General features: G+C 53.0%; 3 protein-coding genes and 1 long non-coding RNA gene across 10 annotated transcripts; 2 read left to right on the top strand and 2 right to left on the bottom strand.

Moving 5' to 3' along the window:
- Window positions 1–2,921: 2,921 nt before the first annotated feature.
- Window positions 2,922–5,624, bottom strand: Foxc2 (forkhead box C2). The gene has a single exon (NM_001101680.1). It carries the CDS (start codon window positions 5,207–5,209, stop codon window positions 3,725–3,727), a length of 1,485 nt encoding a protein of 494 aa, NP_001095150.1. The 5' UTR covers window positions 5,210–5,624; the 3' UTR covers window positions 2,922–3,724.
- Window positions 5,625–13,424: 7,800 nt separating this feature from the next.
- Mthfsd (methenyltetrahydrofolate synthetase domain containing) lies at window positions 13,425–27,390 on the top strand. Of its 7 annotated transcripts, none has more exons than XM_039098339.2 (8): window positions 13,425–13,515; window positions 15,263–15,369; window positions 16,444–16,557; window positions 17,563–17,676; window positions 19,279–19,369; window positions 20,583–20,695; window positions 20,825–20,950; window positions 23,214–24,471. In XM_039098339.2, exons 1-8 carry the CDS (start codon window positions 13,434–13,436, stop codon window positions 23,709–23,711), a joined length of 1,245 nt encoding a protein of 414 aa, XP_038954267.1. In that variant the 5' UTR covers window positions 13,425–13,433; the 3' UTR covers window positions 23,712–24,471. The 7 variants fall into 7 exon arrangements, with proteins under 7 accessions (XP_038954267.1, XP_038954268.1, NP_001387970.1 ...); NM_001401041.1 differs by lacking the exon at window positions 16,444–16,557 and adding an exon at window positions 16,588–16,701 and having other exon boundaries at window positions 13,462–13,515; window positions 23,214–27,390; XM_063278279.1 differs by lacking the exon at window positions 16,444–16,557 and adding an exon at window positions 16,588–16,701 and having other exon boundaries at window positions 13,497–14,855.
- A 6,524-nt stretch (window positions 27,391–33,914) lies between these two features.
- On the bottom strand, window positions 33,915–37,707 carry Foxf1 (forkhead box F1). The gene is made up of 2 exons (NM_001401006.1): window positions 36,694–37,707; window positions 33,915–35,394 (listed from the first exon to the last, which is right to left on the bottom strand). The coding sequence occupies exons 1-2, from the start codon at window positions 37,667–37,669 to the stop codon at window positions 35,234–35,236; spliced, it is 1,137 nt and encodes a 378-aa protein (NP_001387935.1). The 5' UTR covers window positions 37,670–37,707; the 3' UTR covers window positions 33,915–35,233.
- A 1,168-nt stretch (window positions 37,708–38,875) lies between these two features.
- Window positions 38,876–64,432, top strand: Fendrr (FOXF1 adjacent non-coding developmental regulatory RNA). Its single transcript, NR_126575.3, has 5 exons — window positions 38,876–39,080; window positions 56,905–57,310; window positions 63,316–63,483; window positions 63,600–63,757; window positions 63,852–64,432. It is a non-coding gene; the product is annotated as an FOXF1 adjacent non-coding developmental regulatory RNA (long non-coding RNA).
- The last annotated feature ends 4,862 nt before the right edge of the window (window positions 64,433–69,294 follow it).

Below are 69,294 nucleotides of genomic sequence, written 5' to 3'. Positions count from 1 at the left end.
CGGGCCACCACGGACCTGACCTTGGGAGTGAACAGACAGTGGCAGGTGGCACAGCAGTATGGGACAGTTTTGGGGATCCTTCTCAAGACCTAGTCCTGTGCTGGCTGTGACACATGGTCTACACATCTTTATCTATACTTGTCTGTTTTGGTTTACAGCAAAGTTGGGAGATTTCCGCTGCCCCCTCCCACCTGTGGATTTGGGAGCAAGAACAAGGGATGAAGGAGAAGGCGTCAGCCAACAGACCTCTATGGCAGGGAGGGTGCTGGAATCACCTTTCCACACTGTTCACCAGCCTTTCCCAGATCCAGGCAGGAGAGCCACAGGGGAAAGGACCCTGAAGGGTCCACGAGGCAAGCACAGGTACCCCCCCCCCACCTCAGATGAACCCTTCCTTTTCAACTGCTTCTAACCTTTGACCTTCATTTACCTCAGTAAAAGGGGGTTAAGAATGACGAACTGGTCAGTCTCAGGATCCCTGGTGATGCCAGGCGACTAGGGTTCATGTTTTAAGATGTCAGTTGAACTCCCAGTTGGACACATCCTAGACCAAAGTCTTCCTCAATTTTTCATTCGACCACCTGAGTCAGAGAGTGAGGGCTGTGGATCCAAGCTGGTTTGGGGAGAGGTACGGGCAGGGACTTCACGATCAAGCACTTCCTGAAAATTTCGGCCTAAGAAGGCAATGGTGGAGCAACATTCCCTCCAGCCAAAGTGCCTGAGTCCGGAGCGATCGCCTTTCGTGGATCCGTCTTCGAAACTGGACTGTGTTTGATTAGTGCACCTGGTTAAGGCCAGCCAGCACTTGGGACAAAACCACATGAAGGTTTCCGCCAGTTTCTCTGGGTTTGCTTTCGTTTTTTACCTGCCGTATCTTTGTGATTGGCCCAGCCCCATCATCTTCTTGAGCAGAGGTTATCAGACAAGGCTGTGTTCAGTGAAGAGCAGAATCACCCTGGCAGAGACTGCCCTAGGTGGGCACTCCAGGACTTCCATCTCAGAACTCCTTGCCCCTTTTTCCTGGAATGCTCTGGACTGGACTTGCCAGCACAGAGCCAAGAACAACCAGTGTCCCCGTACAACTTTTAGTCCAAAAAGTATCCAGCTTTCAATAGTGGCTGTAGTGACCCCCAATATTGTGGCCCCACCATGCCTCCTTGCAGCTGGCTGGGTGTGTGTTGGGGGGCAGCACATTCTGGTTTATCTGGAGTGGACCTGAAGCCCCTAATCTTCAGGTGCCAAAGGCTGGGCCAAGCTGGGTTGCTAGCATGTGAGCTCAGAGTAAACCTTAGGAATCTGACCTTCTGGTAACTATCCTTCTCCTCCTTGATTGCCCTGAGGAAGCAACGCCCTAAGAAACAACTTTTCCCAGGGCCGTGTTTGAAAGCCCTTGAGTAGGGCCTGTTCCGGGGGCTTTTCTCTAAGCTACCTACTCCAGAATGGCCCTCTGTAAAAAGCTCCTGCACACATAACCTGGGACAGTCACAAGGCACCAGGAGTTCTGAATCTTAAGATGGGGGCAGGCTTTCAGGGAGGCACCGAAAACATCTGGGAAAGCAGAGAAGACAGCTGGCTTGGAAGCAGCTCACTTCTCCTGGGGCAAGAGGTTTGAAGAGAGCCATGCAAAATGAAACCAGCGTTGGGAGGGGACCAGAGATCTTCCGATCCCTTCCTAAGCTAACTGCTCTGCTCAGGAACCAAGATATACCTGGCCTGTCCCCCTCCACCGCACCCAAGTTCAGCCCTCAGTTTCCCCACTTTATGGAAGGTCAGTGACCGCATTCTGGCACTGCAGGTGGAAAGATTATCTTATATACACAGGGAACATTATCAGAATTTGAACCTCCCGTAACTCTATTTCAAAACAGAACAGATATAAAACTTGCAGTTTTAACAGTAACACGATATACGTGTTACAGTGGCCACCACTGAGCTAAGCAGATGACCTGCAAAAGCACCCCCCTTCCCTCTGGCCAACATGCTCTGTATAGAAATAACTTCCATGAGCACGGTACAGGTTACCGACTGGGGTGAAAATCCGTGACACACGCCTAAAGTCCAACACACAGGCCTGCGATAGGTAAGAAAGAGACAACCCCCAGGTACATTTAGCAAGGTCTGTCCCCATCTATCGTCCTTTCTTTACTTCTTTTTAAAAAAGAAATGAGATATCAGAATCAAAAAGAAAAATAGTCTCCCTGTTATTTAGCATACTGAAAACCAGAGCCAGTTCAACACTAAAATACCGTGCTCTTGAGAGGGCACGGTGGCCTTTCTACCACAACTGGGCTGAATATTTAAAGCCCAAATTGAGATATAAATCGGACTGAAATTCACTTCTAATCTGATCCCATAGTCAGCCCTTAAATACCAGAGACCAACCCTCTTTGCCTCTTGCTGGCACGCTTAAAGCCCCAATGGGGGAAAGAAGTCCGCATCTAAGGAACTGGAGGGAGCATAGGACTCACCCAGGCTCCGGCTATGTTGCGGTTAGCAAGCTGCAGACCGTTTGTCCTTTCTCTGTTTCTCCCCTAAACAGAGGACAGCTGGACACCGAGAGAGACAGAGTGACACCATTTTGTTTTGACAATTGGTAACAGTTTTCTGCATCCCCCCCCACACACACACCAAAACACTTTGTTAACAGGCCAGCTTGTTACCCTCAGGCAACCCTGTCCATGTGTGGAGGGAGAACAGTTTCTCAGATTGCCTTGAGCAAAAAGGAAAAAAAAATTCCAGGATGGGATATTTCAACAAACCAAGAACCCTTTCTATTACTAAATGAGAGCTCGTTCCATTGTCCTGTGATCTGTATACGAATTCAAGTACCAGGCCACCTGCGCCGTAAAAATAATCACAACTGGGTTTACTACAACTTCCTTTTGAAAATTCAAGGACACAAAGACACCATCGGAACTTTGGGCAGAAGAACAACGTGGGTTTATTTTAAGGTAAATACAACACTGAGATCACAGAAGACAAACACAGATGAAGTTGAAATTTTAAAGTCTCTTTGTGTGTTTTAGGAATACTCCAGATGGCGTCTACTGTACAAAGCCATGCGCTTCCTAAATAAAAAGTATCCAATACTTAATTTCGTTATCCAACAACAACAAAAAAATAAATAAATTATTTTCTTGTTTTGTAAAAGACCTTCATTTGTGGGGGAAAAACCTATTTTATTATGGTACTGTGGGGAGAAAAGACCCACACAGGTTTCTTGAATTCAATTTGGCAGTAACAGTTGGGCAAGATGAAACCTTATCCAGTGGACACAACTTTAAATATTATATTAAAGGCTCTGGGTAACAACGAACTCGCCTGGTTACAAATCCGCACTCGTTTACAGAAGGCACCTTATCCGGAGAGACCTCTTGAGCCCGGGGAGAGTCTCCACAGAAGTCATTAGGGGGTCCCTGTGGGGTTTGGTCCATAAACCAATCTATTAAAACCCCAAGGGGAGCAGGCGCAGCATCCGGGCAGGGAACGGGAATTAAAAAAAAAAATAAATCGGTATTTCGTTTTGCTGTGCTGCATCCCGGTTAGAGGGACTCTCTGGGATCTCAAACTGAGCTGCGGAGAAGTTACCTGCGAGATGCACGGAGCTCTCTGCTCCCGGGTCTGAGAGAGGGGCGCGTTCGGTCGCTTTTTGCGGCTCTGTCGAAGAAGGTCCCATGGGGAGGTGAAGCCGGTGCGGGCCTGGGGCTGGAGCGGACTGGACGCCTTAATATTTGGTGCAGTCGTAGGAGTAGGGGGCTGCATGGCGGTAGAGGGACGGCGTAGCTCGGTAGGGCAGCTGACAGCTCGCATTGCTCACCTGGGACTCCCCGAGGGTCGAGTTGTCCAGTCCTAGCCGGTGCGAGTTGAACATCTCCCGGACATTGGGGAAAGTTTGCTGTTGGGTCGCGAACGTGTGGCCGGGGAGGTGGCTCAGGTCCCCGCCGTGGTTCAGATACCAGGAGGTGGCCTGGGTGGCGGGCTGCGGCGCGGGAGGGGGCTGCGGGGCGGGCGGCGGCGCCTGCGGGTGGAGGTGACTGTGATGCTGGTGGTGGTGGCCCGAGGCCCCCAACGCACCCTCCTGACCCGCTGCGAGGTTGAGGGCGCCGAGCGGGGAGCCGGGGCCGCTCGGGTGGTCCGACAGAGCCTCGTCCAGCGCGGGCGGAACGCACACGTGCGCAGGCCGCTCGGCCCCGGTGTACAGACTCATAGCCCGCATGCTGCACTGGTAGCCCGCGGAGCCCGCAGCCTCCAGGCCCTGCGCGCACGGCTGTGCGTAAGCGGCTGGTGGAGCTGCGGCGTATGGCAGCGCCAGCGGTGGCACCACCAGGCCGGCGCGCGCGGCCGCTGGGCTCAGATCGCCGCCCGGAGGCGACGTGCGCAGCGTCATGATGGTCTCCACGCTGAAGCCGGGCAGCCCGTTGGGCGCGGCGGCGTGGTGCTCCGGCAGCGAGCCGTCTGGGGAGCCGGCAGGCGTGGAGGCTGAGCTGCGGGGACTGGCTTGCAGCGCGCCCTCGGGACTCAGCGTCTCCACCTTGGTGATGACCGGCAGCGCGGGTGACGCCGCCTCGCTCTTGACCACCACTTTCTTCTCGGCCTCCTTGGGCCCGTCAGCTACCGGGGTCCCTGTCGGGGCGCCTTTGGCCGAGGCAGGGGGCGGCTCCTTGAGGTGGGCCCGCTCCTCCTTATCCTTGGGCACGTCCTTCTTCTTGAAGCGCCGCCGCCGCCGCAGGAAGCTGCCGTTCTCGAACATATTGTAGGAGTCCGGGTCGAGCGTCCAGTAGCTACCTTTGCCTGGCTTCTTGTCATCGCGCGGCACCTTCACGAAGCACTCGTTGAGCGACAGGTTGTGGCGGATGCTGTTCTGCCAGCCCTGCTTGTTCTCGCGGTAGAAGGGAAAACGGTCCATGATGAACTGGTAGATGCCGTTCAGGGTGATCTTCTTCTCCGGCGCGTTCTGGATCGCCATGGTGATGAGCGCTATGTAGCTGTAGGGCGGCTTCACCAGGTCCTTGGGCGCCGCGGGCTGGTGGTGGTAGGGCGCGTAAGAGCGGCCCATGCCGGCGCCGTACTGCTCCGGGTGGCCGGAGTAGACGCCCATGGGGCTGGCCATGCCGCCGTAGCTGCCCGCCGCCCGGTAGTAGTTTTGCTCGCTCAAGTAGGGTACCACTCCCAGGGCGTTGGGGTCCGACACCGAGTAGCGCGCCTGCATGCTGCGTCCCAGACGCCCGGCCGCCGCCTGCGCGCACCGACTGCGGCCCGCGGGGAGCGAGGCCCGGAGCAAGAGAGCAGGAAGGGACGGAGCGATGCGGGCAGCCCTGGCTCGGGGCAGCCTCGCGGGCCACGCGCGCTGGCGCTCGGGTTCAGCCGACCGGGCGGATCAGCATCCTGGAGGGCGCACCCCGGGCGGCCCGGCTGGCCGCGCGCTCTCGGACCGGCGGATGGAAGCCCTGAGCTGGCGGCACAGACGCCACGCGCGACCGTGGAGCTAGACCAGCCCTTCGGAGTGCTAGAAAAGGAGACAGCGGCTCTCGGGGCTCCGCCAGGAGAACGGCAGCCCACAGTGTCCGCGAGCTGGGATCCGGAGAGGCTGCGCGGCCGAGCCCGGAAAAAGAAGCGAAGTCCCTTTTAGGGATTGGGAAAAGTTTCAAAAGTCTTCTGGCTCAAAGCGAGTTTTTACTTTCTTCAGGCCGCGCCCCCTCCAGGAAGTTTGCACCAATCATCTGGCAGCTCTAGGAAGGATGGCACCAATCAGAACGAGGAGCGCCTGAATCCGTCGGCTCTAAGACCCAGCTGCTCTTAGCCAGCTTGCCCCCCCCAACCCCAGCTCAAGTTAACCTGAGGACTTTTAAAAATGAGTTACATCTTATTAAATTTTATTTTATTATCACATTTTGTTTAACGAGACCACGTGCCCAGAGCAAAAAATAAAAACCCGTTCCTTTGCAAAACAAAAAGATGATTAGTTTGAAATACAAAATTGAATTGATGGAAGTTGGGCGAAGATCTGCCCCCAAGACCTTGTAAGTAAGAAAGAGCCTGGAGATTTTTTCTTTAATTATTGGGTGAAAAGGCGAATAATTAGACTTATTAATTATCGAGGCCTAGTTGTAATGGGTTCAGAGCAAATGGACTGAGTGTGTGGGGCCTGTTGATCGCAGTGGTGAATAATCCTAAGGACGTTTCCAGGTCGGAGTGTTGAGGATGAGCCCACAAAGGAGGCCGGGTTGTAGAATTCGGTTGCACTCGCCTTCACGAGGGGGTCGGGCTGGGAAGGAAGGTTTGGTGGGAAAGCCAAGCCAGCAAGATAACAGCTAAGGAGCAATTGGTCCTCGCTCTTCACTGAGGCTTAGGTGATCGATCTGCGTCTCCAGTCCATTACCTGGGGCTCGGGGAAGCGAGTGAACCTAACAATTGCTTTCCTGGTCTCCTCTCCCCACCCATGCCACCCGTTCCGGCTGCTCTCTCTTCTCCGTACCTATGAAAGCGCTGCCTAAAGGCAGCCAGCCCCCAGGAGCTGGTGTTCCCGTTCGGTGTTGGGAGCCCCAGGCCTGCCTTCCACCCCGGCTTCGCCGCTGGAGACGCAAAGGAGTGCGGCACTGCGTGGCTTCCGACCCGCTTCCTTAGCCAGTGCTGGGCCCAACGAGGATCCCACTCTGCGGCCAGCATCTTTGGGATCCCGTAAATTGACCATAGTTCAGGCTGTTTGTTTGACTGAGTTTTGATTAGGTGAGTTGAGGATCAAGAGCTCCTTAGAGGGCCTGGTAGCTGAAGGATTTTTTCGTTGGCAGCCTTGCCGCACAGCGACACCGAGTTCCCCCGACCTTCAAGCTTGCTCCTTCCCTCTAGGAATCCCCGGGACAGTTTGTTTATTTGTGGACTGGTTATTTATTCCTTCAACACCTCCAGTCTTCATCGGATCCCTGCTCGTCCGCTTCCTCAGAAGCACTGAGAGGTCCCTACGGAAAGGCTCTATGCCTTGTAGAACCTTCTGGAAGTCGTTGGTCCGGTTGGGCAGGGAAGAAGGCGACAGATAAAACATGTGTTTCAGCCTCTCTTCTTCTCCGACCCCCACCCCCCATCCCCACCGCCGTTAGATTTTCCACTAAAGGCTGTGAGAGAGTAGAACTCCTTTTCAGCTTTGACACGGTGGGTGAGGAGACTTTAGTGACATTACACGGCTTAACATCGGAACAGCAAAATAAGTATTTATGCGTATTATCTTTGACTCGATGACCAGAATTTAAAGGAAAGGGCAGAACTGGGGCCCCTGACCTGGATGGAGTATCTTGGGAAACACATTTTTGTGGCTGCTGTTCTGGATTCTTTTTTTGGCTAATTCCTCCTCTCCCCTTTAAATTCAAAATTAGGGTTCCCGGGCGCAGGTTGGGAGTGGGAGCAGATCTGGGTAGGGGGTTAAACCTTCTCTACTCTCATGGTTCCACTAAGAGTTATTGTACCGATGCCCCTAGTGTATTTGTGTTCACTTTCAAAAAAAGTGACTGTGACAGAAAATGTCTTGCCCCTCATGAAACGCGTGACAGGTAGTGTTGAGTTTTTCTTGCGATGTTGCTGAAAATTCCACTCATTGATCGAGAAACACTCCCCTCCCCGGCCTCCATGGCCTTCCTGCAGGGGCACAATTTACTCTGCTTTTATGAGGTGTGTGTGTGTGTGTGTGTGTGTGTGTGTGTGTGTGTCCGTCCATGTTAAACAGCCTTATCAAAGCAAGAGGCAGAAACTGAACGCCTCAGACTATGAAATCTAAATTACCGAAGGCCACTTTATGCCTGCGTATACCCAAATTGAAACCCAGTGTCTTCTTAAAAGAACATTGGTTTAATTCTCAGATGTATCAACCCACACCCCCTCTCCGAAAGAAAGGGTGGGGGCTCCCGGAGAGGCACAGAGAAGTTGTAGGGCTATCCCTTTGCTCTGGACCTGGGCTTCTCGCTTCTGTGGAGCACTGAGAGAGATGTTTGTTCCGCTTTCTAAAACAACACTTTGCACACACACACACCTGGACTTGGCAGGAACCAGGTCCTGGCTCCTGCAGCCTGCAGAGGCCTCAGCTCTCTAAGACTTGCTACATTCTTGCTTATTGCCTGTTCCTTCTCTTTCTTGTCTTGTTGTCAACGAGTCGAAGGCAAATCAGACCCCAGAGGGCCCTGTGTGTTTGCCAAATAATAAGCGATGAAAAGGGCAGGGAGGTACCTCCCCCGCTTCCCGCCGGCCCTTCTTCCTCCGCAGGCGTCTCGGCTTCATCACCTGGAGGCGCTTGGCGAATACTCCGTGGGTGGTGGTGCCATCTTGAGGCAGGTTGTGGAACTACAACAGAAAGGGGTAGAGGAGGAGCGAGGGAAGACAGACAGGTTTGGTTCTAATGAAGTTGCTGACACCTTGTGGACACGACGACGCTTTGCACTGCAAGAATAAAGCCTGAGAAACCCAGGAAGAAGGTGCCTGGAACTTGGCTTACAAAAAGTCATTTTCCGAATGATGGGACTCTGGCCAGCTCGAGCGTGGCAAACATGGCTCTGGTAAGCCTTACCCTTCTCTCTCATTCCCTCTGCCTGGCTAAAAACCGTTAAACTACATTCCTAAAGCTAGCCCTGAAGGCCTATTTCTTTCTATGGCCACTTCCTCCTCCCGAGTCTGATTACCAAGGTCCAGACAGCAAAGTACTGAAGTCGTGCCATCAGAAGTCCCTGTTCGTTCACCTAATTAACATGCCCAGTCAAAACATCCTAGCCAGTTCTAACACAGGACTCCATTTTTTCCTCTTCTTTAAAGTTATACCCGCAAGGTCATTGACTGCTGTTTCTTTGCCTGAGTCAGAAAGCAGCCACTTTAGCCTTTCTTCTCCACCCAGTAAAGGATTTCTTTGCGAAAACAGGTGTTTGGGGGGCGTGGTTTATACCTAATCTGGGGTCCAGGAGTGCGCCTCCACTGGCAGGAGTCTCTTTCACTGAAGCTTTGCCATGTGTCCAGGCTGAGAGACAGAAACATCTTCAAGACTTCTGGAAGTTTGCAGAGAAGCAAGGAGGTTCTTCCCATGGATGGTTAGAAAGCCTGATTCACCTCACAGGGTTGTCGAACAAATTGGCTACTCCCTGCTGAGGTGTGTGGTGGGGGAGAGCTGGGAAGTTGAACAGAGAGCTGACTGTTCAGATGCGTGCTGAAAGGCTGGGTCTGGAGACTTCTGCTTTTCAGCCCCAGCCTGGACCAAGGCAGACAAGCTAGAAGCAGATTTTGTTCTCAACTCTCTGTTCAGCATCCCCTGGGCCCGGGAGATGCCTTCAGTTTTTGGAACCAGATGGCAGAAGAGTCCCAAGTTCCCAAAGCTACTTAGATCTGACCTGTGAGTTAGACCCCTTCCCATGGAGACAGGGTCTTGCTACGTAGGTACACCTGGTTTTGTTTTCTGGGTGCGGGGATTAAACGTGCACACCACGCCCCGGCATCAGAGTTGCTATTAGTTGTTTGATTGGTTGGTTGATTGAGACAGCATTTCTCTTGTGTCTGTGTAGCCCTGGCTGCTCTGGAACTCTCTGTAGACCATGCTGGTCTCATACTTAGAGATCTGCCTGCCTCTACCTTCTGAGTGCTGGGACTAAAATGTGTGCTACCACCACCTGGCTTCAGTGCTATTTTCTTTTGGATTGTTTGTTTGTTTGTTTGTTTGTTTGTTTAATGTATGTGAGTACACTGTTGTCCAGAAGAGGGCATCAAATCCCATTACAGATGGTTGTGAGCCATCATGTGGTTGCTGGAAATTGAACTCAGGACCTCTAAAAAAAAACCTTTCTCAGGACAAAAGTCTCGGTCCTTGATGGATCCTAACTCATTCTAGTGAGAATTTTCCAGAAGTTGCCAGGGTGAAGAAAAGGATGATGGTGGAAGTTCCAAAGGACATCAGAGAACCCAGAGACTCCATGTCATGCTCCATGCTGGATGGCAGAAAGCTTAACAAAGGACAGGTCTGAGGGACTCGGAATCCAGAGTGTGCCCTGGACAGCCATCTTCCCCGGGTTAAGATTCCTGAGTGAGATAGGACTTGTGCTCAGGTAAGAACACGTCCTGCCTGTAGCAAGAACATGTCAAAATATTTAGGGTTGATGTTACAGACTCTGCAACTTTTAAAATATCCGAAAGGGGCTGTGCCATGGAGAAGAGCAATTGCCAGGCATTCAGATCCTGATTCCACCCCAGCACTGCTGAAGAAGACAGGGATAGAGGAAGGAAGGGAGGAAGAAGCAAAAGGAGGAGGGAGAGGGATGAGAGGGAGGGGGAGAAGGAGAGGGAAAAATAAGTACTCCACCAATGATGGGTGGGGTTTTAGCCTGTTTTCCAGCCTGTGATAAATACTCTGACCAAGGAAATTTCAGCTCACAGTTCCTCAATTTGCAGCAGAGGTAGCAATGGCAGCGTGGGGGAAGGGTACAGGGACAGGACAGGAGCTGCACACTGTAGCCACAATGAAGGGAGCCAGGGCGACTGCAGGGGTGCTGGTGCTCAGCTCTGCTCGGTTTCACACAGTCCAGGGCCCCAGACAGGGAATGTGATGCCCAGTATTGGATCCGCCTTCCCCCATTAATGCCTCCAAGATAATCCCCACAGACAAGCCTGAAGTCCCCTCTCCTAAGTAAGCCTAGAGTCTGTCCAACTGACAGTGGACACTAAGTATCACAGCTGCTGACAGGATAGGAAGAGGAGCCTCAGAAATGTAACAACATGTAACAAAATGGAGGCTTTTAAACTTAGGGACTCCGTTGTAGCAACTTTCCTATAAGTTAGGAAATTTTCAAAATCAAACTATCATTATAACTCGGAAAATAGAACACAAATACTACAGAAAGTAAAGGTCTTTCCACAGCAGTCAGTGAGTGGAGAGAATGTTCAAGAACCTCCCAGCATCCCCTCTCCCACTGTTCTGGGAGTTTTGAAGAATCCTGCCATGAATAGCTGTGACATTGTGAAGCCCTGTGACTCACCCTCCAGGCTAAATGGGCTACTGTGGGAGCCTGCAGCTCTGACTGGAAAGTCAGAAAAGACAAAGCTGCTGAGGTAGACATTGGATCTGGGATTCGGAACCTCCTGAAATCTTGAGATTGAGGATTCCTCGCTCTGACGATGAGCCACATTCAAAGTCCCCAACTTGGACTGGTGACTCAAGTGACCACAAGATGGACTCTGGGACAATAAGATGCTCATGGACTGGTTAGAGCAGGGGCAAAGAGGACCCCTGGGGATCAAGCCACTGCTTGGACCATGGCATCTGCTTTACCTTTAAGGGCAACATTAAAGCCAAAGTCACCCTCCCCTCACCCTGCTTCAGTCAGGACCCTCTGCAGCCCCACACACCTGCTGAGTCTTTGGCCTTCCAAAGCCTCCCTAGCCACCCTCTCTGAAGCCTCCATTGAGGACCCCCTGCCTCCCTCCCCCTCCACATATACACATCCCTTACCCCCTGTTCCGTAATTGTCAGCTACACCAGCAAGTGTGTATCTGCTTGTATCTGCTGCCAGGCCACACACAGTGGGAGAGGACATCAGGGCAAGGTAGACCCCATGCTGTCGGGATCCTTTCCTTTTTTAATTAAAAATGTTTTGCATTTATTTGTTTCGGGGAAGGGGACGTGCACCAGACTGACTTGCTGTGGTCGTAGGGCAGCTCCCCGGAGTCAGAAGTCAGCTCTGTTCTTCCACCATGTAAGTCCTGAACTCTGAGGCCTTGCTTCATAATCCAAAAGAAATAAACAGATGGCTGTTAAAACCTGCTGGAGGGGTGTTCTCTCTGTTTCCGGGGAAACATGTTAAATCTAAGATAGGGCTTCAGGAGAGTGGGCTAGGTAGCCCGGTGTCCACGCGGAAGGGTGCTGGTCAAAAGCCCAGGTCCCAGTCCTTTCTCTGAGGACAACCTGACATCGTATTGACAATTCTAGAAACCAGAGGACACCAAACGGACAGGACACTGCTGTCCCTCCATACTACACACTTCAGTCAGAGGCATTTGGGTTAAGAAAGGGCTCGATCGGTCAAATGCTTGCCTAGTAAGGAGCACCCATGTTAAAGAATAAAAATAAAAATCTGGGTATGTCAGTTGCACTTAGGGAGGAAGAGGAAGAGAAAAAGGAAGATGAGGTTTCGGGCAGGGCAGAAAAGCAAACATTTGCCAGGCATGGTAGTTCACAACTTTACTCCCAGCTATTGGAAGAAGAGGCAAGTGGGTGTGTGATTTCAAGGCCAGCCTGGTCTACATGACGAGTTGTAGGCCAGCCAGGGCTGCATGGTCAGACCCTGTCTCAGAAGAAGTGCACCATTCATTTTGGTGATTAGTGAACAGAAAGAGTGGAATGCTAACACACTTCATCCAACCAATGGGAGAATCCATGAGATGGCAGCCATGAGGCCACCTTTCCCAGCGAGGGAGCGGTTTGGGGAAGTCTTGTCAAGGTGCAAAGGTAAGCTGCAAAACAGACAGCAGGTCATTGACCCCCAGCCCCCATCCCCGACCAATCTGAGGCTGGGGTGTGTGGGGCTGGGTGGCCAAGGCAGACTTGTACACCCTCAGCCGAATCGGATGCTCCAAATGCACAGTATGGTGGGTGACTACAAGTTCACGTGGGCGTGCGGGCACACACACACACACACACACACACACACTTTATGAGACTGGAGCCGGATGCCAGAACGGGCATGACCAACAAGGCTGGAGATGGACAAGGCCAGTGGGTGTGTGTAAATGACCAATGAGGAATCAGAAGCTTCCTGGCCCAGCATATCTGCATTTCTGCTGTGCCTGGCTTACAACCCCCTTCATTTCAGGAGTGCTTTTTCTTTCCTTAATAAACAGTTTTTATTCTATAACTAACCACGTGTTCCTGGTACAATTCTTGGCAAAGGAAGCTGGAAATCCTAGATCCACCCCTATATACAGGTTTCCTTGTTAACCTTTAATTTCAAGAGATGTTTCTACAAGTACTATACATACCTGCATGTATGTTGGTATGTTCCATATAGTTTTGTGTGTGCATGATGTGTGTATATGAGCGCATAACACAGCCCAGGTTGTGAAGGTCAAAAGACAAGGGAGTCATTTTTCTCCTTCCACCCTGTGTGTGGGTCCGGAGGAATGAACTCAAGTTGTCGGGCTTGGCAGCAAGTGTCTTCACTCTCTGAGCCATCTCGTCGGCACTATAGTGTAATATGTTCCATACAGTACAAATGCATGCGTTTTGTGTGTGTGTGTGTCCCGGGAAGTCCCGCGCATCCATGTTCTAAGGAGGCTCCAGCAGTGGCCTCGAACTTCTAAGGCGTCCGGTGCTACTTCAGGTAATCCTAAACCTGGAACGGGAGCCCCGCCCACTGCACCATGCGCGCATGCGCGTGCATCGCGGGTACTTAGCTTCAGTGCGCAGGTGCAACGCGAAGCGCATGCGTCTGACGTCATCGGTGCGCCGACAAGCTCTACGGGAGGCGTCGCTCGGTGACGTGTTGGTCATGGAGGCCCGGGCGGGTGAGCAATGCAGAGGGCTATGGGGAAACCGAGGCTGGGACAGAGTGGTTGTCCCCGTTGCCCCCACGCGTAGGGAGGACAAGGCTTGGCCTGGGACGCCAAGGCTGACAGCGGGGAGGGAGGGTCAGTCTCGCCCTCACCCTGCCGGGCTAGACAGGTTTAAATCAGCCAAGGCTGGGGATGGCCGCTGGGTCGAGCACTCTCCTAGTAGATTCTCTCTGCCTGCGCTGCAAAGCGTTTTCAACAAGTAGGAAGTGACAGATTGGAAAGCATACATTGCTGGACAGTGGGGTCTGCTGATGCAAACGCTGTGTTAGGGCTGCGAGTGAGAGACAGAGACACGGTGGGGAAGGGTAAGAGCGTCGGTTGCTCAACAAGCCTATGCAGTGGCTCACAAGTCCAGTACCACGGGAAGGGATCTAATGCCCTCTGGCACCTGTATACACCACCCCGCAGGTTGCTCGCGGTGCACATATATAATAAATACATCTTTGTTTTCTTTTTCTTCGAGTCAGGGTTCTTCTGTGTAGTCCTGGCTGCCCTAGAACTCACTCTACTTCAGTCTGGCCTCTAAATTAAATGGCCTTCCGAGAACTGCGATTAAAGGCTTGCACCACCAAGGCACCGGCCATAAATAACAAAAAAGACAAATGTGCTTTCTATACACCAGCCTTGTGAGGTGTGTGAGGTCATTTGTTAGATTTAACAGTTTAAAAGGACAGGTTGGGGGTGTGACTCAGTGATAGGGTTCTCGATTAGCACACTTAACGCCTCAGGTTTGACCCACTGGATCACTAAATAATTCAAAAGACTACTGTCATAGTCAGGGTTTCTATTTCTGCACAAAATCATGATCAAGAAGCAGGTTGGGGAGGAAAGGGTTGGTTCAGCTTACACTTCCACATTGCTGTTCATCACCAAAGGGAGTCAGGACAGGAACTCAAGCAGGTCAGGAAGCAGGAGCTGATGCAGAGGCCATGGAGGGATGTTACTTACTGGCTTGCTTCCCCTGGCTTGCTCGGCTTGCTCTCTTATAGAACCCAAGACCACCAGCCCAGGGATGACACTACCCACAATGGGCTGGGTCCTCCCCACTTTGATCACTAGTTGAGAAAATGTCTTACAGCTGGGTCTCATGGAGGTATTTCCACAACTGAGGCTCCTTTCTCTGTGATAACTCCAGCTTGTGTCAAGTTGATACATAAAATCAGCCAGTACAACTACCTTCTAGCCAGACCTAGTGGCTTGCTTACACGTAACCCTTGCTACTTGGGGACTGAAGGAAAAGCCCTTCAGGTTCAAGCCTCATCTTGAACAGAGCAACGCCCTGCCTCAAAAAGGTGTGTAGCTCACTCATAGAGTGCAGGATCCCCTGGTACTGCAAAGAAAAGACTACAAATTAACTTCCAGCTAGGTTTTTACAGTATACTCCCGCTTCCTAGCAGAAAAGAAGGAACTTCTCTTAACTGATGAGGGAGCTTGAGGGAAATCTAATATTTTCAGTTATCTTTTTTTTTTTTTCTTTTCTTTTTTTCGGAGCCGGGGACCGAACCCAGGGCCTTGCACTTGCTAGGCAAGCGCTCTACCACTGAGCTAAATCCCCAACCCCTATTTTCAGTTATCTTAAGCTGGTCTGATGTGGTCACAAATTCCCAAGCATGTGGTGTCACAGTGGCCGGTGTGCATGTGCCCACGTGCATTGTGGGATTGCTTCTTACCAGCACGTCACAGTCCTCCGTCGTTATAGGAGATGTCTCCAAGCAAAGCATACGTGAACGGATTTGGGACTACATGGAATCCCATAATATAGCTGATTTTCCCCGACCTGTTCATCACAGGATCCCCAACTTCAAGGTATAGAAGTGTTCCCAGGGTTGTTAGAAGGGGATCAAGCTATTCGAGTCACTGACACAGATCCATTGCTCTCTGGTAGGATGGATTTGGAGGTCAGAGGCAGAGTCTTGGAGGGCATGTGGTGTTCTGATGAGTCCTACTCCATCACCCCTTGGGCCTTGGGCCACAATCTCTGCACTGCAGAGGCTACCAGTGCTTGTCACAGAGCTGGCCTCCATTAGCCACTTAGGGAGGGGCTTGTGGATCCCACAGAGGGAAGCCCAGCCTTTCTACCATCCCCGGGCCTCAGTTTCCTAACTGTTCAAAAATATAAGTCAACCCAGGACAGTTTACATGGAAAATAGCTCACCTTAAAGAGGCCGTGTAAGCCAAGTGCTGGCCTAGGCTGGCCATCCTGGCAGGGGGAGGCAGGGGGATCAGGAGTTTAAGGTCATCTACAGCTACATTGTGACTTGAAGGCCTGACTAGGCTGCAGAAGACCCTGTCTCAGAGAGAGAGGGCGATATAGTTTGTGGTCATTGTTTTGGGTTTTTGAAAAAAAAATCCGAAGTGCTTTGTGAAGACATGTCAAGGCCCTAGTGGGCTTAAAACCAGGCATCCATCCACCAGTACCCTGTGTTGCCTGGACTTTCTCCCTACACTGGCCTAGCTCTGGCCCTGACTGAGCGTGCTGCAGACTGTAGGGCCCCTGGAGACTGTCCCTCCTTGTAGTTTTGTTTCTGTGCTCTGTGGGAGACAGATGGATATGGAGTGCAGGGAAGAAGGCTCGGGAAGCCCAGGACAGGCTCGTGGTCTCAAAAGTGAATCAAACGAGTGAGAGTGAAGGAGGCCCTTGGGCATCAGGCTCCTTGACTGGGTGGTGCTTACACCACAGACTGCACTTGAGATTTGCGCTCTCTTCAGTTTTCTTTTAGTAAAAACTGAGTTCTGGGCTAGCCCCTTTCCACCCTGTGCTCTTGCTGTCTCCTTGGGGGGAATCTGGGCTCTTATATCTGGGTGGATGCTGGGCTGTGATGCCTAGGCCAGACCTGGCCCATGTCTTCTTCACGATGACACGCAGTCACATCTACACAGGGTGCTTCTCGTGCTGCGGAGCATTTCCCACACCTGCATGCTTTCAGTGCGGCCAGAACCATTAAAGTCAATCCTGACGCTCCTCAGAGAAACGCCCGCTTCCTGGTGCTGGAGGTAAGGGTGTCACTGTCTCTGCCTAACTAGGGGTCCTACCTGGCTGGCCAAAGCATCAGAGACCTGGAAGTCTTTGCTGGGACACAGGAAGTGAAAGTGGACCCTGATAAGCCCCTGGAAGGTGTCCGCTTACTGGCACTGCAGGTAACTCCACTTGCCCAAGCTGCCCTCAGTCACAAAGGCTCAACTTCCAGCTGCCTGCCCCCTGAGCACAGTGTATGGAGGTAGACATTCACAACAGTGTATGTCTTCCCTACGCTGTTAATGTTCTAATTCCTTGAAACAAAGAACTCCTCTGTTAGAAATCTGATACTTTGTCTCCCAAACAGAGCAGAGTCTGGGCATAAACTGTGGGCCACTTCTCAGAGCAAAGGGAGCAGCCCAGCATTGACTTAAACTGCCTTATACCATCTCAGTCCGTATAAGACAAGAACTTGGTGTGCGTTTTAATGCTCCCAGCTCTTAAGCAGCTATAACTCCCAAAGCAGGCAGAGTGGTTAAAGATAGCCGCAAAGGTGTCCTGGAGGGACTCGGTGAATGCGATGTTGACTATAGCTCGGGCTGAGCCAAGTCTGCTGCTGTTGGTGCTGCAGTTCCAGCATGGGGCTCTGGGGCTGCCAGAGGCTGTGGGGGCGACTCGCTTGTCTCTCACTGCTATCACAGTCATCCAGAAGCCTCAGCTGTGCAGGTCGCCCTCCACATGGTCCAGGAAGGATAGCAGTGATGTGGGATTCCTACTCTGTTCTCGAAGCTAAGGATTGAGCAGGATTTGGCTCATGAGACTCCAGGGAGCGGCAGGAACTGTGGCTGATGGGGGCGACACGGGATGGACACTCTCCTGTACTGTCACCTGCAGTCCCCTCCTGGCTCTGAGGAGAACCAGGCAGGAGAGAGGAAGCAGCCTGGGTATGCCCAGGCGTTGTTAGCCCATATCCCTCTCCTCTTCTTGCAGTGAGGAAAACATGTACCCGCCCTGTAGTTGACTGACTGTCTTCTCCCTCAAAGAGCAGAAAAACACTGCTGGTCCCAACACCTCGACTGAGGACAGGGCTGTTTAACAAGATCATACCACCCCCTGGAGCCACCAAAGACATACTGAGGAAATGTGCCACCTCCCAGGTGAGTGCTAGAAACCCACACCTTCAGGAATTGTGCTCCTGAGTCAGCGCACTGTAAAGTAGACCACCACTGAGTTTACACAGAGCCATGAGAGCAGTGTGAACAAGTTCTGCAGCTCCATCCCAGCAGTAGACGCTTGAATGGCCATATTTGTTAGCTGGGGAGACCCAGTATTGGGCACCGTGGCGCCCTCTTGTGGTAGATTTGGCGCTGTGCATCTGTGTTTGCTGAAACAGTGATGGGCCCTCTGCAGAGCAGGCTGGGAAGCGCCTGTCCTTTGGAACTGCTGACTGGAGCCTAATTGCATGTCACCAGACACTTCACAGTCTCTCTAAACTGGTCTGGAGACACACTCGAGGGTTGGAGAGCCAGGGTTTGCATCTTACGTAAAGTAACACTTGGTAGCTTTTTAAAGAACCACAAACCCTGTCATTTACATAAAGGGATTGTCCCTTGAGTCTAACATGTAGCGGTTGAATGATTCACTATTTCCTCATAACTTATTGAAAAAATAGAATTGCAACGGGGCACTGACCAGAAGGTAAATAAAAAACAATGAAAAAAATAAAATAGACTTTAAAAAAAGAAAAAATAGAATTGTCTTCAGCTTACAAAAATGTGTACAATATGCTGTAAAGATAGAATTTGTGCACAGAGGAGCCAGTATGGAGGGCTGGATGTGGTGGTGCACATCTGAAATCAGCTGCCAGGCGAGCTGGTGTGCGAGGATTGCTGGTCCAAACCTGCCTTTGCCTCACAGCAAGACTGTCTCAGAATAAAGATGAAAAGGAAGAGAGAGAGAGAGAGAGAGAGAGAGAGTGTGTGTGTGTGTGTGTGTGTGTGTGTGTGTGTGTGTGTGTGTGTGTGGCGTATACCTCACTGGAGCTCTTCCACAGCATGTGTGAGGCCCCGTATTCCATCCCATCACTGAAGAAACTAGGAAAAGATTTTTAAAAAGAGGCAGGAGGGTAAGATGAATGCGGGGTTCTGGTCTGTCCCAGGCCCCAACTCAGGCAGGGTGGAGCCTTTTCCCACAACCACAGAGAGGGACCGCACAAAGGGTGGGCGCTTTGGGCATGCCCGGCAGACCCACACTGGCAGACCCACACAGATCTTGCCAGGTCTCCGACCTGCCACAGAGGCACATTCCTTCTTACTTTCTATACAGGCTTCTGATCAGGATGGGTGGCTGCGCTTGGGGTACATTTCCAGAAGCAAGAGTGCCTCCTGAATGAAGGCACAGCCACTCGGGGGCACCTACCATGTCTTAGGTGCATAACCCGTGGCCTCATTTCAAACAAGCATCCTGGTGTCCCTGTGCTGTGAGGAACCTGAAGCCTCTGTGATTCCCCAGGCCACGTCCTGCTTGTGTGCCTCCCACCTGGTGCTCCCTGTGGTGCTTACCAGCCCGGGTGCTGAGTGACCCTGTGTGGTCAGTGCCCCCTGGCCATCTTCCTGGGATAGGGACTGTAGTATCCTACGTACCCTCTGACTACTCCTGGAACTGGCTGTCCCAGGAGGCCTTCTGGAGGGTGTTGTGGGACTCACACCCTCCCTGCCCGCTCGGAGACCGTGAGCTCCACCTCACATTTCCCTTCACAGGGTGTGCGGAACTTCAGCGTCCCGGTGGGCTTGGATTCCAATGTCCTCGTGGATTTAGTTGTGGTGGGATCTGTTGCTGTGTCTGAGAAAGGTGAGTTAGAGACAGGCTGTGGATATTCCGGAAGGCTTGCCCTGTGCACTCCCCACTTGGAGTGTCTACACTGAGAGCTTAACATCAGCCTGTGTGCTGCTTACCTAGACTGGCTTTGTCCTGTTTAGTCAGCCCACATCCCATGCTGAGATTTGAGGGATGGAGTCTCACACCTCACAGGCCTGCTCATGGCTGGAATCACCAGCATTAACTTTAGCAGACTGATGGTGAGTCGTAGTCTCTCTCCTGCCTTTAGTTTTGGTCTTTAAAGATAGAGTGTTGCTATTTGGCCCAAACTAACCTACAGCCTGCATACCGAGTCCTTACAGTCTTCTGTACTGTATAGTCTTCCTCCTCTCCACCTCCTTCCAGACCCCCATACATGTATGCCACGATGGAGGATGGCGGCTCTCAGCCTGCGGGTCGTGACCCCTTTGGGCTCACATATCAGATGTCCTGCACATCAGATGTCTCTACATTACCACTCATAACAGTAATGTGATGTACCATTGAAATAATCGTATGGTGGGGGGTCAGTGCGACGTGAGGAACTGTATTAAAGGGCTGCAGGGTTAAGGCAGTTGGGAACCTCCTGCCTGTCTGCCTGTCTCCTGCCTCTCAGCTCACCTAGCCATGTAGCCTGTCCCTCTGTCCCTGTCTCACTCCTTCGCCCGGAGCCCAGGCAGGTCTGAGTCTTAGGCGTCTGGGTGGGGTGCTTGCTCCTGAGGTGATGCTAAGGTGGCACTCAGACTCCAGGCGAGGAGAGCCCAGGGCCACACTGGAAGCTGAGAGCCATTACAGCTCACTGCCGTCCTTTGCTCTTCTGTGAAGCCTCACCCTCCCCGTCTGCCTTTTCTTCCCTCCCAGGCAGGCAGATTAAACACCTGTCCCTCGGTAGAGCTCGGCTCTGTCTCCACATTGACTTTCAGTTCTTGATGGCAGAACCTTCCGCCCTCCTCAGAGCCAGCCTCTGAGTGCTGACACCTGGCCCTGCCCACTGCTTTTCACAGTGTCTTGCAGTCAGGACAGACCCCCCCAGTGCCAGTGTGGTCACTCCCCACGGCATCTGAGGTTCCCGCCCTCCCTCCCTCACCATGCACTTTCAGTGTTCGGTGCCTGTGGGTTGCAGTGGACAAGAGGAACTCCGGGGTCCCGTCCTTCCCACAGAGGCCTGACAGGAGCCCACGCCACTGCACCCCATCTCATCCCTTAGGCTGGCGAATTGGGAAGGGAGAAGGCTACGCTGATCTTGAATATGCCATGATGGTGTCGATGGGAGCTGTCCACGAGGGGACATTGGTCGTCACGATTGTCCACGACTGCCAGGTACGTCCTGCAGATGTGTCCCTGTCAGCTGCTCTAGGAGTGGGAGTGGGGAGACACCTGCTCCTCTTCATGGGTGCCACTAGAGGTGTCAGCTGGCAATGCTCTGCCCGGTTCCTCTACCCTGTCCAGGTCGTTGACATCCCTGAGGCTCTCCTGGAGGACCACGACCTCACTGTAGACTACATCCTCACTCCCACCAGGGTCATCGCCACAGGCTGTGCACGCCCAAAGCCAACAGGGATCCTGTGGTCCAAGGTGGGTCATCACAGTGACTGACAGTGCGTACTGTAGTGACTCTCATGGTGTTCCTTGTGTGTCCTGGCCGCTGTCCACTAGCCTGTGTGACTGGACATGAGAATTACCTACAACTTAGAATGGTGTAGCCCGAGTCACCTCTTCCGACTGAGTCCTAGAGTCTTACTCGGAAAGCAGTGGTGGGGAGGGAGGGTCACTGCGCTGTGGCTCCCTTGCCTATGGCTTCCATTCTCTGTCTGTCTCTCTCCTTGTGTGTGTGTGTGTGTGTGTGTGTGTGTGTGTGTGTGTGTGTGTGTGTGTGTGTGTTTGTATGTTCATGTATGTGCGTGTTCAGAGGCCAGAGGTCAGCCTTGGGTGTCATTCCTCAGGGTATGCACCACCATGCCCTGCAGGGTTTCCGTTTTTTGTTGGTTTTGCAGCTCTGTGGGGTTGGACTCACAACCTTGTGATGGGGGCACGCACTTTGCCACTGAGCTGCCTCACGGCCCTTTGCTTATTTTTGTTTTGGAGGAAGGGTTCACTGCCTAGGCCTCTCAGGTAGCCAGGATAACAAGCCTACACTGCTGGCCCCAACAAGGGATTGCAGACTTCTAGGTGATTGACGTGTGAAAGTCAAATCTGCATTTAGTTTTCAGAGGATGGAATGAATACCTTCTGTGTGATTAACAAGTGGCGCTTTCATTTCACGTGTCGTGCGACAGCATAATGACCATTCCTAATTGCCAACCAGGAAAAACAGGTCTCTTGTCACCCTGGGCTGCACTAGCAGCCTCATTTTGTGAGCCCAAATGTGAGCGAGCAGCTGGGAAGTGGCAGAGCCAAAGGGTTGGGACTTGTGGAGATGGGAGCCACACTGGGCATCACCACTCCTTACTCAAAACAGACTGCTCTGGAGAGGAGTAACGCCTGGCTTCATGGTAGTCTGAGCATTAGGACATGCGGTCATCCTGACCTGAGCTGCTCAGCTTGGTAAGAAAGAAACCTCAGAGCCTGAGAGCTGACCTCATGTGCACACCGTAGAGAGATGACCTCATGTGCACACTGTAGAGAGATGACCTCATGTGCACACTGTAGAGAGATGACCTCATGTGCACACTGTAGAGACCCTGCCTTGAAGTCGTGGCTGTCCTCTCAGTGGTTGTTCAGTAGCTCTGTGGCTCCCAAAGAAAGGAGAAATTGTCTGTGGTGGCTGTGAAGTGTCAGAAATTACTAAACAGGTCTGACTCCTGGTCCACTGTAGGTACGATTATCCATGCTCAGCTGCCAGCTCAGTCCAGGCAGTCCGCCAGGGAGCAGGCTACTGATGGAGTCACGGCCCTTAGGGTCCTCACACTAACAGCCATGTTCATGCACATGCATCAGACACCTGACTCATCCTCCAAGGCACTGTGCCCATGTGTTGATCTTCCTGCCATCCACTGTCCCTGCAGGTTGTTGGGATATCATGACCAACTGTATCAGTGGCCTGTGGGAAAGACCCAAAGGCTGGCACTGAGCTCGACAAGCTGTTCATTTAGCTACTTCGTGGCCCTTTGCTAGGAAGAGCTGCCTGGGTCATGCTCCATGTGCTGTGTGCGTAGGGCCAGCCTCGCTTTGACCCAAGAATGCTCCTGACCATGTAAGGACCCCATCCCAACCACAGCCACAGGCACAGGAAACCCTCAGCCTCCCGGAGGTAGGCAGGGAATTAATTGCCTTCTGTGGACTGTGAACACAGTGACTGCAGGAGCCTCTTGGAGGTGGGTGGCCCACAAGGAGCCCCAGCTGTTTCTACTTCCCGGGCCTCCAGGAAGATAGAGGCCTGTTCCTCCCTCACTACGTACGGCACACGAAGGGCCAGTCTGGACAACTTCAGAGTGCCGGGATCTCATTCAGGCTGACATGGGGAAAGAGCTGCGGGTTGGTGACTTTCGTTAAGCAATGGAATCCCAGGCAGTTCTGGCAGTGTAAGCTTCTCATGGTGAGGCAGGGGATTGGCAGGTTTGATGTCCAGACAAGCCTGGGCAATGCAACGAGGCCTTGTCTCAAAATAAAAAGTGGCTGTGCCACAGCCCAGTGGCAGAGCACTTGTCTGGACTGAGGGCCTGTGCCTCACTCCCAGAGACAGGAGTTTTATCTCCCCAGAGACTGAGCTGGGCCCTTCAGCATCCTTCTATGCCCATGGGGTGTGGTATCCCTAGAATTCCTCCTGAGTGTGGGCGTGGCCTTGGTGTGACTACCCTCTGGGCACCCCAAGACCAGCTGTGGCTGCTTTCTCTTTCAGGTCAGCTGTGAGATGCTTACGAAAATCCCAGTGCTCAGGAGCCTCCGTGAGCGAGAGAAGCGGGCGGGGACCGATGTCACTCTTCAGGCTGAGCCTGGCAACACACAGCAGCCAGCTCCCAGCACTGTCAGGAGGCCCCAGGATAGACCACAGTCACAACCAGCTCCCAGCACTGTCAGGAGACCCCAGGATAGACCACAGTCACAAGCAGGTTTCCGAGGAAGGTCCCATAGCTCCCTGGAGGGGACGGACACCCACCTAGCTGCCACTGTGTGCTTGGGAAACCTTCCCTACAGTGCTCGTGTGCGTGAGCTGAAGCGAGCCCTCCAGGAGCTGGGGGCGGTGCCCCTGAGGCTAACCTGGCAGGGGCCACAGCACAGAGCAATTCTACACTATACAGACTCAGCTGCTGCCCAGCAGGCTGCCTCTCTCCTACAGGGCCTGCGACTGGGTGACAATGCTTTGAGGGTGTCACTGGGGCAGCAGAGGGATACGTGACCTGGTGTGCAGCCCCCAGCTGTGCCCTTTCTGCTGCTGGGATGTTTCTGGCATGTGACAGTGCCATTGGTGATGACCTGCTGCTGTGCGGCCTGCTCTGCTCCTGGGAAGAGGCTGCACTTCCCTGATGGGTGGGGTGATAGCAGGCAGCACAGCATGCTACCACACTCGCTACCACATTCGGGATGCTGTGAGTGCAGACCCATCCAGTTCTGGTTCTTGTGAAATCCACGTGATGTTCTCTGGGTACAGATGGTTCAGGGACAGAGCAGCCTGGACAAGAGGTAGACAGTGGAAACCTGTTTGAGGATGTCTGAGAGAGAGAGCAGAGACTGTGGCAAGAATCGAGTGCCCTGTGACCATTGGAAGCCACCACTCCAACCCGAGCCCAGCAGAACAGGAGTGGGGAGAGCGGGGCTTCTGCATGCAGAGAGCACAAGCCTCGAGTTTGAGTTCTGTTCCTGGAAACTCTGTGTTGTGTGCACATGTGATGGCGTCTACCCAGGCTGCTTAGGGCCTCCCCATCCCTCAGGTGAGGAGGTGAGGCACTTGGCAGGTGCCTGTGCTCTCCCAGAAGCACTTGCGCCATTGATCCTAAGGAAACACATAAGCATTTATGTGGAGAGTTGATTCTGTTCAAATACGCATGCCTGGGAAGTTTTTTTGTGTTTACCAGTGGGTCTTCCACAGTGACGGATGGCATTGTCCTTTGCCCCAGAAGGGCAGGCCTCGCTCATATTAAAGGAAGGGAACTTGTGTACATCTGCTTGCCTTAGAAAACGATAGTTCAGTAGCCACCGCTTCCAGGTAGTCACAGGGGTCACGAGGGGTGGCTGAGGGAAGCAGACTCAGGCTGTGCCGGCCTCTAGCCTGGCAACCTGTTGGCCTGGCCCCAACCCCCACTCCTGCCTCACACAGCCACTGACCACCCCATCCTCACCTGCTCTGCTCTCCTCGGGGTCCTTGCCTGCCCCTCATGTCCCTTCTTCACATTGTGTCCCACTGAGACAGTGCCTACAGGTTAGCAGCATGGAGTCGTCTGTTCCCTCCTGCTGCAGGCCAGCAGGGTGTGAACAACTCAGGAAATCCGTGTTACATGAGCTGGGAGATGGGAGACAACCTTTACCCAGAAGCCAACCAAGCCTGACCCATCAGTAAGTGTCACTCTGGCCTTCCAGATGGTGCGGGCCTCCTGCTACTGTGGCCAGAGTAATCCAGATGTGTTGGCTCCGTCTAAGCCACTTGCGTTTGTGTAAAGTGTGTAAGCGATGAAGCCCAGGTGCCCTCAGTCTAAGCTCTGGTAGATGCTACAGGGCGTTCCCTGTCTCAGGTGCCTTTGAGGTCTGGCTCTCCAGGTGACAGGAGCCACAGGTGACAGAGTCACTGCGTTCTTTGTCACTACAGCTGCCTAGCACACACAATCAAAGTGGACAGGAAGAGTTGCTGTCCAGCACTGAGGTGGCAAAAACACTCTAAGTGTCGCTGAGGCTTCTGGGTCCCTCCATTCTTCCACTCGTGTTTTTCTGCTTTGCCAATAGTGGAGACCTGGGCAGGAGGATGGCTGTTTGCAAGAGTTCATCCTCAGGACTCATCTCACTCTGGATTAATTTGGGTAACTGTTGCAGTGATGAACCACCATGACCAAAGCAACTTGGGGAGGAAAGGGTTTATTTCACTCACAGTTCCATAGAAACTGGTCATCATCAAAATCAGTGAGGCCAGGAACTCGAATAGGGCAGGAACCTGGAGTAGCAGCTGACGCAGAGGCCATGGCGGGATGTTGCTTACTGGCTTGCTCTCCATGGCCTGCTCAGCTTGCTTTCTTATAGAACCCAGGACCACAGCCAAGGGGTGGCACTGCCTACAATGTGGTCTGGGCCCTCCCCATCAATCATTTTCTTAGAAGAAAATGTTCTACAGGCCTCTCTGCAGCCTGATCTTACAGAGGGCTTTTCCCCAGTTGAGGTTCCCTCAGATGATTCTACCTTGTGTCAATCTGATGTCAAACTATCCAGCACAGTACTGGCCTCTTCCTGTGTGTGCTCGACCTGCATCCTCGTCGTCCTGTTGAGAGCAGAGCTCTGCACCCTGCCATGACAGACTGAAGCTGAGTAAACCCTTTTGAGCATCTTGACAAGCTAAAGCAGGAAGATGCAAACCAACGGGTTTCCCTGCAACCATTATAATGTAGCTTCTAGAAACGGAATAGCAAGGGCTAGAGAAGTAGAGCCTTCAAGAGCCATTACTGCCCTTCCAGAAGACCCGAGTTCAGTTCCCTCCACCCATGATGTCACAAAGCTCACATGCACCCACAGCTTCAGCCACAGGAATCTGACACCCTTGTCTGACCTCCACTGCGTGCGCACGCATACCAGCAGTAAAACTCGTAAAGTGGTCGAGACTGATGAGTTTGACAGAAAATGGTTGCAGATCCACAGAAAGATGTCAGTAGAAGTTCCTCAGGGAACTAAGAAAACAGAGCATCAGGAATTGTTACCCGCAAGACCAGAGGATTGCAGAAGTTGACCTCTGGTCTCCCACATGCGAACACACACACACACACACACACACACACACACACACACACACATGAAGGACGTGTAAACAGAATGAAGCTGGCAGAGGAGACTCAGAGCGGTGACCTACCCAATGCTGGCTTCTAACCCTAGTTGGAGATGTGGTTTGGTTCCAAGGTTCAAACTTCCAGGTGGTGTTGCTGGCACTCCCTCCTTTCCTGTGGCCTTTCACAGTGAAGCCACACTTAGTACAGAAGCCATGGTACCTCAGAAGGAGAGACCAGAGCAGCAGCAGTCACTGTCCTGAGGAGCAAGATGGAGGCTTGAAGGCTAGAACGCCGGGGAATAGGCAGCTAAGCAGAGGGGCCACTTTACAAGTCCTGGGGTTTCTGTTCTGTAAAGAAGCAATGTGGGATGAAAGGGCTTATCTGTCCATATTACAGTCTGTCATTAAGGGAAGTCAGGCCAGGGGTGCAGGTCAACTGACACAGAGACCATGGTGGAGGGCTGCTCCTCACGACTCACTAAGCCTGCTTTCTTGTAGAACCCAAGACTACCAACCTAGGGGTGACACAGCTCTCCCTGTCAGCCGTCAATCAAGAAAGGGCACCAAAAGCTTGCCCACATGCCTGTGTAGTGGGGACATGTCCTCAACTAAGGTTTCCTCTTCCAAAAATGACTCCAGTTTGTGTCAAGTTGGTCTAAGACTAGCCGTCACATTAGGGGAAGCATGTCTGTCTGTGGCCAGGCACCCATAACCACTGCCCACAGACCAGACCAGCACTGTGGATGGCCAGACCCAGGAAAGCACTCGTGTAAAGGCACAGGCCTGATGATCTTCTGTGGCCTGAGATGCAGTCTTCTGTCTTTATAAAAGGAGCCAACACAGGCTCACCTCCTAGTCCTGGCCTGATGGCGAGTCCTGGACAGCTGGGCTGCCATTACCCCCAACCCCACATCCCAGGCACCTGGGCCTGATGCCACCTTCCCCGGGTCCTGGACACCTGGCCTGTGTGTGATGCTTCTGATGTTGCTGTTCTCATGGCCCCAGCAGAAGTAACGAAAGGCAGCCATGCTCCTGCACCTTTTTCTGGGCTCTCTGACTAGAACCTCAAATAGAAGATATGTCCTAAAATAAAGAGAACATCGATTTTATTAGTTACTTTTGGATTTTCTTTTGTGTTTTGTTTTTTGAAACAAGGGTTTCCCTGTGTAGCTGTCCAGAAACTCACCCTACCGACCAGGCTGGCTTCAAACTCACAGAGATCCGACTGTTTCTGGCTCCCTCCACATCAGCTTCAAATTTCCAAACTATCAAAGGCTTTCTACAAAACAGATCTGCAATTAGACCTACATTTAAGGGCTGTGGTGTAGAGAACACCCAGTCTTTAGTAGGAGCTGCCCTTGGACTTCACACTCTGAAGTCCCTTTTCCTGCAACTGGGAAAAAGGTACACTCTCCTATTCTCCCAAGAACTCAAAGTGCCCTTTGGAGCTTAGTGCAACTTCCTAAGAAATGCTCCAGCCCTCCTCACCAGGAGCCATCCTCCCAAATCTGGCTAAAATCACCCCTGTTTGACTTGTCATCTGGAGACCAGTCCCATGCAGTGATGATGCTGACCTGCCCTGTGGAGAGGACCAGGTGGCCAGCACTGCTTGGAACAGGTGCCATTTTGGAAGAGATCCCAGGTCAGGCAGAGGAGTCCTGAGGAGCTGATCCCACTGAGGCAGCCATCTAGCCTCATGAGTGAGATGACTTAGAGTTGTAAGCCACTAAACTTGGGGGCAAATGATTGCTTCCTTGGTAATCAGTCCTCGTAAACAGTGATAGGCACAGGTAAATCATCACATACAGACCTGCATCTCCTCCGAAGAATGGCGAGTCACCAGGTATAGGTAACCTCGATTGTCATTGCAGCCGAAGATTCCTCTGGCAGCTGAGTGCCAGAAGCTGAGCTGAGTTGCTTTTTATCCCCAATGAGCAGGAGCAAGTCAGGGCCACTTGGCAGGAGAGAACCAGCCTCCTCTGGGCAGTGACTTCGGTCTTCCTACAACAGAGAAAACATGGATGTCAAGGTCACCCACTGTGCTGGGCCCGTTCTGCATCCTTCAGCTCAAGCCTCTCATCTCTAGGCTTTGGCTGCTTCCCTTTGGTGCTCCCGTGGCCACACTGCAGGTCCTGAAGACCCTGGAGCCCTTCCCAATCCTTCCCATGCTACCAAAGCCCAGAGAGTCTGGGTCACCCAAGGACCGCCAGAGAGACCTTCAGACAAGCAGATTTAAGCAAGTAGCTGCCGTTCTGCTCCCTCGCAGGGACAGGGCTGTCTTCCGTGAATGGAGTCCTTTCTTTTCCAGGACCATAAATCCAGAAGGTTGAAATGGGAGCTGACATGTGTCTGTGTGGTGTGGATGCTTCATACTTTGGTGGTTGGAAGCCATAAGCACCGCCCTAGAGGTGCTGAGCTGTGGGTAAGTCTAGCACGGCTCCCACCTGCGGGTCCGACAAACCCACCAGAAGGAGCAGCTTTCCAGAGAAGGGTCTCAGGTCAGAACTGGCCGAAGTGCTGGAGCCTGGCCCTGTTGAATGGAAAAGGCTGTCCCCAGGGGGAACACTGACCTGCCACAAGCAGCCTCCAGGCCAACTGGAAGCCGCAGCAGCTTGTCAGAACACAGAGAGCATTTAGTGGTTGAAGAATTCCAAGTCAGAGCCCCACACGGCCTGAAGGGTGGGGGTGGGGTTTGCAGTGTGTTCTAGCTGTTTGACCCTAGGTTGGGCTCACCCTCTCTGTTCTCGAGCTCTTCCAGTTAACGCTTTTGAGATTCAGTGTTTCTCAGGTCTCCCACCAGGCGCACCACAGGAGGGAAGCCAAAGGAAGAGGCGCAGCAAGGAACTCCGCCCAGTGGCGGGGAGCCCTGAACCAGCACGTCAGCTCTCTGTTTCTCCAGGGGCCACAGGGTCTCCCTGCGCAAGGTATGTGTCCAGGGGCCTCAAAGCTGCCTGGGATTGGGCGGAAAGTGATGAAATCTTCCACTTTTCTGAAGCCCTATTGTTTGTGTGACCAGGAAAAACAATTAGTTCAACTTCCAACCAAAATTATCCATCTCCCCCAAACTCCCCTAAACCAAGGTCATGGGGCCTTGAATAGGGTCCGCTCATCTGGGCACCTGGTGAAGACGCATTTCCCGTAGTTCTAACATGAACTGTGAGAAACGGACAGCAGGGGGCGCTGTCTCATCGAGAGAGATAGCGAGGGACAAAATCCCAGGGAGCTTCTCACGCAGTATCTGAGTTTCCCTCTTCTTTTCAAAGGGTCCCTAACCTTGAGCTCTCTCCCTGTTTTGACACTACAACAAAGTGTGACCTGTTGCTCCCTCCCCCGCCCCCTGCCTACCTGATGCCCTGCCCTCCTGTGTAGCAGAAGGTCCCGCATAGGTCCTTCCTTCACACACAGGTCCACTTCTTTGACCCAGCTCCACTACTGGAGTGGTGCTAGGGGTCCAGTAAGAGCCCAGGCCTGTCAGGCCCCTGCCATAGGAACCCAGAGACATCGTGTGCCTATCTAGAACACATTCCCAAAGACAGACAAGTTGTCCTTTTTCAGGGACATCTAAGAACCTGGCATTCTTCCACATGGCTGTGACTGGGAACATGGAGCCCCTGCCTCCCTGATGTGATGTCACTAGTTTTAATAAGATGCTCAGAGAGGTTTAGCACACGGTCCCTCCCCAGGCCAGTGCTGTTCACCACAAGGGCATTGAACACCAGAACTGTGTAATGCGGGCTGGGTGCCAGCCATGCTTTCTGCCCTGGCCAGGCAAAGGGCCCATTGAAAGGGCCCTGCCAGCATTATGGCTGAGTTTAGAAGGGCTAACTTTTTAAACTATATTCAGGCGGTTCTACCCCATTGTCTCTTGGGTGACCCAAGCCCAGTGACATCCCTTCACAGCGGCAGGATCCCGCACCTGCTCTCAGCAGAGCACCGCCCTGTCCCATCTTGATAATCCCTCCTTCCCAGGTTCTCCTCAAAAGTTTCTATATGAGCACCCAGGGGACTACGGACAGAGTCCATCAGCTGGCAACAGCAGGGCTGTGCCCGCCTGTCCTCTGTGAAGGAGTCTGATGGCAGGTGCCCACGGGTGCTCAGTGTGGTCCTTGTGGGCACTCAGTGTGGGTGAATTGAACAGTCACGGCCACTCCTTATCTGTTGGATCATATTCCTCCTCGCCAGACAGTATCTCACAGGTGGGAGTAGAAAGCTGGGTAGATGGCATCCTAAGAGTGAGACCCCGGCTACAAAACCCATCGTAGAGTGTGGGGGTGGGGTGGGAGGAGCGGAGAGAGAAGTGGGCAGGGAGTGAGGAAATACAAGCTCATCACTGAAGCTCCACAGTCTGATTCATCCGGTGAGCCGCAGTATTTCTTCAAGGTAGCTCAGAGTCCAGCGACTGGTACTGCCCCCACCCCCCACACTTGCAGCAAAGAAGGAGAGATCCTTCAGGAGAGCCCACATCTGAGAAACACAATCAGACAGCTGCACCCTACTGCCGCCCAGCTTCCCCAGTCCTGTGTCAACTTTAGCCTGCTGTTTATTTCCACTGTACTGAGGAGTGGAAGGAAGAAAGGGAGCTGTGGGGAGAATAGGAATGGCGGTCTTTGGAACTCTGAGAGGGAAGCAGGAGTCCTCCGGGAGCTTTGGCCCTTCTGGGCTCAGTGGGAATGGTGGGCTGGATCCAGTCTCCTCAGCACTCCCCCTCTCTGCCTACCATGGGTCACTGAGTAAAACAAGGCTTTGGGGTCTGAAAGCCCAGGGACTGAGTCCCAGGCCTTCGTGTTCTTATTTTGCCCCTGTCCTCTCTGAGTTTGGCTTTCAGGCCTGGGGTTGGGGGAGGAAGAGTAAGAGCCACCTAAGGGGGCATTTTGAGGACGGGCCAAGGTGTCTCCTGTGGAGAGGGCGGGACTGTGCAGATCAGAGTGTCTCCAGACACTGTGCCTGTTACGCGGGTCATTCCCAAACTGCCACTGAAGCCAGAGCAGGCAGGAGAGGGCAGCAGAGGCCAGACCAAGCTACCTCAGCAGGGTCTCCAGAAGTTGATCCAAGAAGAGCTGACACTTCAGCCCTTACCGAGGCTCCTGTCAATCTGTGGGGAGGGCCTGTCAAGGGGTGGGGACTCCCCTCCCCGTCTCTCCCCCAGATAGTAACAGACTGGAACAGACCCCCTCTACCCCCATGTGGTGGGTCTCACAGAGCCACGGGCAGAAATAAAGTGACTTTTCTTCTCCCATCCTGAGACCAAGTGTCAGAACATTCTGGTAGTCTGTGTGGGAGTGTCAGGCCCAAACCTGCTGTTAGGTTATCCCCCAACTGGATGCTCACAGGAAGCTCGGAAGAGGAGGCTCCTGGAAAGTGTGGCTTGGTTCCTACTTGCAGTGTTCCCCATCCTTATAGTGAGAAACCCCAGGAGTCTAAAGGCCACCGTTCTGGGTGCCAGGAAAATATGTCCCCTTTCTCCTGAGCACGTCACTGCTCCACCTCACTGGAACAAGATGGTCAGAGAAGAGGAATTCAAAGATGAAGGGTGGCTTGGTTTACACAATGCCAGGTGGCCCCAGGGCAAGGACTCCAGGTCAATATTTCCACTCCCTCCTGGGAACAAAGTCACTGGTGGGGGCCTGGCAGACGGGGAGCCAGGTTTTGGTGTAGTACCAACCCTTCCCTGCCTCGGACCCTTCAAACCCAAAGAGAAAAGATAACAGTGTATAGACTGCGCCTCTGTAGGCCAGGGCCTGCACATCACTGCTCACAAACCCCGTTCTCCTTCTGCCTAGGGCTGTGGGACCCAGAGGTGGAGGGCCTCAGAGGCTGTGCACCCAGGTACGAAGGAGGAGGTTGAGGAGGGGACTGTGTTATTTACCCACAGGGAGAAGCTTTGTACCTCCCTGCGGCAGGTCCATCTCCGGGCCTTCTCCCTCACACACAGCTAGTGCGAATGCATTGTTCTGCAAGGGTCACTTGGCCATAACTAACGCACTCTCACTGTGCGCTGAGCGGACAGTAAGCACTCACAATTTCGCGAGCGACACTCGTGCTGCAGGTGCCGGAATGCTTTCTTGGGCACCGAGGTAAGAGCTTTCTACCACGAGCTAAGCCAAAATGTGCCCTGCAGAAACCCGGGTGCCACCAAAGCGGCGGCCAGAGACCTCGGCCCGCTGCTAGGCGATTTTCCCGGCCGAATCAGGACGTTCTAAGCTTGCCTGGATCCCGGCCCTCCTCCGGGGAAGGCCGGACTTTCCCTCTCACCCTCCGGCGACAGATCAGGCGAGAGGCAGAGCCAGGCCCCCATCCCCTGGGTCCTGGCCAGTTCTGCTCCAGGCGACTCTGGGTGACTTCCACCCAGCTGACCCTGATGTGGGGGAGCTGGGAAATCCCACTGAACCCCCGCACAAGAGCCTGGTGATAAGCCGGAATCCGGGGTCCGCCGCAGGCCGCCGGGACACGGATCGGATCCGGGCCGCCTCCGCACTCTGCTTGTCCTTATTGGGGCTCAGTCTGCCCTGGGAAGGGAGGCGCCGGGTCTCTAGGCAGCGAATCTACCTGCTTTCCTGCCCGAGGGGAGGCCTCGGCTTGCGGAGGAGAGCCGGCCGGTGGCTTCGAACCTGCTTCAGGGCGCGGGACTGGGAGAGCAGCGAGGCCGCAGCCCCCGCCCGATGCTCCAGACGCCCCAGCTCCGGCTTTTCCCTGTCCTCTTTATCTGGGTTTTATAGACAGCTGTTAGTTGGGGACATTAATTGCCCGGACTAGTTTATTGATAATTTTGATGTAACAGAGCACCGCAGAAATTACCCTCCCGTCCAGAATGTCAAGTCTGAGAAGAAGCAGGTTCTGAGGCCCGACCCCACGGTGCGCAGACACTGAGGTGGGTCAGGACCGCGGCACCAAACATACGGTTTATTATGTTTGTTTTCCTAGGTGGGCGGTTGGCGATGGAGATGGTGATCAGGGGAGACCCGGGCTTAGCTGTTCCTTGTCTCCAGAAGAGGCAGGAAAAAATACGTTTTAAAAGGGAAATAGGTTCGGGGCGGGTGCGTGGGCGGATCCCTGAGCACCCACCGATGGTCCCTTCCTGACTGGGTTTTTACAGGACTCCACAGGAGAAGGACATCGGGCAATTAAAAAATAAAAGTAGACAAAATAAGTAAAGCAAACAAACAAAGCTTTGAAGTTGTTTCGTTAGCCACAACCGAACGCAAGAGCGGCCAGGCTCACGCCAGGAATGAAGGGCACACTGGGCTCAGGGGAGCAAAAATAATTATACACAAACGTACGTAAAACCGCGTGTGCTTGTGCGTGCGCGCACTTGCTTTCCCCTGAGATGAAGGACTATAGTTTTTCTTTAAATGTTTGATTATTTCTTCAAGCTAAGGAATGACGACGTTTAGAGGGACGACGGGTGGTTCATCTTCAAAAGACAGAAACGAAGAAAAAGTTATCCCTGTTCAGCTTTTACTCCAGCGTGAAATAAAGGACGAGGAGGGCTAATTAGGCAAAACAAAGTTTAGAATCACCTAGATTTAATCCCCCCACCCCCAGAGAGCTGAAGTTCCTGGGGTGACAATGAGTTGGTGTATTATCCCCCAATAAACCAGCCATTCGCATCTACGTCTAGCAGCAAGGGTTTCAGAGGCCTTGTACAAATGTTACACATTTTTATTTTTGTTCTTTTTGTAGGAAAAAAAAGTACACAAAAAGCATACCCTCAGACTGTCCCTTTGATACAGTGCAGAAAGGAGGTTTAAAATATGTGTCACAGATGCCGCACCTTTTGCGGCCAAAATACTAAAATGGGGGGTGGGGTTGGGCAGTCCTTCATATTATATATATTTATATAAAACATATGGGAATTTGTTTTTACATGGATTGGTCTTCGTTTCAAATGTACAATGGATATCTAAAACAAACCACAACAACAACAACAACATCAACAATTCTACACGGCAAATATTGCCAACCAAGTCACACCATTAATACGGAGAGGGCAGGGCTACGTGGTGTTTTGAGTAGGAAGGAAAGCAGAATAAATAACAGGCTAAGCCTGTCTACGGTGTCAGAGCGCCTCGACTACACCGGCCGGATCGAGCCTCGGGCCCCCCACATCCCAATGTGCTCCTTTCTTTTCCGAAAGCCACGGCAGAGACAGAAAAACACCCAGGGAAGACGTCAGAATGTGACTCTGAGTAAGGTGAAAGACGCTGGAGGAAGGAGGAAATGGAGGGGCCAGAGGCTGGGGCAGCATCTCGGCGGCCGGACACTGTTTTCTTTTTAAAAAGGACAAACAGTGGCTCCAGATATCTGTGTCATTCCCACAAAGATTCACCTGTGATCGCTGGAGGAGACCCCGGGTTTGGGGGAGGGGAATGCCACCCCGTGGCTCCATCCTCCTCCCCGGGAGGGAGGGGGGGAATGGTCCAAGGGAGGTCTGTGCATTTCAAGACATTCTTTCAAAAAGTTAAAAACTAAAAGATAAATACTCAACCAAAAATAGAAGTATTTGATAACGACTGGTCTCCCGTGTCCCTGCTTCTAAAAACTGTCCCTTGGTGTGTGTGGGGGTGGAGAGACCTCGGCAGAATCCTTTCCATGTAGCTGGCTTTCCCCGGACACAGCACCTCCACGGCCACTTTCAATGGGGTTGGAAATAAGTATTTTTTTAACTAACAGCTGCAGTCCGACCTGGCCGTGGATCCCCACGGCCGCTGTTTTTTGTTTTTTTTGTTTTTGTTTTTTTGTTTTTTTTTTAGAAATTAGTGAGGGTTTTGGGGGGTGGAGTTGCCAGCCGCTGCCCACAGTCTGTGTTGGGGTTTTCTTTACAAATAATCCGTTAGGGGTGGGGCTGGCCCTTTTCTCTTGCTGACGGGTTATACCTCCAGAATAAAGCAGTTTGTGGCGGTGGTGAGCAGCTCCTGGTCCCTGGGCCGGCCAGGCTGGGCTGGAAGGCCCGTGGCCTCACCTCACATCACACATGGCTTGATGTCTTGATAGGTGACCTGCTGGTGATAGTAAGATCCTCCTCCAGTAGTGTGCATAGAAGAGGAGGCCATGGCATTGAAAGAGAAGACAAACTCCTTTCTGTCACACATGCTGGGCGACTGTGAGTGATACCGAGGGATGCCTGAAGGGTAGGGCGACAGCAGGAGGAAGAGGAAAACATTAGCTTATAGGGCAAGATCTTGTTCAGGACCAGGCCCAGAAGCCCCTACCTACACTTGGGTGTAGCTGGAAGCTCAGCCCGCTCCACAAACTCTTCCTAGCCCCACTTCCTAGCAAAACTGGTCTTCCTGGGGTTCCCAGCCCTTGGTGAGGACTGAACTGGGAAAGGGGAATGGCCCCTCGCTGTGCCTCCCTGGACCTGGACTAAATCACTGGCTACAAGTCCTGCTTGTGGTGCTTCCTACCGCTCAGGCCTCTCCAGCCTGGACTGTGTGCCTGGCAGAGGGCTTCCTTGACGCGGAAGGGGAAGGCTGGGGAGGCCGTTACAGCTTCTGATGCCCGAGAGTCTGGGAGGCTGAGATCCCTACCTACAGTTGCCCCTTCCACCCTGGGCAGAAGCCCAACAGTGGGGTCGGAGGGATTCAAAGCCTGCATCAAGGATCGGTCAGCTGAAGAGTCCCCTGAAGGACTGGCACCGGCAAAGGGGTGACCCTGTGGAGAGGTGGACCACCAGCTAACCACCTCTATCCTCCGTTCTGCCTCCTGGCCAGCTGACAGTTTATTTATGACTACCCCTCTACCCGCTTTTCCTTCCAGAACTAGGCTGGGAAGCTGAAAGCTATCTTCCTTTCTGGGGTGGGCTCTGAGGGGCCTTGAAATCTGGATCCCGAGAACACAAAGAGCATTGGGGCTTGTAACTCGGACCCCCAGCTCCAGGCCTGGTCACCACATAGGGCCCGGCTTATGTCAGCACAAAATGCTCCTGAACTCACCAAACCAGGTTTCCTGAAGGGCCTTGGGCTGGGCCTCTCGGTGTTTGGCCCAGGCCGCTTTGGGCCTAACTCTTGCTTTGGGCCTAACTCTTGCCTGACACGGATTCTTCGCAGGAGAAGTACCAGAAAGGTGGGCCTGCCGTCCAGGGCTAGGCCCCTGGCTAGACATACAGGGCCTTTGCTAGAGATGAAGGAACCCACGTCCAATGGGCTTAAGAGCGCTGGAGTCTGAGTCCTTTTGGTGTGAATGGGGCCTACCTGGTCAGGCTTGGGGCAGCCAGAAAAGGGAAGCGAGAACCGAAACCAGTCTAAACCCGGGTTATCAAAACTGCGCTCACTTCTTGACGAGAGAACAGTTGGTACCCAAAGGTCCAGTGGACTGTTGCCTCACCTCCCACTTGGGGCTAACGCTCTAGAAACAAGATTGGTTCACAGTGGCTGTCAAGGTTTGGATCTGGGGTTGGAGTCCCTCAACCCCCAGCACTCACCTTGCAATTCTGCTGGCCCGTTGTGACTGTTTTGGTGCAGGTATGGCTGGTCCAGGGAGTGCGTGGAGATGCTGCCAGACAGGGGGTTGGCTGCTGGGTTGCAAGGGGACAGAGGCTGTTGTTTGATGTAAGAAGCCCCGCTGTTGAGAGCGGCGGAGGCCGCGGGAGGCCAGGCTGCTGCGGAGCTGGAGTAAACGGCATGCGGCTCCATAACCCCGCCAGCGCCGGCCGGCAGCAGCGGAGAAGCGGGCACCGAGCTGTCGTGGTGCGGGTACTCCCCGGCCGCAGAGCCACCGCAGCCACCCATGTACGAGTGGCCGCCGTTGGAAGGCAGGTGTGGCACCGAGTGGCTGGGCAAAGCCATGCCGTCCACGTTGCCCGTCAAGTGGCCATTCATCATGCCCAAGCCGCCCTCCAGCGCCAGGCTGTTAGGCGCGCACGAGAGGCCTCCGGAGCCCTGGAAGCCGTAGGTGTCGGGAAGGTGGTTGAAGCCCAGCCCGTTCACCATGCTGTACACAGGCTTGAGCGCCTGGCATTTCCTTCGGAAGCCGCGCGGCCGCCGGCGGAACGAGCCCTCCTCGAACATAAACTCGCTAGCCGGGTCGATGGTCCAGTAGTGGCCCTTGCCGGGTCGCCCGAGGCCCTTGGGCAGTTTGATGAAGCACTCGTTGAGCGACAGGTTGTGGCGCACGGAGTTCTTCCAGCCCTGGTAGGCGCCGCGGAAGAAGGGGAAGCGCGCCTGAAGGAACTGGTAGATCTCGCTGAGCGTCAGGCGTTTGCTGGGCGAGCTCTGGATGGCCATGACGATGAGCGCGATGTACGAGTAGGGCGGCTTCTCCGGCCGCCGCACGCCGGCGTTAGTCTTCTTGGCCTTGGTGGGGCCCGCCGCCGCGGGGTCCATGGCCTGGCCGCCCGCTCCGCCTCCTCCTCCTGTGCCCCCGCCGTGCGGCGGCTGCTGCTTGTCGGGCGCGGACATCGGGTGGCTGCTGCCGCCGCCGCTGCCGCCGCTGCTCTGCGCCGCAGAGCCGGGAGGAGGAGGAGCAGGAGGGGAGGGAGGGGAGGGGGCTGCGCGGGGCGGCTGCACCTCTGCCGTCACTGCGGCTCCCGAGCGCGCCTCCCCCGCGCGCCAGCCCTCCCCAGGCGCGCTATTCTCCTCCTCCTCCCTGCGGGAGGCCACGCGCATCAGGGGGCCCAGCACCGCCCCCTGCCTTTCCCCCTCCCCACCCTGTGCGCGTCTTTGCGCCCCCGCAGCCTGCAGTGTCCGATCCCCTGTAGCTACTCAGTCCGCTCAAGTCCCCCCTCCCAGGTCCCTCCCCACGCGTCCCCAGCCCCCCCCCCAACTCCCGCTCCCCGGACTGCAGCCCGCCCCGCCTCTGCCGACCTGGACCCGGTGCGCCGGTCCCCGCCTCCTCGGCCCGGAAGACCGGGCTGGACACGCGCCCGGGACCCCGGTCTTCCCGGCGCACTGAGCTGCGGCGGTGGCGGAGGCCTTGGGTCGCGACCAGAGCGAGCGATTGGGTTCCAGGCCCGGGGCAGGACGGCGTAAGTTCCCGAGAGGGACCGCCTCCCCTCACTCCCCGCCCTGGGAAGCGTTGCGCCGGCGCCCGGCGCTCCTCGGACTCGCCCAACCGCGCTGCAGCCACTGCCCCGGCCGAGCGCGGGCGGGCGGAAAACGAAACCGCAGGCGACTTAGCGGGCGCTTTGTCTCCAAGCGCAGCAAGCGGGATCCGGAGAGTGGCTTAAGGTCGTGCAGTGCCACGAATCGCACAGGTTCCCTAGCAGGCGGCTCCGTGCACTCATTCATGAAGGAGCGCACACGCGTGCATTAACACGCGCCCAGAGCGCACACACAACGATGCCCCCAAGCGAATCCGCAAATCACCAACTCAGACGCTCGGGCTTGCACCCAGTGCGCGCCCCACTCACTCTCCCTAGGGTCCCCCGGGAGCTGCCACTCCCAGATCTGAACATAGCAAAGTCTCCTCAGAGCCCCCTCCCCCAACGCTTGACTCTGAAATCCGCTTAGTTGGCCCCGCGGCCCCGTGTCCCCTTTTACAAGCGCAGGTTCTGATTTCCTGAGAGATGGCAAAGTCCCGGGCAGGAAGTTTACAAGGCTCAACGTAAACACGTTCCGGGGGATCCTTTAATAATAAGAGTAGAGAAGCCCGCGGGCGCGGGGGGAGTTGGCCTGATGCCCCTATGGGCTCGGCCTGCCGCCGCCGCGGGGCCTCCGATGCTGCGCGCCAGGCCGGGTTCCGGAAAGCGGGTGGCGCAGGCGGGGAGCGCGGTAGGGAGCGGCCCTGGCTGCGGGGTCGCGGCCGTGGAGAGGTGGTGCGGGGCGCAGGACCGCTGAAGATCCCAGCTGGACTCTGCGCGCCCGAAACCAGGTGAGTGCGGGTTCCGCAGCCCAGACGCGCGCGAGCCGGGAGCCCTAGTAGCAGGGAGGGCGACGAGGGGGTGCGGGGGACGGTGGAGCTAGACGGCTGAGCCCTGGCGTGAGCTGAGAGAAAAACGTACGCTGGTCTTCAAAGCCTGTTGGCCTCATGTTTCTTTGGATTCCTGGTTCCCCATTTTGAACCCAGCCCCCACGCCTTCAGCTTTGGTGGTAGGCGCCTTGTCGCCTTCGAGGCGCCTGGCACGTCTGTGCGAGGGTCTAGGGGCTTACTGACTTAGGTTGCTGCTCTGTAGCCGGCTCCTTTGGCAGGGCCGGGTTCGCAGGAGGCGAGAGTCGCCATCCTGGAACTTTCTCCAGGACAGATTTCAGAATTCTGTGGTTCAACTAAAGAGAAAGAACGGAAGGGGACATAAACGCTTCTGTGTGGCGGTGTGCTCGTGCACAGAGACGCTCTGTCAAGCCGGTTTCTGCGTTACAGTCGGCCTAGCCAGCATACCTCAGCACCATTCACAGGTCTTCTCAGGGGCCCCACCCTGGGAGGAAGCACCACACGTAGCCAGCAAGCTGCCAACTGTGCCTTCACCCACACATGGCCACAGGATCACAAGAATGGGCCTTGTAGACCATGGCACACCCTCCCACTCCAAGCCACACATTCCCACACCCCTAATTTTTTTCCTCTTTTTTTCTTTTTTTCCCTTTCATTTCCTCTCCATTATTTTCTTTTTATTTCCATTTTTCTCCCCACCTTCAACTCCAGACCTGGGGACTCTGGGCTGTACCTCAGGGAGGGGCGTTCCCAGAAAAGCGCTACACAGCTGGCCTTTAGTGGCAAGAAGTGAGCTGAGGAAGGCAAGGCGGACAATTTCTCAGCCAGCACAGGCTGCATTTTGCATGCTCCCCCAATCCAAGAAAGTGGTAGAGGCTGTGCTTCTGACCTCAGACCAAGGGTCCCTCAAATCGAGGGGCATGAAGCCCTTTTCCAGTTAGAGGATTTTTGCAGATAGGTGACTTCCAGATCTGTCCCCCTCCCCCGTTCCCGATCTCCCACAGACCACTGTCCTTCATAAAGTCCCTCCCTTGGAGGCTCCTTAAGTTGTTTTGTAGAGAAGTTTCCTTTGCAGAGGAGGAAACTGAAGTCCGAGTTCCACTAGCTCTTCAGGCCTAGACCCTAAAGCAGCCTGTGAGGGTAGTGTCAGGATAGCAGTCACCCCGGCAGGGAAGAAGGGGGAGGGGAGCAGCCCGAGGCTCAATCCAAATTTCCACTTTCCACTGAGGAGGGGAGATGGCTGTGGCTTAGAAGAGGACCCTTTACACAGTTAAACTCCAGGTATAGTAACGAGGGGGCTTGCCTGTGTGTCTTGAAACAGCTCTCAGACACTGTGAGATCTCCCGAAATCTAGCATTTTTGAAGAGGAGAGACAGAGGTTCAGTCGTAGGGATCTATCAGTGGCTCCCCTTGCTTGAGGAGTACATCTCCTGGCCCCATAAACTATCTACAAAAGCGCTTTTATAAAGTGTCAACCGGGACTGGGGGCCAGGGGGAGGGAGCATGTCAAGTCCTTGGTCATTTTGTGTTAGTACGAATCTGACTTCAGGAGAAATCTGACTCCTGAGAGGCTGCGGGAGCTGCTTTTCCCAATAATTCCAGTGTAGAACCAGTCACAAATTTGGATGTTCCCTGCGTAGGCCATTTTTGTACTGAACCAAGTTTTTCCCTTTCAACGAGGCTCCAACTAAAGCACCCACTTCTTAAGGTTGCGGCAGCAATTAGACGGGGCTACAGAAAAGACGAATGTCACACAAAGTGTCCCGGAGAGCAAGCAGCCCCAGGGAGGCAGGCTCCGGATCTGTAGCAAGATACTTGCTCTCAGTTGAAAATTCACAAGACTCCCTCTCATCCCAAATCAAATCCCTGCGCTTAGCACTGGTCCCAGGAATGCCCACATTTCGGGGAGGACGCCCCCACTCCGGGGGCCCCAGGTATCTGCGCTGGCTAATTGCTTAAGTGAAGCCGCCGGCCGAGAGCGCGCCCGGCGAAATCCGAGCGCGGAACCAGATCCTGCTTCGGCCGTCGGGCCGCGGGCGCCGCCGACCACCCACAGCGAGGCCGGCCGCCCTGCTGCACACGAGCACGGGCCGACCCCACGCCGGACTGCGCATCCCCAGCATCCAGAGGGAGCGCGAGGGACGCAGGCCGAAGTGCAGGGATGGAGAGGGGAGGGAACGTGATGTGGACAACTCAGCCTTTGGGTACCAGAATCCGGAGTGCCGCTTGTCCAATGAGGTGACTCGTGGGCAAAGAGCTCGCGTGGGGGCAGGTACCAGGAACTTTCCTGGTAACTCGAGAGAAGGGGAGGTAGATGTAGAGGGTGAACGGCGAGCAAACAAATACCATGCATTCAGCCCTGTTCACGACTGGAAGACCTGGTGTGGTGGCTTCATGTGCAATCAATATTTGAAGATTCTGAATGGGCAGGACTCTCAGTCTATCCACCGGCTTAGCTGGTAGATTTGTCCATCTAAAGTGTGTACAGAAACACTCAGTTCCGTTGTGGCGCTGGCAAAAACCAGAGAGCAGCGGCAGTCTGTAATTCCAGGACTCAAGTTGTGGAGTCAGGAGAATCAGAAGTTCAAGGTCGGTCATCCTTGAATTTAGCAAGTTCAGGGCCAGCCTGGGATATCTGAGATCTCAGCCCCACAAATTAAAAAAAAAAAAATAGAGGACACACCCTGTATGCACGGACAATGCTGGGTTGTGAGGTGTAATTACACCTGCAGGGTGTAACTGCTTTATGCAGAGTGGAGAAATCTGGACAGGACTGTGTGTTACAGGTGGAATGTTCTAGAGTGTTCTAAATATGTGCCCAGAAGCTAGAATATTGTAACTCTGCAGGCCTCAGGAAAACGGCAATGGGATGCAGAGAATGCTGTGAGCAGTTTCTGTCAGGGGTGTGGGATGTGGTGCCCTTGAAACAAGGCAAGAGGCAGCCACTTGTATTGGGGTGCAGTAAGGGGGACTGGGTGTTCTGCCTAACCAAAGCCAGGCGAGTTGCTCTCTGGGGAAGGAGGTGAGGGGAGCGGAGGGCTCATCCCATCTGACGCTTTCCAAGTGCTCTCACCAGCTTCTGAAACTTGTATCTCCACTAGGCGCTCAACTCTGAAAACAGGTTAATAATTTAAAATTTTAAAAAATAAGGCTGTGAATGTGGCACAATTGGCAAAAACAAACAACAACAAAAACTCAAAACAAAACCTCCAAACCAAACCAAAAGTTCGCTTGCCAAGCATGCACAAAGCCCAGAGATCCATACTCAGAACCGGATAAATCAGGCTTGGTGTGAGCCTGTAATGCGGACGCTTGGGAGGTAGAGGGACAGGAGGATCAAAAATTCAAGGTCATCCTGAGCTACACAGTGAGTTTAAGGGTAACCTGGGCTACAGGACACTGTCTAAACAAGTAAATAAGAAAGCCAGCACTCGATGCCAAAGCCTGAGCTTGCTTTCTCCCCATTGGCCTTACATCCCAAAGCCTCATTTTCCATGACGTCCTTTAGTGAAATATTCGATGGCACTGCAGTCCCGGAATTTACAGCTCTTCCCTAAGAGAGACGGTTGGTCCGGGGAGCGTTCCCGGATGGACAGTCAGATCCTGTTACTCTAAGGCTGGGTTCTGACGCCTGGGTTCCTAGGCAGCTCTTTCCTCCCGCAGAGGCGCCCCAACAATCTCCAAACATTTTCATTCCATCTGCCTGAGCCAGTGTACTTAGAAAGATGGAGAGAAGGGCGCGCGCGTGTCTGTGTGTGTGTGTGTGTGTGTGTGTGTATGTGTGTGTGTGTGAGAGAGAGAGAGAGAGAGACAGACAGACAGACAGACAGACAGACAGAGACTGAGCCGCCAGAGCAGATTTCTGGGAAGAGATCAGAGCAAAGGAGCACTCATCATCACAGAGAACTGAGGATGCAGAGGGGTTTGGGGGTGTCCCAGAGACATTAGGACTGAGTTAGAGGTCGAGAGGATGCTGAATGGGCTTCCAAACTAAGCCAACAGGGAAACACACATTAAAGGTCAAGGGCCAAATATTTTTATTTTTATGTTCGTGATGAGGAGAGATCCAGTACGACAGAGCCCACGACACAGCACGCACACAGTCCGCAGGAACACCCAGAGGGGAACCGATGAAGTGAGAAAGGCTGCAACCAGGAGCTAAAACAGTCTGGCTGGGAGACGGGCTCAGATCTGTGTCTTAAAACCCAGCAATTGCAGCCCCTGGTGTTCAGGGCTCACTACTCAGGTGCCTGCAGCCGGCAGCCTCAGCACAGCGCAGTGGGATCAGCAGTTTGCCCCATCAATGGTGTTAGAGGGCGTTGAAAAGGGGGCTGGGGAGACTGCAGAGGGAAACAAAGTCCCCCCAGTCTGGCCATCAAGAGAGGAGAGAGCTCACCTGCCAGCTCCCAGCAAGGGGCCAGGCTTGGCCGAAAAAGTAGAGGTGACCTTCCCTGCCAGCACAGTGTGGATATTATATATTCTCTGTCTCTCTGTCTGTCTGTCACTCCCTCTTCTTTTGTGCCCCAGCCAGTTAGAAGGATTTATATTTGGGCTTGTGGTGGTCAGACCTGCTTTGTGTGTTCAGGTTGTAAGAATGAACTAATTATGGCTGTGTGTGTGAGGGGTGGCAGTTTCTAGGGAATCAGAGAGGAAATGAGGTTGGAACACATGGGGTGGGGTGAGGGTGATAGCTGGCTGGCACCTGCGATCCAGAAGGCTGAGGCAGGAGGATTTCCATGAGTTTGAGGGAAAAAGACGTTAGAATGGGAAGTCAGTAGTACACACCTGGGGAGACTAGAGGTGTGCACAAGGCATCTTCGATGAGAGGCTTGAAGCCCAGGCTGAGAACCCTCAGGGAAAGTGTATGTGTCTGCTGCAGAATGGGGTCCTGAGTGTGTGTGTGTGTGTGTGTGTGTGTTTGTTTGTTTGTTTGTTTTGGTGAGGAACTCCACTCTGATTACCCATTGTTGGCACATAAAGTCCCAGAAGCAAAAATTGCAGGACTGTCAAGGTACTTGCCTTAGTTTCTTCATTTTGCCAACAGGGAAATGTCTGCCTATCCCTGGACTGACCCAGGATAGCAGAGACATCAGAACTCAGTGTTTTAGGAGCCTGGTGGTCTGGGAGGAAAAGACGCTGTAAACCCAAACCATGTTAAATTGTTAACCGAACAACACATATAACCACTCAGGCCCTGTAGTAAAGATTTATGGTTACGTTTGGGTTCCATTGCTCTGTGGCCCGGAGCCAGTGGCCTTGCCTCTCTGTGCAAACAAGAATAATACAGTCTCTCTTCTGTGTGGTTGAGAGGATCAGGCCTGCCAGTAATTGTTGGCTGGGGTTGCTTTTCCCAAGGTGCAGAGGTCCCAGGAGCCTTGCTCTTTACAGGGCTGAAGGGTGAGAGTTAACATTCCCACTTTGAGGCAGCCCCTCAAAGTGGTGGATCCCAACCCCAGGCGGGAGAGCTAATGGGATGGAGGGTCAGAGGTGGAGGGACAGGTGAGGGACAAGTGCTCCTGCCTGCTTTCAGAGAGAAGGGTGTGGGGCTTTGGGTAACACAGAGCTCTTCCCACACAGAGAAGCTGGTGCCAGCTAGGTACCCGCTTCTACGGAGCTAGTCCTGGCCTCAGCCCCGGAAGATCTTCCCACTCTGGTAGGATATTGTCTTGGAGCAGTCTCCTTCCCCATTCAGGGGCTGTGATTTCTTCAAAATCACCGGCTTCCCTTCAGGGCTACTCTGAAGATTGCAGGACAGCCTGGGAGAGCTCTGAGTACCTGCCCGCTCAGCCACTCCGTGGTGGGACAGCGAGGCTCATCCTGGGGTGAACCGGAAGGTCTCAGTACCCTGAGAGCTGGTTGAAGGGGCTTCCCTTCCGGATGGATGTGGAGATCCCTTCAGTGCTACCAATGGGGAGGAGCTGGGAGATTCAGTGTCCTGGGCATAAGGCAAACTTGATGCTGGTGCACTAGCTTCTCATGTCTATCTGTCTTTCGCTTACCTTTTATCTTATCCCCCGCCCCACCCCGTCTCTGTTTGTGTTGTTGTTGTGTTTTTTTTTTTGTGTGTGTGTGTGTGTGTGTTTCGTTTTGTTTTTTGTTTTCCTCCGGCTGTCTTGGAACTCACTCTGCACACCAGGCTGCCCTCCAGCTCAGAGATCTGCCTGCCTCTTCCTCTTGAATGCTGGGATTAAAGGAGTCTGACACCACTGCAGCCGTTCCACCACAGTGAACAAAACCACATCTCCAGCTCCCCACACCAGTTCCACTGGTTCGTCTCTCCGTTCTGGGCAGGAGGGCAGGAGAAGCGAGTGGGGCGGGGGAGCAAGTTTCCCAGCAGCACTTTCTCCTGCCCGTTTCTGAGAAGTGGCCCGGAGGGGGTGGAGTGGGGCTGGCTGACCACCTCTGGAGCAGCAGGGTTCTCAGAACGGCCCCAGTGAAGTAGGTGACTCATCCTCCGACCTCCCCTGTCTGGGGAGTTAAGGGAGAGTCCTACCCGAGGCTTCGGTCAAGGTGTGAACTTGTAAGAGAAGGGCTTTTGAGCCAAAGGGGCTGCAATTTTGGGGAGGGGCCAGAGCTCTCAGTTCCCTTCACAAACAGACCCAAGAGTGAGTGTTTATGGACTAGGGTTGGAGGAACCCACTCGTACCCAGAGAGACCCTTAGTCCCTTGTGGTTTAAGATTCTCTATTCTCTCTCCCACGTCTCCTGTGTCTCTTCCCCCCCCCCCTCTTTAGGGCTTTTATTTCTTGCTACCTACTCAACTTTCAAGGTGTTACCAGCCAGCAGTATTTACTCCCACACAGCCCCAGCCTAGTCAGGCAAATTAACATACAAAACAAAAGGGGTTAAAAACACCACCAAAGCGACTGGGTGAGCTTTTTTTTTTTTTTTTTATTTGACTCGGTTTATTTTCACAAAGCTCAGCTGTACCCCCAATTCTTTACAGTTTGATCACTTGCAGTCTCTAGTCCCTGTTCGTTTTGAAAGGAATTTCCCCGCCTCACTCGTACTTGGGGGTTCCCTACCCCAGCACCAGGTCCTCCCACACCCCGTGTTCTTAGTAGTTCTCAATTAATTGCCGGCAAAAATTCTGTCCCTGGCATGTGAACATGTTCATAATTAGCTGCGTTTTTTTTTGAAAATATAAACGCAAACATATTTCAAATACTTCGTACTATCCTTAGGTCAGGTCTATTTGGAATCTTCCCTCGAGCCTCTCTTCTCTCTGTGAAGACTCTGTGAAGCCTTCTCTACTGCTGCCCTCTGATGGGGTCATTATTTTTCCTGCAAATTGGGCTAAGACCTATTTAATTCGCCATGAAAACCAACCTAATTAGGAATCGAATTCACTCTTTCGTGGGCTTAAACGAGAGGGTTTTCTTCTCCCTCCCTTCCTCCATCAGTCCGTCCGTCCCTCCCAGCTCCGAGCTGGTTTTCTTCGGGCTTTCTGAACTCCCTTCCTACAGAGGCGAGCACCACGCTGCCCTTAGTTAGCAGCCTCCTACCTGCTCCTAAGTTTTCCTCTCTCTCCTTTTTTAAGCAGCCGAGCCCCGCTCGATTCTGTGAGTCTGTCGGTGACATTTTTCCCTCATCGTAGTCTCCCAGGAATAAAACATCTCTCTCTCTCTCTGGCTGGCCTTCGGCCGAGGCGGTCTGCTGTTGCTCTGGATGTAGGAAGAGACTGAGAAGTACCGTTAGTAGCTGACTGAGTCGGGCCGGTTCTGGCCGGGTGACCCCAGTTGCAGTGGAGATCCGAGTCCTCTAGGGCAAGGCAGCGGGAGGGTGCCTGGCTGGTTCCCGTCGCTCTACGCAAAGAGCAGTTCTTTTACTGCGGTTGGGCTAATGACGGGTCCTGATTTTGTGAACTCGGTGTTTATTTTCCCTCCACCAGCCGGGGGAGGAGTGCAAGCTGGGGAAAGACCCTCGGGCCCAAATCTTCTGGGAAACCTGCTGAGGCTCTGTCCTAGTGCACCCCATCTCTGCAAAAACCAGTCGGGCAATGGCCATCCCGGTTAGGGTAGGTTTCAGCCTTTCTTCCCTCTTGTTCTCACAATAGGGGAGCCAGGGCCGTCAGACACAGGGATATACATCAGCCACTTTCTGTGGGGGACCCACTTCAGCACCTTCAGCCCTGGACACCTCCTTTGGCCGAGCGAGTTCTGAGTACCCAACCCTGGGTACAGGCCCTCCACTCTGGGGCCAGGAGGGGAGAAGTGAGCAAGGGTGCCGGGTGGATTCTGCAGCCCAAACTGCCTCTGAGGTGAGGTGTATTTCATCTGATACTGGACATAAAAAAACCCAAGAGGTGTTCTCAAGTTGGGAGACGGCGGATCCAGTCATGAAAAATCCTTAGGGTCACATCAAGAAGGGGTGTTGTTACATCAAGGCTGGCTTCCAACTCCACCTGCCCTGGAAGCCGGTGGCATCTGGTTGATTTTCCAGTACTTTTCAATTTTCAGTTCCAGCGATCACGATCACAGGGCCCACATGGAAACCAGAGAGCCCCTAACAGACCGCACCAGCGGTCACTTACCCAGGACAGCACAGACACCCTTTACCCCTGCATGCATTTGATCTCACTCCACCAAAATGGTCCAGTTGCCAATGCCTAGCTGAGGTCCCAGGCTTGGCCTTACCGTCAACCCCTTACCCCTTGACCTTGCTGGCTCCAACCCAATTAGCGCCAAGGCGGCGGCCGGCACCAGGGCCTGTGTGGCAGGGCAGAGAGCCTCCTGGTAGGCAGGTAGAGAAGGGCTAGCCCCTGGTGTTATCAGCAAGTAGCTTAATCAGGAATTTGAGCTGACAACTCCATCCGCCACCCGGACTCCGCCAGCCGGTTGACGGTGGGGGTGAGACCCGAGAGGCTGGAACCCCAGGCTTCAAAGCCGCCTGGGGTGCGGCGGCCTTGGGGAGGGGGGTGCCTGGCGACCCCGAGTGCCGCCTGGACAGAAGCCGGCGGGCCAGTGGGCGCTGGACCATCTTCCCGGCGAAGTAGGTGGCCCTGTATATTTTTGTTCAAGTGGTGTTTACGTTAATGGAAAAGGGATGGGGTTACAAACAGCCCGCAATCGATCGGAGTCAGGGGCCTCTGGGGATTCTACACTGAAAGGGCTCTCGCTTCGCCTGGGGAGACTTTAGCGGGAGCACCACCCAGCATGGGGAGCTGCTGTTAGGAACCCCAACTCCAACGAGTGCACCCATCCAGCTCTCCTGCCTAGAAAATCCTGCTGTCCCAGGAGTGGCGCATTTGGGTTTACAGAGGAGAAAGGCCTCCTTTCTTAAGGACCCAAGGACATAAAAGGGCCCTGGGAGGGGGATAGCCCTTCCCTGCCTCACTTTCCCTTTCTTTTTGGAACAAAATTTGCCAGGAGTTTGACTGATTTCTTCCCTCCTCTGGAGCAGTGGTCTTTCCGAACACAGACACATGACCCCCATCCTAAGACAATTTTTGCCCCCCCCCCTTTTATTCACCAATTGCACCGCTGCTCTCTTTTCTCCGCCTATGGGAAAGGGGGACAGGCTTCTGTCAACGGAGAACTCAGAATACAAAAATCAAACCGGGAACCACATGGTTCCTCTGTGAGGTGGGTGGTGGTCCAGCCAGGTAGGAAACAAGCCGCTGCTCAAACCAGGACAACAGGACTGACTGACTTTTGGAGAGGTGTCTCCAGTCCCTTTCCAGGACAGCAGTTTGACCATGAAGTCAGACCCTCTCAGATACTGTCCACCCAGCCGCTCAGCTCAGAGCCTTGTCTGATCTTTTCCTGGAAGACAGTGGACTGGGCAGTTAGGGTTATCGGACACACTTCCGCTGTTGTGCAGACTAGATGGGACCTGGCCTCAGTGGGGCCTGCAGGGAGGAGGGGCCCCATCAGCTTCTTACCTAGAGATCTGAGCTGGAGGTATTCTACCTCCTCCTCATTTAGGGCCTTCTTCCCAACTATAAAACTTGGGCAACTTCACATGAGGGAGCTGAGTGCAACCCAGCTCAGGAGACGCCCTCCCAAAGGAGGGGAGAGGGACCCCATAAGATGTTTTTGTGCCATAAGCTTGTCCACGGATGGGGTGTTCAAGAGGAGAGTTTGGGGTTTGAAAATATATTTATGTATTTACTTTTGAGGCAGGGCCTTGCTTTATACAGCCTAACTGGACCCCAAGCACTGGTCCTAAACTCACTGGGATTCTCCTGCCTCCGTTTCTGAAGGCTGGGGTCACAGGCCACTCCAGGGTTAGGTGTCCAGACGGCTCACACACTTGAGAACTTGGCTCTTCTGCTCAGCCACCTCAGGGCTGAGTGCTGAGCTCCCAGGCACTGGCTGGCCCCTTGGTGTCCCTACCTTCTGTAATGGAGCCAGTGACCCAGCTGGGATTGGCTTGGCTTGGCTTGGCTTGGCTTCCCTTCCCTTCCCTTCCCTTCCCTTCCCTGTCCGTCCGTCCGTCCTTCCTTCCTTCCTTCCTTCCTGTTTGTTTTGCTTTGCTTTTTAGGATAGTTTTTCTCAGTAGCTCCGTTGTCCTGGAACTTGCTCTGTAGATCAGGTTCACCTCAAACTCAGAAGGCATATACCTCCGTGCCCCTCTTGCTTGGCTTTTCTTAATTAGTCACCACAAGGTCTTGGGTGGCGAGGGAGGTGTGCGGTTGTACTGGGGAGGGGGGGAGATAGCAGCACCTTGACTTTCCTCAGACACTTAAGGTCCTGACCCACCAAAACAGAACAAAGCAGGCATCAGTTACAGTTACTGGCAGCCAGCTGTCTTTCAAAGACGTTCTTCAAACCCGTGGACTTGTTGACACCCCCTTGACAGGCTCTGGAGCATTGACACTGAGCAGCCTAGAGAGGAATCCAAGCGTGCAGAGAGAGAGATGCGGAGCGAGGGGTCGGGAAGCGGAAGCCTCTCCGTGGCTGTGGCTGCAGGCCAGCTTTCCTGCCAGGCCTTGATCCTCAGTGGGCAGGCCCTGCATCAATCTCCTGGCCTGATTGGTTGGGTGCAGGTGCAATCTACAGCCTGTGCGCCTTCAAACCATATGGGTGGAGACTCTGTAGGCGCGGGAGGTGGCCACCCTTCCCCTTTGCCCCTGGGGTGCAGGAGCAGGAGGGTCTTAAAAGAGGGAGCTCCTCAGAACTAGGGTGGTCCTCATGCAGACTCCAGGGTGGGCCCTGGCTGAGCATCCCTGGCCCCGGGTTTAGCTTTCCCTGTCACTCCACTTTCTCTTGGGCCAGGGACACCAGATGCGGAGTCCTGAATGCGCTGGCAGGGTCCCTTGTGTGTGCCCCAGCCATTTCTTCCATCCTGCAATTAAACCCGAGGTCAAATATCTCCTTAACGACACTATCAGGCCGGAGCCTCATTATGTCGTATATTTAGGCATAAAATAAGGGTTGGACGGAGCAGGGCATGGAAATGACTGCATTCTGGGAATGAATCCTTTTAGCAGAAACCAGGGCTGTTATTTACCACGAGAGCTAAGTACAGGCTGGCCTTTCCAGGAGACCCAGGCAGGAGCAGCAGGCCTCCAGGCTCTTTTGGCATTGCCTGTGCCCACCGCAGGCCTGGCATCTGCCTCTGAGTTGCTGCACCGCTGTGGACCAGGAGCTGGTGTTCTGACAAATGCCCACTGGGTTTGCAGCTGGGAGGCTTGTACACAGGGGTGCCAGCAACAATGTGGGAATGGACAACTTCTGCAGGCTGCTGTGCTGCCTTGGGTAGGTGACCAGCATCTCTGTGCTGTATAGGGGAGAAGCCAAGCTTCTTCCCAGAACCCTTGAGAGGAGCTCAGTGAAGGCTGCAGGTCAGGGAGACTTCGAGAAACAGGAAGGTCAGACTGGGGATGCAGCTCAGTGGGGGAGACTGCTTGAAGTCCTGTACCCCATCACAAAAGAGGGGAGAGGTGAGGAGTAGGGGAGGAAGGGAGGGGGAGGAGAGGAAGAAGGGAGGAGGGAGTGAAGGAGGGGGAGGAGAAAGGGTGAGTGAGGAGTAGAAGGTAACTCTGGGTTCCTGGGAGGAATGAACAAACAACGGAGTGGAACTGGGGACCAGGGGAGAGGGCTGGACTTTAGCTCCTAGGCCAGGCCTCAGGATGGCCTCCCTCAGCTCCAGCCTGGGCTAAGTGCAAGAGTTCCAAGAGTTCCCTTCCTGGGCTAAGTACAAGAGTTCCCTTCCTGCCTCCTCTCTCACCCCACCACCCCCTCCAGCACCATTCTGGGGACAGGTGGCCTAAGAGGACCCAGAGTCTTTCAAACACACTGAATTCTCTCGGCCTCACTCGAAGGGACCAGGATTGTGTGGGCAGCAGCATCGCAGATCCTGTCTCTCAGGAAGTGGCTTGGGTGACCCACAAGCTACAAATATTTGGACATATCAGAGGAGAGGAGGGAGTCCCCAGTCTAAATGTTTGCCCAAGGTCTCTGGAGGGCAGATTAGTCACAAGACTGAACGCCCCCTACACACACACACACACACACACACACACACACACACACACCCACACACCCACACACACACACACCAGTTATGATCTAGAGTAACGTGGGCTATGTCCCCAGGCCAGCTGGCCAGGGTTGAACTTTTGACTTCCAGGTCAGGCAAGATCAAGCAAGACCTGTACTCCATGATCCTGCCTGGAGATCCTGAGTGGCTCACACAATGGTGTGAGTTATATTGGCTAGAGGAGAGGTCTTCTAGGCCCTGCCTGCTGGAACACACACATATACCACACACATTTACATACATGGACACATATGTACATGGGCGCACATGTTCACAGGCATACAACCTCTCAGCCTCCAGAACAGTCCTGCTTTCCCTTCCTTCACACCCTAGATGAGGCTGGGTCTGACCTCTAGCCTTGGTGAGGGGAGGCAGTTCTTACCTTCCTTCTCTCTCTCTCTCTCTCTCTCTCTCTCTCTCTCTCTCTCTCTCTCACACACACACACACACACACACTCACCACACACTCACACACAAGCACTTACTTACATACAAGCATACACACACTCACATACATACACAAGCACACACTCACTCTCATACACAAACATACACACTCACACAAGCACACACTCACACACATACACAAGCACACATTCACACATACACTCTTACACACAAGCACACACTCACACATACAGTCACACACAAGCACACACTCACACACACACTCACCACACACTCACTCACACACAAGCACTTACTCACATATAAGCATGCACATACTCACACAATACAAGCATACACACACTAACACACATACACAAGCACACACTCACTCTCATACACAAGCATACACACTCACACAAGCACACACTCACACACATACACAAGCACACACTCACTCTCATACACAAGCATATACACTCACACAAGCACACACTCACACACATACACAAGCACACACTCACATACACTCTTACACACCAGCACACACACACACAAGCACACACTCACACATACACTCTCACACACAAGCACACACACATACACTCTCACAAGCACACACTCACACACCGGCACTCAGACACGAGCCTTTTCAGGGCCAGCCACTGGAGCTCTGAGGCGGCAATACCATGTGACCCTAGGATCATCACATGGGTTTAGTCCCCACAGCCCTTTGAGGCAGGTTTCCTTATTCTCTGTTTCTCAGGATCAAAGTGAGGGGCTGAAGGGCCTGCCATTTTCAGCTTCGACTTCTGAGGTTTGCGTTGTTTTCTGTGTGTTTGAAAAGCCCCGGGTCCACCAGGCCACCTGTCCCCAGGATGGTGCAGCAGAGTATGCTGGGGTTCAAGGGGTGGCTGGAAGGAGGTGACTTGGAATTCTTGTGCTTAGCCCAGGCTGGAGCTGAGGGAGGTCAACCTGGGGCCTGGTCTAGGAGCCAAAGTCCAGGCCTCTCCCCTGGTCCCCAGTTCCACTCCGCCCCATTCTGCTGGCTCTGCTCACTGTGTTGGTTGGTGGTTAGGAAGCCAACAGAGGGTTTATTCCCAGGAGAGCTGGGTGCAGATCCTCTGATGGTTCCAGATTCTCTGATGGTTCCAGATGCTCATTCTCATCTGTGTCAGAGGCTGTGCTATGCCACATTATCAGATGCGCTCTCCAGCACTTGTGCAGAGATCTGAATTACTGCAGAAAGTGGTCCAGGTTATGCTCCTGAACTGCTCCAGACCTCCAAGGGGTGAGCTAGGAACAGAAGACATGGGCCACGGAGAGGACAGCTCTGCTGAGGAATTCCATACCTTGTCTGTCACCGGGCTCTGTGCCCAGCCACTGAACTCTGGCCACCTGCTCCTTGGATCAGAGAATCTCCACATCTTCACTAGCACTTGGGATGTTTCATTGCTGGGGGAGGTCTCTCAGTCTCTCTCCATGTGAGATGACGGATTTGTTTCCAGTCACTCGGCCACCATTTCCAGAGCCATTTTACCTCCAGCAGGAAGGCAGGTAGACAGGTAGTGTCCACTGTGGTACCAATGCCTCAGGACGGAACCCAGGCTTTATATTCTAAAGGATTGCATGTGAGTGCATGTGTGTGTGTGTGTGTGTGTGTGTGTGTGTGTGTGTGTGTGTGCGTGCGCGCGCGGGAGGGCGCGGGTGTGCTTTTGTCCCTCTGAGAGTGGGATTTCTGGGAGACTAGCACAGAGACACTCAGCAGACTTAGGATCAGGCTCCGCTGTGCCTTTCTGAAGCTGGATTTGGCCCATTCTCTTGCCTTTCCAGGATCATCACGGCTGACTCATAGGGAGGCTGAAGGAGGAGGGCATTTGGCCAGTTTGGCCAAGGCAGCTGTGTGTCTAGGGCTCATCCCTGAGCAGGAGGGATGCTCACAGAGGCTAAATGAGGAAGGAGACATCAGATGAGAACATGCTGGAGGCAGAGGGACTCCCCCAGGGTCTCACAGTGGGGAGTAAAGGGAGGTTGAGGTGGAGGGGCCCCAGGGTCTCACAGTGGGCAATGGGAGGAGGTGGAGGGACCCCAGGGCTCACACTGGGGAGTAATGGAGCCAGGATCCAAACCAGAGGCTGAACTGGAGGCTGAGTCCTCAGGGGTGCTGGTGACCTTATCATGTGACCTTATCATGTGACCTTATCATGTGACCTTATCATGTGACCTTATCATGTGACCTTATCATGTGACCTTCAGGGGTTGAGCTTGAGCTTCAGAATTCACTTCCCCCTGGAAAGTGCTGAAGGAGTTGGGCTCAAGGTGTATGGGTGCTGTGCATGTGGTAACTGAGCCTGGGGTTTCGCAGTGTACGTGTGCGTGCATGCGTGCATGCATGTGTATGACGTGTGTTTGCATGCCCATGCATGAGTTTGCATGCCCATGCATGAGTTTGCATGTCTTTCCTGCATGCCTGTGTACACGTGTATGCACATGTGAATGTGTGTGTCCTTACCCGTGCTTTCTCTTCCTTCTGAGAGATTAGGGTGTCTGTCCCTCATCCAGACACTTTGCAAACAGGACATGTCAGGACCAGCAGTGCCATCTCTGTGGACGCCAGCCCCAGACACAGATGCAGGGTGAACCCCAGCCTCGTGAGAGGGGTGGGAATGTGGGTGCCACAGAAAGGAGCAAGACAGGCCTGAGCTGGTGTGGTTGATGCTGGTCTCGGTGCATGGAGGTTGATTGAATACCACACTCACCTTGTTATGGTTTGTTATTCTGTGATTAAAAAGGTGTAAGACAGTCTTTTGTTTGTTTTTTAAGATGATGACTCACTATATAGCCCTGGCTGTTTGGGACTTGATATGTAGTCCAGGTTAGCCTTGAATTTACAAAGCTCTGTCTGCTTCTGCCTCCCAAGTGCTGGGATTATAGCTGTGCACTACCATATAGGGTAAATTGGGGATCTCTCTCTCTCTCTCTCTCTCTCTCTCTCTCTCTCTCTCCCTCCTTCCCTCCCTCTCTCCCTCCCCCTCCCTCCATCTCTTCCTCCTGCTTTTGTTTTGAGACAGAGTTTCTCTGTGTAGCTCTGACTGTCCTAGAACTAGATCTGTTGACCAGACAAGCTTCAAACGCAGACATTTGCCTGCCTCTGCCTCCTGAGTGCTGGGATGAGAGGCTGGTGCCACTATGCTCAGTTGGCCATCTGCTCTCTTCCTACCTTGTGGGTTCCAGGGATCAAACACAGGTCATCAGGCTTGGTACCAAGCACATTTACCTGCTGAGCCCTCTCTCCCGAACCATCTCTCCAGCCTCCACAACTTTTAAGAGCCAGGCTTATGGTGACAGAGGTAGACATTGGAGGGGTCATTTCAGTGATGAAGATCTGAGATGGCTGGGGACACAGGATGCTGTAGCGAGGCAGAACAGTTCCAGAGTCCCCTAAAGGACCAGCTGTGCCCTCACCTTCCAGTTTCTGGTCTCTAGAGCACAGAGAAAATATAGGCTGTGCCCTCTCAGCCTCTGAGTCAGAGATAAATGGAGAAACTGGTCCCAGGAAGCCGGCTACAACAAAGAGTCTAACTTCCATGTATTGTTAAATAAAAGATCAAGTATTGTAAGTCATAGGTGACAGATAAAGTTCACTGGCTTCTGTTATCGGTCATTATTACATCAAATGCAATGGCAAAACCAAAACAAAACAAAAACAAAAACAAAAACAACCCCCCCCCAAAAAAAACAAAACCGCATGGGGCTGCTTGGTTTAATTACAAATTAAATAACAGGGGTTGGGGATTTAGCTCAGTGGTAGAGCGCTTGCCTAGGAAGCGCAAGGCCCTGGGTTCGGTCCCCAGCCCCCCCCCCCCCCCAAATAAAAGAAAAGAAAAGAAAAGAAAAAAAAAACAAATTAAATAACAAACATGGCCATCACAAACAGGAGAAGTCACTTTTCTTCAAACCCACTTCAGTGATGAATTCCCCAGCACCCTGGAGACACCATGAAGCAGAGCTTCTCGGGGGCAGGGGTGTGGGGTTTGGGGTTTTGTACTGTGGAGCCTTTCCCAGAAACCAGCCCTGTGTAGTGTGCCAGTGCCCTGGCTGGGGTGGCTAGCTGAGTCAGTTGTGTCTTTAGAGGCTCTCTGTAAGTTTGGGGACAGATTATCCTCCTGTCATGGGCTTTAGTGCATTTTCTGCTGTGATAAAACACCAGAGGCTTGGTACCTTGTAAAGATAGAGGGTTGATGCCTGTGTGTGTGGGGAGGGGTATGTGCGTGTCCGTGTGCTTCCTATTCCTGGGATAAACACTGACCAAAAGCAGTTTGGGAAGAAAAAGTGATTATTTGACTGATTTCAAAGCCCGTTTCAAATCTTATCATTGAGGGAAATCAGGGCAGGAGCTCAGGGCAGGAACCTGGAAGCAGGAACTGAAGCAGAGACCACGGAGGACCAAGTTACGTACCAGCTTGCTCCGTCTGCTTTCTTAGCTAGCCCCCATGGATGGCATCGCCCATAGTGAGCTGAGCTGTCGTCCCACCTTAATCAAGAAAATTCCACACAGGCTCATCTACAAACCAGCGGGACAGAAGCAGATTCCTCAGCAGATCCCTTTCCTCCCATCCCCAGATGATACCAGCCTATATTAAGTTAACAAAGTCAAAAAACTGGGGTAAACACTCAACCCTAACCAGCACGGAGTTGGGGTGGGGTTAAAGCTCTGTCTGGGCCATGTGTGACTAACGGCATCATAGTGGCAGTGAGTGGGAGGCAGGGGTGACAAGGTTAGATCCCAGTTGAAGGACTGAGAGGGGCTATCTCACTTGAGTGTGGTGTACTCTCCCAGCGACCTAACCACCTTTCCCCAGGACACGCCAACTAACTGTCCTTCCACATCCCAGCTCTGCCACCCTGAGGACGAAGCCTCCCACTGAAGCCTCCTGCACGTGAACTGGAGGAAGAGAAGTATCAATTCCAGGACCTCAGCCTTCCTGTCTACCTAAGGGCAGAGGTCAAGGATAGAAACAGAATCAAGAAACATTTAGAACATAGTCCCGGGCTTCTGGGCATCTCGAGATCTGCTCACAGGGCGCATCCCTAACACTCATCCCTGTACCCAGCAGCTTCTCTACCCTGCGTGCTAGACATTGCATACAGAAGAAAAGGACAAAGCAGACCTCCAGACGAACAGGATCCAGAGTGACCAGAACCAGACCAGAAATCCTATGACGACATCACAGGAGGGGCCAACGTTGGGCTTGAAGATGATGGAGACATTTTCAGGGAAGACCTTCCTGATCTGCAGAGGTACAGGACAGTGGTTACACGCATGGGGTGCTGGTCCCTAAAGGAAGAGGCCTGGGACCCCATCACCTCACACAGAAAGACCCACTTCTCTCCTGTCCAGGTACCCACAGTTTCAAGAGCAAAATGCAGCCTTGCTTGTGTCCTGATGAAGGTCTTTTGCCTGCTTCTGTACATGGTGCGGTGGGGTTAGGGAGGCACTGGAGGGAGACAAAGGCAGCCATTCAACCAGAAGTGATTCTTGTCGGATAGCCACAGCTGGGCTCTGATGCACTCTGTCTTGGGTGCTACCCTCCTCCCCCCACCACCCTGGAAATCTTAGTTTTTCTTTATTTTCCTTATTTTTTAATGATTTGTTTATTTATTTTATACATAAGTACACTGTAGCTGTCTTCAGACACACCAGAAGAGGGCATCAGCTCCCGTTACAGATGGTTGTGAGCCACCATGTGGTTCCTGGGATTTGAACTCAGGACCTCTGGAAGAGCAGTTCAGTGCTCTTAACCACTTAACCACTGAGTTTTTCTTTATGTCTGCTCACCTCCTTTGCTTAAACCCAGAGGGCTGGAGGGTCACCATGTCCCCCAAAGGCTTTGGGAGCAATGAGGGGTTTGATTGCAGTCAGGTCATAGAGATACATGGATCTGCCAAGGTTGCAGTCCATCTGCCCTGCAGGTCCATATTGGGCGCAGTGTTGGCCAGCAAGACTGGCCCAGGGATCTTCAACCGGTGAACTTAGATGTGTTGTTCGTTAGAGTTTGTGCTGACATTCTCCAGGTCCAAGTTAGGCACAGGGAGTTCCCGACCTCCATCAGTGGTCTTTGTGATCTCCTGTGGGGTGATAGTGGGGCCATCACTGTGAGTTTTAACTCCCTTATGTATGTCCAGGGGCTATAGTTACACGTATTGCTTAGATATGAGAAACTGAGGTCCCTAGACATGGGAACTCGCTCAAGGTCACACGGCCATTACAGCAGTCAGACAGGTGATTGTCTGTGTCACCTGAGGATGCCACTGCTCTGTGTCACGCTATGCTGGCAGCCCAGGGAGTGTCTGCAGACCTTCAAGCAGGATCAGGACAGCAGATCTTCTTACTCGAGGGAGAGTTTGGTTTCAGGCTTCCCCTCTCTGGAACATTCTGAGAAGTCACTCGTGTTGTGTACTCTGGAGAAGCGTGGGCAGACTTTCCTAAATGCCGATTTTGTTTATTCCAATCAACTGTAGGTTGGCTTCAGGCTTACCCAAAGACAGCCTAAAAGCCTGAAGGTTCTTCGTGCCTGTTTCAACACAAATCCTCTCTCAGTTGAGTCTTGGGGGCTCAGGCCATAGCTTTGGGCACCAAAGCTAGTGGCATCTTTGGGGCAGGACAGTGCTGGGCCAAGGTAGGAGTTCTAGAGAAGTTGACTGTGCAGTCTCACAGGGAGAGTGTGGTCTGTCCCCAGGTGGCACCTGTAAGCAGTAATGTGACTAAAATTTCTGTGACGGACGCCTCAGCGAGGAGAAGAGATCGGTTCTCACCCCAGAGCGTTCAGAGTTTAATCAGCCTTCTGAAACACACAGAGCTTTTCCTTCAAATCACAGGAAGAATGTGCTGCCTGCTGTGCCGCACATTCCCACTGCTACCTTGTTCCCACTGGCCGGCCAGAGTGTGGCCACAGCCCAGTTAAGCTCTGCAGCATCCAGAGAGGATGGCCCTGAATTCCTGTGTTCCACCCTGCTGGCCTTCTCTGGGCAAGGCTGGGTCTCCTTGGGGATAGAGTCTGAGCTGCAGATCAGTCTGGGAAACGTGAGTCTCCGGCAGAATTCAGCGCTGGGGAAACCACTGCAAAATTACTCCCTTCCTTCTCTGGAAGCCAGTGGACAAGAGGGCATTGTGTGGGGTCAGAGCCCTCCTGTCACAAAGGGGCCTTTCAGAGGAACCGATGGGGCAGGCAATACCCCAGCCGCCTGGGCTCCTGGGCACATGTCCTGTCTTCCGTGTGCACATGTGTGTGCATGTACATATGTGTGTATGTATGTGTGCACATGTGTGTTCATAAGTGTGTATGTTCACATGTGTGCCTGTATGTGTATGTGCATGTATGTGTACGCATAAGTGTGCATGTCCGCATGTATGCATGTGTATGTATGAATGTGTGTATGCATATATGCATATGTGCATGTATATAAATACATGTGCACATGTATGCATGTGTATATGTGTGTATATATGCATATGTATGTGCACGTGTGTGTGCGCATGCACATGTTTATGCTGAGGACAGAGAGCTGTATGTTGGGTAAACAGGGTTAGAACAGAGCACTAACAAACATCTCTCTTAGGAAGTTATTTCCTTGTAGGAGAAAGACCAGGCATGGTAGGATGGGTAGACAGTATGACTGGATCCCTAAAAGGTACGAGTAAGACTGACAGCATCTGAGCTCCCAGCTTAGGTGTGGTGACAGATGACTTGGGGGTGAGAAATGTAGTCTGATGGCTTTGTGGACTCTGGATCAGTCAGCCATGTGAGAATTTACCCATTCTAATACTCAGGCACCCTGGAAAGAGCCGATACACACACACCTGAGGGAGGAAGGGAGGGAGGGAGAGAGAGAGGGAAGGAGGGAGGGAAGGTGTTTGGGATGAGAAGAGGCTCGGATCCACCTGGGTGTGAATGCTGTGTGCACACACAGTGTGTGCATGTATGTGTGTGCCTGTGCTTGCCCTGGGGAAGCTCTGCAGTGTAATTGCTCTCTGCAGAGCATGGCCCGCTGTGTAATTAAGCTGAGTGCTGGCGGCTCCCAGCACAGAAACGATTTTGTGTGCACTTGGCGTTCACCCTGTCCCTTTCCTTGATCAAAAGCGCTGCTTCCATTTCCCACACAAAATGGTTCCCAGACCGAGAGGAGGGCAGCCTTCCTGCATCTTTGGCAAGATGGTGGCTTCTGGGAAGAAAAGATGGAGGGATACAGAGAAAGGATGTCCTCAATGTGCAGTGGCTGAACTTCTGTGCTTCACCACCCAAGAAAAGTGCACTGGCCAGAGCCAGCATTTTACAGCATCCATCCCTGCCGTCTGGTCCTATTTGGCCCTACTCACGATGAACAGAAATTACTCCAAATATTCAAACCACTCAAGCAGCGTGTGGTAGGGTTGGGGGAGGGGCAGAATATCCCTCTGGAGCACGGGCTGCCTGGGGTCTGGCCCATCATGAAGTCCCTTCATGGTCTACCCATGAGGCTACACAGAAGACATCCAGCCATCCAGAAGGGACAGGAAAGAACATCAAGGGAATGTGACCAGATTTTGCTCCTTCATCAGACTGGAAAAGTTTGACACAGATTTCAGAGCTCCCCAAAGCATTTTTACAAAATGGTTCCATTATGGCTGTGCGTCTCAGGCAAGTTGATGAAATTCTCTGAGCTGTTCTTTGGGGGCAATGATAACAGAATAATACCCACCACCTTTGGGCGGCTCCTGGGTGGAGTGAGACTTGCTGGGAACCAGCAGGTGGGGCCAGCACAGCAGGTGGGGCCAGCACAGCAGGTGGGACCAGCCCAGCAGGTGGGGCCAGCACAGCAGGTGGGACCAGCCCAGCAGGTGGGGCCAGCACAGCAGGTGGGACCAGCAGCAGGTGCTGACTTTCTCATCTGCAACAATGTATTCTCATCTCTTAAGGAATTACAATGTCTGGGCCAGCACTACCCCTCCACAAACCCTGTGATCCTCAGGACAGGACCAGGAGGAGGCAGTCTAGGTGGCTAGCTCTGGGTCCCTTGTCTATCATGGACAAGATTATTACAAGGACACACTCCATGACCCAGGTGCAGATCTTGGCGGTGTGACCATGAGTGAATCACCTAGCCTATCTGGCCTGTGCCTTTTGTTGACCAGCAGGGCCCCGTAGGGCTGTATTACCCTGTAGGTCAGGCTGGTTAGAACCCTATTTAGGAGAGAGAAGGGGATTGGAACCTTTGGTGTCTAAAGCATATGCTGTCCTGGGACTATCCAAGCGTGACAGCCTACCCTGATACAGCTTCATGGCTTTGGGAGAGAGGCCCTTTCCCCATGCAGACTCCTGCTGTCTCCTTTTCTCGATGAGATAAATACGGAAGGAGGTGCATCATAGAGGTGTCTGCCAAGAGCCCAGTGTGTGTCAGCTGCATTTGTCACCTAGTAGGTATGGGTGTTGGGGGCCCAGGCTTGCCTAAGACCTGAGAGTCAAGGAAGGATGAGGGTTGTGTCCAACCTCAGTGGACTCAGAGCTCTTGAGATAGTTTTGTTATATAGATATATTCTCTCTCTCTCTCTCTCTCTCTCTCTCTCTCTCTCTCTCTCTCTTTCTCTCTCTCTGTATGTGTGTAGTTTCCACATTTTATTTCTCTCATTGAATTTATTAACATAAACCGGCTCCTGTGTTTTGCAGATCAAGTTTTTGTTGTTTGTTTTGTTTTCAAGATAGGGTTTCTCTGTGTAGCCCTGGCTATCCTGGGACATGATCTTTAGACCAGGCTGGCCTCAAACTCATAGAGATCCATCTGTCTCTGTCTCACATGCGCTGGTCTTCAAGTCATGTACCACCAGCACCAGGCTATGTAGATCATTTAAAAAAGACACCCGTAAGGTCTGTAGTGATGGCCCATCCTTTGTCCTCAGTATCTGTGCTTAGTGTTACTTTGTTTTCTTGTGTTTCTTTTTTGGTCATTTGATACAGAGGTATATCCCTTGTATCAACTCTTTCAAAAATACTGCTTTGGGCCCTCATTAATTTTCTGCTTTTCCCTCTTTCCTTACTTTTAATGTTTTCATTGTTACATTTGCCAGCACATGCGTGTGGCAATCGGAGGGCAGCTTTATGGACTCAGTTCCCTCACTGTATAGGTCCTGGGGATCGAACCCAGATCGTGATCCTTGGCACCAAGCTCCTTTACCTGCTGAGCCATCTTGCTGGCCCTTTACTGTTTCCTCATCTCTGCTATCCCTTTCTTGGATCTTGTGTTTAACTTGCTTCCTTCTTCTCTTCCCTAACACAGATGCTCACAGCACCCACTTGAAAGTCACTCATAGCTGACCTGGCACGTCAGCCAGATTCTCTCTCTGAGGATCCTGTGAGCCACTCTCGGCAAATTGGAATATGCTCTTCTCGATGCTGCTGGTCTGAGATGAGCTCTTTCCCACAGCTGCTTCTGTTAGCTGTGAATGTTTTTGCCTTCTTTTAAAAGATATATAGGGTTGGGGATTTAGCTCAGCGGTAGAGCGCTTGCCTAACAAGCGCAAGGCCCTGGGTTCGGTCCCCAGCTCTGAAAAAAAAAAGAAAAATATATATATATTTCTTTGACAGTTCCATACGTGCACATGTAGTGTTTGCTTATCACATTTTTAGGTCAGCACCAACTCACTCTCCCATGTCTTCTCAATACCTCCTCTCCCTCCTCTCCGTCTTCCTTCTCCTCCTCTTCTGTAACACCACACAGGGTACAGTGAGTGTTGCCTGAATGCACATCACTATTGAGCCATCCAAGGGGCGTGGGCAGCCTACCAGCAGCCATCTATACCTTTGGAGAAGCTCAGCCCTCTTCTCTGGAAGCATCCAGTTGTCAGTAGATCTTCACCCACGGATGGGACTTTATGAGCCCTCCTCACTCCCCACTCCTGTCCATGCTGGATATTGATTGGCTCGATCGATCGTGTGAACATCACCACAGCTGCCGTGAGTTCATGAATACAATGCTGCCAGAGGACAGCATTTCACACCCTTCCCTGAGCCTCTCTCTCTGATGTTCTTCCTGCTTCCTGTCTCACAGTGTCCCCTGAGCTCTGCAGGGGACAGATGGATATAGGTGTCCCATCAGAGTTGAACACTAACAGTCACTTGGTTGTTAGCACTTTGACCAAGTTGTGAGCCCCGGCACCTACCACTACACTGGAAGACACCTCCCTGACCAAGGCCGGGGCCACTGCTAATTTATGGATATAAATAGGAATATTTAGGAGGCAATTTGACAGTGTGTCCATTTTTTCTCCTCAGGCCTGTGACCTGATCCACAGCTTTTGACCCTATGAAGCAGACCTCAGGTCCCATCAGAAAACAGTTGCTTTCTGAAACCGCCATGCCTCTCTCTTTTTTTTTTTTTTTTTTTTTGGTTCTTTTTTTCGGAGCTGGGGACCGAACCCAGGGCCTTGCGCTTCCTACCTAGTAAGTGCTCTACCACTGAGCTAAATCCCCAGCCCCCCCCCCCCCCCCCCCCCCCCCGCCATGCCTCTCTTGCACCAGTGACAGGGATTGCTTAGGTTTCGTTCCTTAACTTCCAGCTACCTTGAGATCCTCTACAAAGCTCCCCTGCAGCCAGAGAACCAGCTGCACATTCAGCGGCCGTGTGACAGATGAAAATGTCCTACTCCCACACCGTGGCCTGTCCTGGTGTCAGCCTCTTCGTGCTCAGAAAGAATGAGGCACCTACAACTGCTGGGTGAGTATTCTGAATTCCCCAAGGTCAAGAAGACGGGTGGGAATGTGTTGGCCTCATGAATTTACTGGTTTGTCTTGCTCATTTATCCCTTCAGCCCAGGGTGGGATTTGAACAGCTCCAGTTATGTAACGTGTCTATCACTGAGATGTGTACTGAGCATCAACTTGATGGGACTCAGACTCACTAAGGAAACAAGCCCCTGTCTGGAAACTTCTAGATCGTGTTCACTAAAGTGGGAGGAGCCACCCTGTGTGTTGGCAGTACCATCTCGTCATGGTCTGGGGTCCTGGACCTAATGAAACGGAGCAAGCAGGCTGAGGACCAGCAGTCACCACTCTCTGCTTCCTGACTGTGGATGCCATGGGACCAGCTGTCTCATGTTCCTGCCGCCATGCCTCCCCGCCATGATGGACTGTATCCCCTCACACTGTGAGCCAATGTGAACCCTTCCTTCTTTAAGGTGTTTTAGTCAGGTGTGTTATAGCAGTGAGATAACAACAAATACACTGCAGACACGCACGTGCACGGTGTGCAGGGCTGGTGTGGACTACACACTCCCCACTTGTCTAGCTAAGCTCTCGGCATCTCCTTCAGCCCCTTTTCTAGAATGATCCGCTTCTATTCCTCTGCACCCTCCTTTGGCTCATAAAATAAAGTGCAGATTCCATCACTGGACATAATTATCACCCATCCCAAGTTGGTACATCTGTATCCTGTCACAACTGGACTCTGCCCTTACCCCTAGATCATGGAGCTCCATTTCTGCCCATTTGGAAGCAGCTTGCTCCCTCCTTTGCAGCCCGGATGGGCGTATGTAGCTCTTCGAGCACAGCTGGGGAGAAGCGAGAACTGGAAAGCACCATACGCAAGTCTGAACACCAGTGTCAGGGTCCATGCTGCAGATTCGAAAAGGTCTGAGGCAAAGGGAAACACCTCTGGGAGCCTGAGTCAAGCACTGCACAGGGTGGGCGAGCCTGTGTGAGCAGAGCCTGGTGCTTTGGGTCTTTCTAGCACGGGGCTCTGTCCTGTGCAGCCCTGGCTTCCCTTCACAGCAAGCGGAGGGTAAGAAGAGCAGCGAGTTTCTGGCAGAGGAAAAAACATGGAACGCCCAACCACAGAATTCCCAAAAACATTGCTAAGCATTAATTTCGCTAACATGTTAGATGGCACGCAGGTCTCCGCAGGCTCATTCCTGGGCTAGACACAGTTCCCAAAAGCCATCTGATTCCACATCCCCCCTGGCCATGTGTGGATAATGAGCAAAGCCATCTGGGCTGGCCCTGGCCTTCCAGCCACTGGGGCCAGGCCTTCCCCAGCTCTGGCCCAGGCCTGCCCATGGGATACCTTAGGCACCCTCCTCCGCCTGTCTTCCTGCCCTTGGTAAAGACCAGGGCAAATATGCTCAGAGGGGTTCTCGAGCCCCAGTCCCACAGGCCCAAAGTGGCTCCGCCTCCCAACCATGCAGTGTCTCATGGGGGACAGACTAAAGGAAGAGGCTGCTGGAGTAATGTCTCTTAGGTCTTGACTCACAAACATCATTTCCATGGTTTTCTTTGAAAGACACACACACACACACAACCAAACCGATTTTAATTAAAGATCTTGTCTTGTGGTCAGGCGGCCACAAATGAGGGCAGAGTAGCTTTCATGTGAGGAGCACACACAGGACTGAGCCTGTTTCCCATAAAAGGGCACCCCCCCACCCCAAATAAGAAAATAGTTTGTTCTGCACAGTTCAGGAATGCTAGGCAAAGCTGTCTTTTGCAAAGTCTACAGTTGAGGGTCTCCCCACCACAGCCTCTGTGGATGTTGGAGTAACTGGGGCATTTGTCAACCCCCGGTGCCTGCTGGGATCATCCACACAGAGACTAGATGCTCAGTCCTGACTGTGACACACACACACACACACACACACACACACACACACACACACACCAGCCGAAAACCACGTTAGCACACCCAGGAGCACCCGGAAGCTCCCAGGCTTTCTGTAGACTGCTGAGATGTACGTTCCAGCCTTTGTTTATAAGAATTGGATGGTGTGTGTGTGTGTGTGTGTGTGTGTGTGTGTGTGTGTGTATGTGTGTGTTGTGGTTGGAGATGGCTCAGAGGTTAAGAGCACTAGATGCTCTTGTAGATGCCTGGATCGGATTCCCAACACCCACAGGGTCCCGTACAACCATCTGTAACTCCAATTCAAGGGGCAAATAATGCCCTCTTGTGGTCTCCATAGGCACCCGGCAGGCACGTGGTGTCCATGCATGCACACAGGCAAAACACCCGTGCACATAAAGAAGCACGACTTTAAATTTGATTACTGTGTATGCATGATGCGTGCCAAGGTCAGAGGACAACTTGCGGGAATTGGTTTCTGCCACCGATTAGCCTTGCCCAGCCCTGTCCCTATTTTTTATTGTGAGACACTTTCAGTAGTTTCCCTGGGTTATCCAGAGAACCGGTGGGGACCTGAGGAGAGAGGAGATTGGACCATTGGCTGAGGAACATATGAATCCAGGGTCCAGGATTCAGGGACTAGCCCATGGTCTGGGCTGGGCTGAGAACCTGAGTGGGGGTGTGCTGAGTACTGTGTGATAAGTACTGTACAATGAGCACCACATGTGAGTACTGTGTGCTGAGCACTGTGCATTGAGTACTATGTGAAAAAGTACTGTACAGTGAGCACCATATTGTGAGCACCATGATGAGCACTGTGCAATGAGTACTACATGATAAGTACTATATAAAGAGCACCACACTGGGCACTGTGTGATAAGCAATGTGGACTGGCACTGTGATAAGTACTGTAGAGTGAGCACCGTGTGCTGAGCACTGTGCATTGAGTACTCTGTGATAAGTACTATATAAAGAGCACCACACTGGGCACTGTGTGATAAGCAATGTGGACTGGCACTGTGATAAGTACTGTAGAGTGAGCACCGTGTGCTGAGCACTGTGCATTGAGTACTCTGTGATAAGTACTGTACAGTGAGTACCGCACATGAGTACTGTGTGATGAGCACTATGCAGTGAGCACTGTGTGATGAGCACTATGCAGTGAGCACTGTGGAATGAGTCCACCGAGGGCACTGTACACCCCAGGTTGGAGCCGTGATCTGGACTTTACCAGTCTTCACACTCAGAAGTTGTCTTCTCTGTCCTGTGTAGAATGCCACACACTCTGTCAGAGGCTCACCTTTCTTTCCCTTTGACATGGGACAAGTGTCTCAGGTCTGTTTCATAGAGCAGAGAAGGAACCTCCAGGTCCCTAGTAGCCCAGAGCTTCCCACAGGGCAGCACCCACAGCAGCACCCTCTCCATGTAGCCAGAGCCTCCGGCACACACTGTGGTTTCTGGGGGATTGCAGTGGTCTCCAGGAAAAGAGCAAACAGGAGCTTTGAGAACGAAGACTCCTCTCTGTTTCATACCGAGACGCCAGGGCGGTGGCCCTCTCCTGTGTGACACTTCGATCATACCCTCTGCCTTCACACACCTTTGTTCAAGATGGCTGCTTCAGCTCCACCTGTCGCCTCTATGTTTCCAGTCAGCAGGAAAGAGGACCATCTTGAAGGAAGGGCAGGGACTACAGTTAGTTGTCTGCTGTGTTTAGGGGATAAGACGACTAAATTCTTACCTTAATCTTATTAGCTGTAATGCGGTCACATGACCTCAGCTACCAGCAATGGAGGCTGGGAAGCTTGGCTTGATTTCTGGGTCTGTATACCTGGGTCCAGGGGCTGTTCCTGTGTGTCCCTAGTATTCACGGCACAGCCAGGACCGTAGGAGGGTTTCTGCCACTGGACAAATGTGTGCACGGTGTAGCAGAGGGACTAATGTAGGACTAACTGGGTCCAGTCCCATGATGTGGGACTGGTTGGGCGGCAACTTGGAGTCCATATTTTACCATGGCAAGGGTGAGGGTGTGAAATCTACAGAGATAGCTTGCCCTCCCTAGAAGCCAGGAGCCCTCTCCTTTTGCCTGGGTCATTTCATGATCCTACCCCTCTAACACCAGGCTAGCCCTTGCAGAGAACGTCCTGGGTAACCCTGGTCCATAGTCTTCATTCATTGACTACAGTCACTGGGACCTGGTTGGCTGCAGACAGCTGTGAGGAAAGGTCATCTTTTATAATTTGATTAGCAATGGATCCCTTAAACACTGGCAGATGGGAGTCCATTCACTTGTTTGGGGGGGTGAGAAGAAAAGGGGGCCTCCATATCCTTGTGGGGGACAGACATATTCCTGAACACTCACCCAGACCAAGAACTGAGGAGGGGGTCAGGAACCACCCACACAGCACCCCCAGACGGCATTGCAGCTGCGGCTCCTTAAGTCCTGCTTGGGGCAAAGGACTCACATCGCCTTCTATCCTGGCAAAAATGTGACAAAGGGCTCTGTCTTCCCCCTCTGTCCTCAGCAGAGGTAGAGAGGAGAAATCTGAGCCCTAGGAAGGTCTTCGAAGCTCTGCTGTCCCACTTGTAGTTTGATAGGAGAAATTAAGGCCCAGATGGTGGAGTCCCTCAGAGGCCCAGGAGAACGGGGGCTACACTACACCACATCGGATTCCTGGAAGGCTCGCCCAGAACGAGCACACAGGTCTCAGGAGTTCACTGTCCTGTCGCCAGGCCCTTCGGTTCCCAGCTTTGGTAGTTCTGCCACCATCTGTAGAGAGAAGGCCCCCGACTCGGGGCCCATCTTTATTTCCTCACGGGATGGGGCCGCTGTGGTGCCTGTGGCTTCTTAGAAAAGGTGCCCCGTGAGCCAGCGTCCCCACCCTTGGCACACTGTCTGCTCTGGTCCGGGGCCTCTCCAGCCCTGGATGTCTGAGGCTCTGTTTCCACCCATGACAGTGCCCTGGGGCTCTCTCTGCAGCTTACTTCAGCATTGAGTTACCGAGGAACCTCTGCCAGGAACAGAAACTTCGAGGCTCAAAGAACTGGGTGACCTCAAGGCATTCAGAGACAGCTGGACAGAGGACATTCACAAGCCTCAGGTCCAGTTAGGGTGGATATCTGGAAACGGGCTGACTTCTTCCCCATGTCTGCATCCCAAGAACGTCGCTCTGAAACTCCGAGGCCAGGGATGTGGCTCACTTGATAGGGTGAGTGCTCGGCACACAAGTCCTGGGGCCCACCCAGGGCATAAACCAGATATGACGGTGCATGTCAGCAATCCCGTGGGAGGTAGAGGCAGAAGGAGCATCAATTTGAGGAAATCCTGGGCTACCTGGCAAACTCGGGGCTAGCCTGAGCTATACCAGACCCTTTTCGTAATAAAACCCCAACTCCAATGAAAAGCCTGCTCCGAGACTCTGCATCTTACCCTCATTTCCTCCTCAAGAATGGAGGCTACCCTAGCCACCTTTGCCTGCCTTTCCTTTGGGGGTTGGTGGGCTACCTGGAGAGCCTGCCGTGCAGCCGAGGGAAGGGGTTCACAAGCTTGGTCCTTGCTCACCGTCTCTTCTGCCTGCCTAGGCTGATAACGGCTGCATTTAGACATAAGTGACACATTTTCCTTACATCTGCTCCAAATTTTCGTC

Source organism: Rattus norvegicus, chromosome 19 (genome assembly GCF_036323735.1).
Source record: "Rattus norvegicus strain BN/NHsdMcwi chromosome 19, GRCr8, whole genome shotgun sequence".
Classification (NCBI taxonomy): domain Eukaryota; kingdom Metazoa; phylum Chordata; class Mammalia; order Rodentia; family Muridae; genus Rattus; species Rattus norvegicus.
Note: the sequence above shows the minus strand (reverse complement) of the source record. Positions and strands in the feature narration are given on the sequence as shown.

Coding starts and splice junctions, on each gene's coding strand:
- Foxc2 (NM_001101680.1), bottom strand. CDS start 5,209: ATGCAGGCGCGCTACTCGGTGTCGGACCCCAACGCCCTGGGAGTGGTA.
- Mthfsd (XM_039098339.2), top strand. CDS start 13,434: ATGCGTCTGACGTCATCGGTGCGCCGACAAGCTCTACGGGAGGCGTCG. Junction 13,516..15,262: donor GGTCATGGAGGCCCGGGCGG/GTGAGCAATGCA, acceptor CCGTCGTTATAG/GAGATGTCTCCAAGCAAAGC. Junction 20,951..23,213: donor CAGGGATCCTGTGGTCCAAG/GTGGGTCATCAC, acceptor TTTCTCTTTCAG/GTCAGCTGTGAGATGCTTAC.
- Foxf1 (NM_001401006.1), bottom strand. CDS start 37,669: ATGTCCGCGCCCGACAAGCAGCAGCCGCCGCACGGCGGGGGCACAGGA. Junction 35,395..36,693: donor CGGGCCAGCAGAATTGCAAG/GTGAGTGCTGGG, acceptor CCTACCCTTCAG/GCATCCCTCGGTATCACTCA.